This window comes from Megalops cyprinoides, chromosome 20 (assembly GCF_013368585.1).
Source record: "Megalops cyprinoides isolate fMegCyp1 chromosome 20, fMegCyp1.pri, whole genome shotgun sequence".
In the NCBI taxonomy this organism is placed as follows: Eukaryota; Metazoa; Chordata; class Actinopteri; order Elopiformes; family Megalopidae; genus Megalops; species Megalops cyprinoides.
Window position 1 is genome coordinate 9,726,189 of NC_050602.1, and position 72,089 is coordinate 9,798,277.

The following is a 72,089-nucleotide window of genomic DNA, read 5'->3' on the forward strand; positions in this document are numbered from 1 at the left end:
CTGTAGTCTGTATGTACTGAAGATAATACATTTTAGGTTGCATACATAATGATAATGTAATATTTGTTTTGGTGGATAGGTTATGTTGTAGGTGAGACGGTGGTGTATGAAATATAACTTTGGGGAGACTGTGAATTTATTTTAGACATTTACTTGCCTTAAGCACACAGAACCGCTATTACAGCCCCCTTCTTCAGACTACTCTCTAGACAGCATTCAACTATCGATGAACATCAAGGCAAAACTATTCAACAATGGATAACAAGAGAACATATTATAAATTTTTAACTCTAACACTACTTCCCCTTTACAAAAAGGAAACATCGTTTCACATTTAAATGAAATAACATTTGTACACAAACGTTATTAAATAAATCCAAGAAACATAGACAAACCTGTACACAGAGAATGGGTATGTGAAAATTGGAGAGAAAAACAGTGAAATCACATAAAGTGCATTAAACACACAATGTTAATCTCTCTCTTTTTTAATCAACACAAGTGTCCCCTCACTGACTAGTTTAGTACCATGTCCCTAAAATGTGCAGGAGGATGTTATGCAGCATCCTGACCTCATCCTGGCTCCAGATGTGTAGGAGGCTGAAGGAGGACCTACAAAGGAAGGCATTGGTCCATTACAGGAGCCGGCAGAGCTCTTTGCAGGAGACTGTCAATAACGGTAAGATTGTGATCCTGATCAGGCTGTGAGTGGTGGAGAGCCAGTCTGAGGTGTAGGTAGTATAGCAGAGTGAGTACTGCAGTGGCAGGTGGAACCGAATTAGCAGACCACAAGACATATGGCTTTAGTCTGTTATTGTGGATCACTTTCGGCTTTGCCTGTGAATATAACTGATCTCTGATTTGGTAGTCAACTCCAATGTCACCTGTGGGTGTATCTAGTCGTTGAAAACTTCACATGGACTGGTCCATTTGGGAGGAAGTTTCTGTCTGGCACGAGTCAGGGTCACCTGGCTCATATGGGCTGCATTGTATCCGACGGTCATAGTAACATTTTTGCTGAGTGCTAGCAGCAACAAGATTGTCTGCCACTGAACTGAATGAACGTAGTCTCGCAATGAATTTGTATAAGTACTTGGGCTAAGAAGAAAGTTGTGTGTCTGGTACTGGAATGGTCAATTGCGTTATAAGCAAACTCAGCTTGCTATAGGTGGTCATATCATTCACCTCCTTTGCTGTAAAGGTACTTAGCAAGTTGGTCCTTAATAGAGTGGATTGCTTGTTCCACCATTCCATCAGACATATATGATAAGGAGATATGATCATATATGATAAGGCTTGATAAGGAGATGTATGTGTCTTGGGTATTCCAAGATGTGCGCACAGGTCTTTTACTTAATCCGAATCAGACGGGCGACCTTGGTCTGTGTGAAGGGTGCATACATGTGAAGGTATTTGGTACCAGTATGTAACGGTTACCTTTATTTGTGACAGGCAGTTTGGTCAAATCAGCAACACATTAGTGACAATGTCTTGCATAGGGGCCACCTTTGTGGGGAGTCACTAAAATACTAAAGTGTCCTGATAGTGAATGGCCTTGTCAAGTCTGAAATACATCATGGGAAAGACTACTTGGCAGAACAACCTGTAAGATTAGGTTACCTGGACAGGGGCTGACTTTGTGACAGAGGATGGAGTCCTAAAAGGTGAGTCTTGGACAGAGAAAAGAACAAAAAGCAGTTAAAGTCAAAAGAAGAGTTACGGCAAATCTTCTTAGAAGCTTGGTAGAATGGGCTACTTGAAAAAAGACAAAAAAAAAAAAAAACAAAAAAAAAAAAAACAAATTTCTTCAGTTTTGTATTCTAAGAGAGGCCAGACAAAATAGACTTGTTTCAAAAACACATGGATTTTTTGCTTTACATCATAACGCATAACACAACACAAAATCTTTTCAGTGTAGAAAGATTCAACAGTAGCCTATGCATATGTCCAATTAGCAGCAGTTACAGGAAAATGACAACTCACTTGGCCTCAGTGCAATGTAGTTGATTCATCTGTGCACTAGATGTCACCATTTTACACTGTAGCATATCCCTTAATTCCCTACGTCTTGTGATCTGACAGAACCCAGCTCAGACAACCCAGCCTAAATGACAATATGACAAATACTGTATGATGGTAGGTATTCAAATGCAAACATTACAGTGTGTGCAGAATGATCTAGGCTTTACTTAGAACTAATTTGGTTACAAATGAATCATTGGAACACATAGTATAATGACTAGAACAGGTCAATCTCAGCTCATGATAGAGGGATCCTACTCCTGTACAAATGCCAGCAGATTACTCTATGCTTTTGGGATACTCTGTGAAGAAATATGCATTTTAAATAACTGTTTTGTTCTTGTACCATTGCTGCGTATATATCAGATTATATGCGTAATAGGAATTTACATGTATATGTTTATATAGCTACATAGTCCAGCCTATGATGGGATTGCTGGAGCCCTGAATTACATGACGTTACACTGCTTAATCTAAAAGTTCCAAATATGTCCACTGAGAGGCGACATTGTAGAACAACCATCCATTCTTTCAGTTTTATAGTCATGTGAGCACCTCCCCTTAAAGCCTGACACTGCAGTAGTTATGAATAAAACAATCAGAAACAACTATGAGTGAGAGTTTCACTACTGCTTTCCACATGCTATAGAGAATCCTCTGTTGCTGTATTTTAAACTTGTTTTACATTAATAATGGACTTTGAGCTGAAGATTATATTCATTTGTGCATGTTGCTTTGGTATGATTTGCTCATTTGTTCATTCATTTTGTTTGACTCCTGTCTTGTGTTACGGAATTTTCATTTTTTTTTCTTCCTATTTTTCCAGAATGCAGAGCTGAAGACTCAGTGACTCAGTCCACAGGAGATGTGATTGCATTTGAAGGAGAATCAGTGACACTTGGCTGTAATTACACCACAAGCTTAACTCCATATCTCTTCTGGTACATACAGTATCCAAATGGCTTTCCAGAGTACATGCTGAGTGGAGTGGAATCAGAAACCCGAAATGACAACATGGCTGAGTTCAAGGAGAGATTTAATGCCAAACTCACCAGAGGTACAAATAATGGAAGTGTACCTTTAACAATACAGAAGCTGCAGCTGTCTGACTCTGCTGTGTATTACTGTGCACTGAGGCCCACAGTGACAATGAAGTATTCAAGCCCCTTACAACAACTCGGGACCCATGTGACATGAGCTTTTCTGTGCACTTCATGATAGCTGATGCAAAAGCAACAGAGCCATAATCACACTCTCTGATTGGACCTGACTATACACCTGCACCCCAGTAAGCCTACCTTCTCCTATAAACACAATGAAAAGAAAATATAATATATAAAATATAAAAAGTATAAAAACAAAGTAAGAATAAATCTGAAGCACTTCTCATTAAAAATATTCATCTCGTTGGAAGTCTTGGGTTTGTTCCTGTCTTTAATGTTTCCCTGTTGTGATTGCATAATATTTATTTTTATTGGTTTATGATATTAAGGCATTTCCTCTTGAGATGAAATTAAACAGAAGGGTAAATTAATACCAAAGACAGAAGGAGAAGATATCTCTCTGGAATGTTCCTTCAGCATCAGTGGCAATACCCTTAGCTATTACTTCTACTGGTACCGTCAATATCCTGGGTCAGCTCCTCATGATGTACGACCCAACACATTGTTTACATTTAAGGCTCTATTCCAGTCTGACTGCAGCCTATCAGTACTGAGGATAACACATTTTGGGGCACAAACATAACATTCCTTTTTTCACTGTCTGAGGTGACAGATCTGATGCATTCAATTATCACAAATAATGAGAGGGACTCATCTGCTCTGGTAGTCTTGATGAACTGTGAGATCACAAAGAGAGGAATCTTATTCTGTTATATCACTTAGCGTTAATTCTAGGTAATTCTTCTTGCTATATGCAAAATTGCTTTGGATTCTGTCAGTATAAGAAAGCTCTTACTTATATTCTTTCTTTTATGTCATTAGTGCATACCCTAACACAAAAGTATATATTTTTTTAAATTATTAAATTTCCAAGTCCAAATGCACAAAAAGACATCTGCATCAAGTCAGGAGGCAGAGTCAGGAGGTAGGAGGCAGGAAATACAGAAGCTACAAGACTAAACTTCTTCACAGTTGTTGAGTTACACCTCACTGCAGGGAGAGGAATGATACACAACACTTCAAAAGAATTAGGCTACAAGCAGAAATGGTTTCCATGTTCTTTCTGATCCTCTGCATAGGTAAGATGCACATTTTTATCAACCATTTCAACTTTGGTCAAAGATGGGAATGATTTATTGTGAAAAGAAGAAGTTTTTAAGTATTTTTTAAATGATATGTAAAGTATTATGTCTAATCTATATAAAATAAATACATAAATTACAATTATGTCAAAAATATTAAACATATCTTTCACTGTGTCTCTGTTACATGTTTTCCAGGCAATGTCCTAGGTGACTCTGTCTATCAAAATCATTCTATGTTTGTCAAAGAAAAGGAGAACACAACATTGTACTGTCGGTATGAAATTACTTCCACTGGAACTCCTTTTCTCTTCTGGTATATCCAGCAAGAGAATAAAGCACCAGAACTCTTACTCACCGAATACGGGACTGAGTTTAATGACAGATTCAAAGCACATCATGACAAGACTGGGAAGACCTTTAACCTGCTGATATCTGCAGCTGTGCTGTCTGACTCTGCCACATACTACTGTGCTCTGAGTCCCACATTGTGTGAGTCTGTTTCTCACCTCATACCAAAACCTCCTTCCTCTGTGCCCCCACTGAGTACTAGGGAAGTTTAAAGATGCCAGTTTATTTTGCATTCAATATCTTTTCACACAATAAAGGCCATGTCAATCACACTGGCTTCACATCCCAGATAAAAGTCAAGGAAGTTTAAACTTCCAATAACATGAATGTTAATCATGCATTTTTGACTTTTTAAAAATGCTTTAGATGGGTTAAATATGGAAAAGTCAAGCCAGATGTCAGGTACTACTTACAGCAATGAAGGAGTCTCAAATAAAGACCAGCTGTATACCTTTGTTCAGTGTGGTCAAGGGCTGGATAAAAATGGTGAACAGGAAATATAATAAGATCAGCCTTAATGTAAAACTAGAATGTAGAACTATGAATGAGAAGGGGTGTAAATGCAAAGAAATGATGCAGTGAGTAAATGATAAAATATGCTGTCTCCATAGTGGATACAGAAACCATCAGGGAAGAGTTCAGGAGCAGCCAAACGGTCCACCATCAGCAATGCACGCTTAATCATACAACACCCTATGCCCAACCGGTTATTTCATCCTCAAAATATTTCTTCAAAACATGACAAATGCTTTCCCTGAGCCAATTTCTGCTGCCAGTGCTGTGTTTCTGAGGTGTAAGGAAGACCTGGCTCTCTTGGAAAAGACCTGGCTCTCTTGAAAACCTTCACCTCTTACTTTGATATGACACAATTGTGGCCCCCACACACACACACACACACACACACACACACACACACACACACACACACACACAAACAGACGTTTAACATCATCATCCATGATTAGAGAGGGTAAGCTTCTTCTGTTTCTGAAGTATGAATACATTAAAGCAATATTAATGGCTTGAAATAATATGACCTTGTAGTACTATTACCATTTGTTCTCCAACTGGAACATTACTCACATTCATCTATACAAAGTCCTGCTTTCACTTTATCCCCTCAAAATCAAAATTGTGATGTTAGGACACTGTGTACTGTAGCATTGCTACCAATATATGAGTCAAACTACTTGCTCTATACTTGTCTATACTCTGTCATATTTCAGAGACATCTGTGATGCCTACTGTATGCACCAAATTTACTATGAATAAAACAGTAAACTAAGTGAACAGAGATTTAGTGAATTACAGATTTATGGAAGCAAACATTTACACATTTATGTATCCCAAACCCACAATTTTTTTGTTTGTTTTGCAAGGACACCTTCTATTTCTTTATTTTTCATGTGTGAATAAAAACATCCTGTGGACTTTAGATACAAGTTTTTCAGGTATTGACTTCACATCAAAAGTGTTCCCTAATTCAAGGGAATACTGCTATATATATATATATATATATATATATATATATATATATATATATATATAATATGTTTTAAAAAACAAACATACCAAATGGTCATATTTCAACAACCCTTTGATGAACTAAATATACATATTCGTTCGCTGGTCTATGCATATTTGCACCAAATTTATTATAGAAAAAAAGAACTACGCAAATTTTATTTCACAGATTTAAGGGACCGAACCAATCACACATTTCAGTGTTTCAAACATACATGTTGCTCCTCACATGTACCATTTTGATGAATAAGAAGATAATGGTGTAGTTTAGATACAGCTTTTTTGGGAATTTAATAAGACGGATTAATCCATTCACTTTCATATACCCAGGATAAATGAACAGATGAAAGTACAACCTCTCTCTCAACTTCTGTTAAACATTACACATGCTGTAGTTAGTTTCTTCTACATTCTTATTAGGGCACTATTGCTCCACCCATTCATCCTCACTGACAAATGAAGGCACTTATTCTGCCTCAGGTTCTCTCTCCTCTACTACCTTGAATGTTAACTTCATAACAAGATGCAACTTTTTACTGGGCTGTTGTTAACTATTTTCTTCTGTAAGTTTTCTCTTGAAACCTCATTGGATGTTTTTGGTTTGTTCCTGTCATTAATGCTATCTCACTGTCGTTAAAAATATTTATTTTAACTGGTTTATTATGTTTTAGGCGTTTCCTCTGGAGATGAAATGAAACAGAAGGATGAATTAATACAGAAGACAGAAGGAGAAGACGTCTCTCTGAAATGTTCCTTCAGCATCAGCAGAAGCCTCTCTAGCTATTACTTCCACTGGTACCGTCAGTATCCTGGGTCGGCTCCTCAGTATATTCTGCAAAAAGACTCTTTATCCAACAGCCACAAAGCAGAATTTGCAAAAGTCAGATTTGACTCAGATGTTACCAGTGATGAAACAGTTTTGACTATTTCAAGTTTAACTCCAGGAGACACTGCAATTTATTACTGTGCACTACAGCCCACAGTGATGTAGAAAAGGCAGCTCTCATACAAAAACCTGCTAAGCTCTTATAGCTTTGAAGGTTTTATAAAAAAACTGATGAGCAGAAAATGGTTAGCCTCGACAGGAAATCCTACCCAACAAATTGTTCCTATTTCTGGCTCTGATCCGAATGTATCTGTAGCCTGTCGGTACTGAAGATAACATGCTTTTGGGTGTAAACAAAGTTAAGATAACATTTGTTTATTCACTTTTTGAGGTGGCAGATCTAATGCACTCATCACAAAGAATGACAGCGATTCATCTTTTCTGGTAGGACTGATGAATTACGACATTAGAGAGAGAGAAATCTTATTCTGTCAGAACACTACAGGTTGATACTGAATGCTTGTGTGAAACTGGAGGATGAGCGCAGCTTCACTGACATCATCTGAGCAACCTGCAGGCCCTTGTTGAATCACTGAATGTCAAAGAGTGGTAAGATGAGCAACCCCTGCTGACATACCCACCCCTACTCCCAGTAAAATGAAGCCAGTTTGTTCTGCTGCTGTGACATCCTGATCATCGTTGGCTGATGACACAGCTGTGATAAAACCCAGGCTGTATTACGGAAGCCGAGAACGGCCGTGCTTGCAATTATTTTTTTTATGTCGTTATCTCGAGATCACAAGTTAATTATATCATTATCTCGAGATAACAAAGCTCGTTTTCTCATGATAACTAGATAATTTATCAGGACGACTTTTGCTTTCTCCAGATCACGGGATAATTATAGAGAACTCGAAAATGAGTGTCTGTTTCATTTGATCACACCTGATTTCAGCCTTCAAGATCGCCGTCATGACTGTCGTGGAGGATCCATAACTGAACAGTAAGTCAAGTCATGACCTTGAATGAAGTACAGTCTGATGCGTTGATCAATAATCAATAATGGGTACTCCTGACATTTTTATCTTAAATCAGTTGCTACAGTTGTCAAGATGCCATCTATGCATGCTGGCATGGCACTCCTGATCTCTGATAAACATTATAAGTAATAACAAGAAATGGCCTTTTGTTTTCTCGTGATAATGAAATAATTAACTCAAGATAATGAGATAACAAAGCTCGTTTGCTTGAGATAACGGGTTAATTTATCTCGAGATAACAAAATAATTGACTCGTGATCTTGAGATAATGGCGTTAAAAAATAATTGCAAGCACGGTCGTTCTTGGCTTCTGTACTGTACAGCTCAGCTTGTGCTCAGAGCAAATGCCTTATCCTCTGAACTACTCATGACATCTTGAGTAATGTTCCATATCATGCGGCCATGCCATGTTAAAAGAAAATGTTAAAATTGATTTCTGGATTCTAATTCAGATTTCTGAGGAGCTAAACTACACACTGCTAGTTCAGTGTGGGAAGGGGGGGTCTCCTCAACCCACTGCTGGGGTCCCCGCATCTCTGAATTATATGTTGATAACCTAAAAAGTTCCAGATTCCTCGTGGTGCTACTGTTTTAACAATTAAGAATTGTACTATTTTATATAAACAGACAAAAATCTACTGGAGTTGAGAGAAGATGATGTTCCAAACTCTTCCTTTGGGAGGCGACATTGCAGTACAGATGGCAATTGTCTCTATACAAGTGGCTTGTAAGTTTCTCCCCTTAAAGTGTGACAGTGCAGCAGTTACAGACTAAAAAGTGGAAACAGCTGTCAGTAAGAGTTCACTGCTGTAACTCCCACTGTACAGAGTGGCCTGCCACTGTTTTTAAACTTACTGTCATTAAAACCTATTTGCAGTGTAGTCATGGACTTTCAGCTGAAGATTTTAGTTATTGTTTGTGCATGTTGCTTTGGTATGATTTCATTTGTTTCATCATATGTTTAATCTTTTTTTATTCTTACTTTGTGTTATGGATAATTTATTTCTGTTTTTCTTCAGAATGCAGAGCTGAAGACACAGTGATTCAGTCCACAGGAGATGTGACTGCTTTTGAAGGAGGATCGGTGACACTTGGCTGTAATTATAAGACAAGTGATTCAAATCCGTATCTCTTCTGGTATATACTGTATCCAAATGGCTTTCCTAAGTATATGCTGAGACGGTTGAAATCAGAAAGTCTCAACAAGAATGCACCTGAGTTTGGGGAGAGATTTCAAGCTCAACTCAACACAGCCACAAGTAGTGTTCCTTTAACAATACAGAAGCTGCAGCTGTCTGACTCTGCTGTGTATTACTGTGCACTGAGGCCCACAGTGACAATGAAGCATTCAACTTCCTTACAGAAACTCTGGAACCAAAGGAGGAAATGTTTGTTAGATTTCTCATGCATGCATCATTTGGTACGAATTTTTCCATGAAGGTTAACTTCTGCACATCACTCTTTTATAATCTCAGTCATGCAAAATCAAAATACACCGCCTGTAAGCATTTTTGTCACAGTGCAATTACTGTCATCAAAACTCAGTACATATGCTTCTGTTTAGTGATGTTATTCATTAACATGGAAATATCTTTGCGAATGGTAGTTTCATGAAAATTATGGTCAGCAAGGTAAACATATGGGATGAAGAGACTTGATGGCTATTGCTTTTCTAAAAATATGGCTTTAGCTTAATTCCACACACAAACACACAAACATATATATACACACACACACACACACACACACACACAATCATATTGGCTCACATATGCAGCAACACAGGCATCGTTGATCAGAAATGATAACCTCACCCACCCACTATCACACTCTCCTTCCTATTCAACTCCCTTGCAAAAACATTATCAAAGTAAACAAATCCTCACCTACCACCACCAATACAGGTGGGCCTCAGGGTAGTGTCATGTCCCTATTCTTTAAACACTACTGTGCACCAGTAACCCACCAAATACCCTCATAATGAAGTTCATGATGATATGGATATCATTGGCCTCACATCACTGATACTGAAAATCAGTACAGGTCATCAACAGACAGCTTGCGGAATGGGATAAACTCCCTTCCACTGAACACCAAAAAAGAAGGCAATTATTACATTCAGACTGATGAGGGAACTCTCATTAATCCAAATAAACAATGAGCACTTTGGCATAGTGGATGAATACAAGTGTTTGGTTACAATCATAGGCAATAAGCTGAAGTGGAATCTGAATAATGATGTATTATTTAAGTAAGGGAACAGCTGCTCTATTTTATATGCAGACTAAGGCAGTTTAATGTACAAAACTCTGACTCTGACCCTCATCTACACCTGAAAATGGTTCTCAGCCCATCAAAAAAAGTAAAACCAAAAAGGTTGTTAATATTGCAAGTAAAAGAACAGTGACAACATATCTATACATTATGATGCCGTCAGTCATCAGATAAATCAGTACTTTACACTCAAATACAGAATAACAGCAGCTGCGCTGTTTCACTTAACTCCAAATGCCTGAATACAACTGTCATCCAACAATTTCCTAACAATTAATAAGTAAGTAAATCCAGTGAAATGAAATTAAGAAATACTGCTGTGTTTCTACAGACAAAATGTGTCAGATTACCCAGCTCACTTGTGTGTAATGGATTTCATGATGGTCTGTACTTGTTTTTTGAAGCATTCTCTGTCACATTTCAGGAAGGGTTTGCCTTCACTAGCAATGCATATCTCCAGTTGCTGTAGCATGCACTTGCTTACTCAGAGTTTACACAAATGTAAAAAGCAGTTTACAGATCTATAAACAGATTCATGTACATCACACACACATTGTTATCAGTCATCTAAATTGTCATTATACATAATATATACTTTGTCATCTGGCAATCTTGCATTTCTTTACTTCTCATGCATGGGAAGAGAATTCTGTACTTCAGATTTAGATAAAAGCCCCTTCTCAGCTTCCTTTATAAATGACACATTCAGTAGTTTTAGATTCTTTTGCATTCTCATCAGGGCATTATTGCTCCGCCCACTCATCCTCACAGGAAAACTAAGACACATATTCTGCCTCAGATTCTCTCTCCTCTAACAACCTGAATTTTAACTTCATAACAAGATGCATGTTTTTACAGGACTACTGTTGACTGTTTCCTTCTGTAGGTTTTCTTTTGTAACCACATTTCAAGCCTTGTTCCCGTTATTAATGTTACCAAATGTGTTTACATAATACTTCTTTTTTGATTTATTCTTTTTTAGGCATTTCCACTGGAGATGAAATCAAGCAAGAGAAAAGCTCAATGTTGGAGTCAGAAGGACAAACAATCTCTCTGAAATGTTCCTTCAGCATAAGTGGCAGCAACTCTGACTATATCTTCTACTGGTACTGTCAGTATCCTGGATCTGCTCCTCAGTACATCCTGTACAAGAGACCTGGATACTACAGTGACACAGCAGATTTCGCTAAAGGGAGATTTAGCTCAGATGTTACCAGTGATGCAACAGTTTTGACCATTTCAAGCTTAATTCCAGGAGACACTGCTATTTATTACTGTGCTCTGAGGCCCACAGTGGTGTAGGGATGGAAACCCTCATACAAAAACCTGTTAAGCTCATACAGCTTTGAAGGATTTATATAAGAAAAACAGAAACAGAAAATGGTTAGCCTCAACAGGAAAGACAGTCACCCAACATATTGTCTCTATTTCTGGCTTGGATCCAATGCACCTGTAGTCAGTTTATACTGAAGATAACACATTCCTGGGTTTAAACAAAATGAAGATAGCATTTCTTTTTTCACTCTCTGAGGTAGCAGATCTAATGCACTCAATCATTACGAAGAATGACAATGAGTCATCTGCTCTGGTACGACTGACGAATAGAGAAAGCTTATTCTGTCAGACCACAATAGGTTAATTCTGAATGCTGTGTGTGAAATTACTCGAAATTGTGTTACTATAAAAAAGTCTTAAGGCTGATTTATGCTTCTGATTTTTATGTGATACACAGACATATCAATGCTCTCCCCCAACTGAAGTCCCTTTATGCTTCGTTTTTGCAGGATAGTACAAGTATGTGGCCCTATGTACCAACTGCTACAACGGTTAGTTCTGACCCATTGTTCCTATTGGTCAATTTGTGCTCCAGCAGTGACAATATTCCTCATCATTCAATCATGAAATGTGGCGATCCTGCAGTCGATCCCACAGCCCTTCGGATTGTTACAAAATCTGGGAGGTGCTCAACAGGCAGCATGACCCTCTATGCCAACAACTGTTATCGACATTATTATGTTTGTATTATTAATTATTGTTGTAATTTCGTTTGTGCAACAGCTGACCACAAGATGTATAAATCAGCCTTCACGTATGTGCTTACTTTAACGTTGTGACACAAAACCTACTCAGCTGCTACTCAATGTTGTCTAAGTATTGGATACCCGGAGCCCTGCATAATATGAAGGAACTCCACTTGATCTTAAAGTTCAAAATGTATCCACTGAGAGGCGACATTGCAACACAAGCATCCACTCTTTCAGTTATGTAGTCATGTGAGCACCTCCCCTTAAAGGCTGACACCGCATGGTTATGAGTGAAACGATAAGAAAAACTCTGAGAGTTTCACTGCTGCTTGCCACATACTGTAGAGATTGGCATTTTACTGTATTTTAAACTCATTTTCCTGTGTAGTTATGGACATTCAGCTGAAGATTTTACTTATTTTTTGTGCATGTTGCTTTGCAACGCAGATGAATTTGGTGACAGATTTGATGCCAACCTCACCAAAGCCTCAGATGGTGGTAGCGTACCTTTAACAATAGAGAAGCTGCAGCTGTCTGACTCTGCTGTGTATTACTGTGCACTGAGGCCCACAGTGACGGTAAAGCATCACTTCCCCTACAAAAACACTGAGACCAAAGGGTAGTACTCATCCGCTACATGTTTTTATCGTGCTTATTTTAATTTAATTTGAAAGCAGTCTGACATTTGAAAGAAAGTGTTTCACATATACTGTACATTTCCACTTGATGGAAATTATTTTTCAACTGCCCTCCTTAATTTGCATATGATCGAAATATACTGAACAGAAAATTACTTTCATTATTTCAATGCACTTTATACCTTTCACTCAGGACTAAATTCAACCTGTTTTTTAATTACTCCTGCACAATTAATATGGGTTCATGTCATTTAGTATAGGCTCAAAAACAAACAAACAAAAACATATCCTTGAATCATTTCTACTAAAATGATATACTGATTTATTATGCTTTAGGCTATTAGGTGCAGTAGGAAACTTATCATTTCTAATGTCTGAACACTGACCTACACAGGGATGTGTACACTTAAGGGAGGGCTCAGACAGGCCATTGGGGGGCTCTCATCTCACATTAGCCAGGGAAGGAACATCATGAGTTTTACCATGCAGCGAATGTCCAGGCATGGAAATGCAGATGTAACCAAAAATAAGGTTTTTATGCCTTCACAGGTCATCCATAAATTGCATCCTGCATTACTTAATGTATTCTTTCATGCGTACCATATAAATAAGAGCAATATGATGGGAAATGTTTCCTTCAGAAAAAGTTACAATCAATGACAAAAACTACAAACACATGCTTTGCAGTTTCCTAATATCACTGGCATTCTGGATGTCACAGAGATCAGAACAAAAGCTGTGCCTGAACCAAGTTGAGCCTGATTATATAAACAGAAAGTCCTTTTACAACAATCAGTGTCCAAGATGTATTTATTACTACATGTAGGGTATTCAGTAGCCTAACAGCCTATTTAAAGCTAAGACACATGACATGTTTTAGTGACATGTTCATCTTACCCTGTTTGCCTATTTTCATTGCATAAGTTCTATAAATTAATATAAGATACCACATCTACCCTATCTGCTTTTTTCTAGGCATCATCTCTGGGTCTGACAGCAGATGTATTACTTTTTGTATTTATGGTGGATTCATACTCTTTGCAGAAATGCCTTTACATCTTCTGTTCACTTGCATCAAAATATGAGGCTCTGTTGTAGGAACTCATAGTTACTGTTCCGGTAGAGCATTTAACTAGTGGCAGGCGTGATGTCAGCTGGGGACCTGCATAGAATTTGCAGTCATGAAATGGAAATAACTGAATTGAGGTTAACTTCTTCTGGCTAACTCAAGAAAAGCTTATCTTACTGCATGGTTTCTTTTGATGATAAAAAACTGGAGCATCAACACAAGACACGAGGACACAAGGATTTACAAGATTCACTTTCTGTCAGTGGTAGAAGGTCTGAAGCTCTGTAATGTTTTGTGTCCAGAGGAGGAGCTAAGTAATCAGTAAGTTGTGGAGTTTCCTGTTAATTCTATACAGAGGAGTCAGAGTGGAGGATTTACTCTATTCTAGCTGTGCTTACAGTCAGTGTTTCTCTCTAACAGCTACCATGATATTGCACTGTTTATTTCTTCTGTTGTCTGCATTTGTAGGTAAGTGGCACCCAGCATTTATTCATCATCAGTGAAACTGTTACTTTATATTGACTGCTTGTTTGAAAACCCACAATATTAAAGTAGAATATTTTAACATCAGGAGAAAAGAGAGATTTTCTTTTTCTGTACTAACTAAAATTCTGTATGAAAAACAATTATCTGATAAGTTTTCTCATATGTGATCATAAACGTAAAATTAATACCTAAACAAATCTTTTTGTTCTGCAGGTGACAGTTTTCAGGATGGAATTACACAAACAGATAAAGAAGTGAATGTTTTGGAGGGTAGCAATGTTACATTGTCGTGCAACTACAGTGGTACTGCTTATAGCCTACACTGGTATCGCCAACACCCCGGATCAAAACCAGAATTCCTCCTTCTCATCTTGGAAAGCACTAAGAATATACAAGAAGCAAAACCTCCACATCCCAGGTTATCTGTTGAGCTTGACACACAGAACAGACACGTGCATCTGGAGCTGAGCTCTGCTGAAGTGACAGACTCTGCACTGTATTACTGTGCCCTGCAGCCCACAGTGACAGGAAACCCAAACACTCTGTACAAAAACCTTACAGCACCTGCAAAACTAAATATTTTATACAGTTTCAACTTTCAAGTAACATGCATGATTAGAACCTTCTAGTTTTAACAGGATTATAATAGCAATGTCGCTGTTGTATAGGACAAAGTGTTTAATTACAGCTATTGTATTTAGACTACTCAGTTGTCTAGTGTTTTTCTGCATACACTATTAATCGTATGGCCTCGTGCACTTTATGTACCTTTGCTTTATATGTTGCTTTGGATAAGACAGTCCACCAAATGAATAATTGTAAATGTAGAAGTCAGTTACATTCTCACACTTCCAAGTAAAAGTGCTAATGTTAGTATCCTTTTACACAGAATGTGCACATTGAAAGTATTATTTAAAATGTCATTCATAGGTCACTCTTTTTATTTTTTAGTTATATTAATTACTACCAATAGAGCCTTCTGAAAATATATGCAGTATGAGGTCAGAGACACTAATGGAACTACTCAGTCATAAAATTGATATGTAAATGAACCACTAACCTGAGTCATATTTCTTTTACAACACCAATGATCATATTACCATTTCATACACAGATGAGAAGGTGAAGCAAAACGTCTTTCTAAGTGCGCCGACCCCTGTCCATATCTATGTTAAAGCCTTCGAAATTATGCATTTCATATTCCAGTTAAAATACAAAAAGCCAGTGTATCTGTGTAGCATATTTGATTCTTTTTTTTGTTACAAGTCTTGAATATGTTTTACTTGTCCTAAATGGATACCGTGGTGAATAAAAGAGGAAACTCGAAAGTGGATAGAATTTCACAAAATATGATCTGCATTTTTATGACTTCAATAAAAAATACGTGTAACAGCTGTGCTGTTCACATGGCCCTCCACACAGTGTATGAAACACATCTGCTCCCAGCTGCCCTCTTGTGGTCATCAGATTGCAATAGGGCAGTGTTTCTCAATCCTACTCCTGGAGACCCACTGTCCTGCATATCTTCTATTTATCCTTGCTCCTAACACACCTGATTAGTGTGATTAACATGCTCTTGTTTAAATCAGGTGTGCTCACCTAATCAAAAGTGCCACTGATGAGTTCAGTCAGGTGGGTAGAGCAGGGAAAGATGGAAAGTATGCGGAGCAGGGGGCCCCCAGGAGCAGCAGAATTGAAAATCAGTGCAATAGGGCATTATAAAGAAAAGACTGACTTTTTGTCATGTGCAAATGCTAACTCCACTATAGTAACCATTAGGAATTAAACAGGCAGAAAAAGGGGAGAGAAAAATCAATTCACTCTGGAGCCGATTCAGACTTTATATACAGTATGCGCACATTAAACCCTACATAAATTATTCTCAGAAGAGAGTTGCTGCTCATCTGCCACTGCACAAATTCTGAAACAGGAACTCAAGTGGCCATTTTGGGATATACACATTTGGGGCAGTTTCCCCTAATAAGGGTATGTTAAAATTTTTACAAAGACACATTCTGGCCTGATATTTGAGTCATTTTTTTTCACAGGCCTGAAAAAGGTGGAAGGAGCAGTGCACCACAAAGGTGATCCTGTGTGACATCACCACTGTCTGTAATTAGATAAGCTACATGTTAATATAGAAAGCACAGTTTTAATTTGATAATTATTGAATTTTATCCCCATTTGACTGCCCCGCACAATTACCAACACATTGATCATTTAGTTTCTTTAAACATCACGCTCTCTCTGAAGGTTGAAACATGTAGGCACAGACAACAGATGAGATGCATCAGTGAGATGCACCACAGTTAATTCGGCTTCCATCCAATGTGCTCATTGGTAACACGTGCAGCTCGCATATGTAAAGACTATCTACTTTGTTACATGGTGTTCTACAAGAACAAATGCTGAAAATAACCTATGATATCTTGATGGGTTGCAACAAGAGTTATCAACATCTCACAACCCTCAGTGCTGAAGCAGTTGTAACCTGCGGACTGGAACACTCAGGTAATTGGCCAGCTCTGGTCTGGTCCAGTTGTTCAGTGGTTCTGCACTCAAACTTTGCAATGAGTCATAAATGAAAAGCAGTGAGTCAGTCCTCTCACTGCATGTTAAAATGTTGCATTTGCATCAATCTTCAGGATGGGATCCTATATGACATATAGCTGGCAAGTTTGGATAAGATTTACTTATCTATTGTCAAACTGAACTGAACTGAAACTGCAATAACTATCTTGCTAGCAAAGATATTCATTTTATTGCAATGTATTTAATGCTGCTATGTTTTAAAGGGAAGAGAAATATGTATATTTCCTTATTTGTTTCAAAGTAATAATCACTAGAATTAGAAAAGGACAAAAGAAATTAAAGAGAATTTTACAAATTTAAGATGCCAAAACATTTACACATTGAATTATTCCAAACACACATGTTGCACACAAACATATTGTTTTTGGTTATCCAGCAAATTGTCTTGACTGATTTACTAATGACATCATGTTCTCTCACCATGACAACTACTCAAACAAGAGTCCAGGGGGTATACTGCAACATACTCACATTCTGGGCAACTATTTTTCACACTGCAACCTGCAGTTCCTGAAGAAGTACAGGCTGCCTGAAAATAGATGAGCAACCATGTATGTACCCACCTCTGTGTGCAGTGGAGCAAAAAGCCACGGGCCACTAGACCCAGTCTAATCAATGTCTGGATTCTGATTCTGATTTCTGAGGATCTAAAATACATAGTGTTAGTTAAGTAGAGGAGTGAATGCTACCCCAACCCATTTATGGGGTCCTTAAATCTCTGACGAATATGCCGGTAATATGCTGATAATGAAGAATTTTAAACTGGTCCTGGTGCTCTTGCCTTACATAAATGTGTATAATCAACAGCCTTATCCCTCCTAAAAGACAAAAATCCACTGGAGTTGAGAGAAGATGATGCTCCAAATTCTTCCTTGAGGGGGCCACATTGCAACACACACCGATCCTCTCAGTTCAACAGGATTACAAACTCCTCCCCTTAAAGACTGACACTGCAGCAGTTACAGACTAAAACAGCAAATACAACTGAGTTCACTGCTAGAACTGCTATAGTTTGCAGGGGGGGGTTATTGCGATGGACATTAAGCCGAGATTTTTACTTATTCTTTTTGTGTGTGGTTTTGGTATGATTTGATTTTTTTCCTAATTTGTTCATTGATTTTTGATTGATGCTTTATGTGCTGATAATTAGTTTCTTTTTTCTTTTTTTTCCAGAATGCAGGGATGAAGACACAGTGACTCAGTCCACAGGAGATGTGATTGCTTTTGAAGGAGGATCAGTGACGCTTGGCTGTGAATACAGCATAAGCTATGGAACAGTCTATCTCTTCTGGTACATACAGTATCCAAATAGCTTTCCTAAGTACATGCTCAGACGGGATACATATGGAACAGATGACAATGCGCCTGAGTTCAAGGAGAGATTTTATGCCAATCTCACCACAGCCTCAAAGAGTGGAAGTGTACCTTTAACAATACAGGAGCTGCAGCTGTCTGACTCTGCTGTGTATTACTGTGCACTGAGGCCCACAGTGACAGTGAAGTATTCAACCTCCTTACAAAAACACTGAGCCCAAATGAAAGCTATATATCATGCATCATTATTTCAACTCTCTGACTCGTGTACTATCAAAATACATAGGTTATAGGGACAGTATAATTACAATTTTTTGTCAAGTCATCAAAATTCATTTCATATGCTTCTTAGTGATTTATTCTCAGACACTGAAGTACTTTTTCATATGATGCAAATGATACATTGTTTCCTGAAAATAGCGATCTGTCAAAGACATGCATCGAAAAACCAGAACTTGGTGGCTATGGATTTTCTTGTTCTCATTTAAAAAGGGACAAGAAAATCCTTTTTTCACACTCACACACAGCTGACATATGCAAATCGCAGCATTACAGACATTACTGGACAGAAATGGTAATCAGAGAGAGAAACACATTTAACAAAAATAAAACATATATCCTCCCCTCACAACCCAATGGTCTTTCCTACAAATATATATCAGAGGGCAGACTTTGCGCCTGCTATGATGAGTCAGTCTAAACCCAGTATCAATAAAAACAATCTAACAGTGAATGGTTGATTAGGTTTACCCTACTTTCATTCAGGGCTTCACGTGTGCAACATTGACCACAAGATAGCTGAAGAGCATTTTGACTTTGTCTGCAGTAAAATACATGTTACTGTATCAGGTTAATAACAGCATATAACATGAGTCCCACATCAACCCACATGAATGCCAGTCATGTCTTCACTCTGCCTTATTGCCTCTAGTAATGGTCCTAGGGCCAGTACAAATAATAATGGGGACAGTGAACAGCCATGTTCCTCTTTCCAACATAAAAAAAGATTAAACAATACCACTACCACTATTGTATATGCTAGAAACCCATCATATAAAAGCAGGGCCAAATCCAAATCTTTCAAAGTAAAGAAATAAGAAGTAAGAAATCTTTCTACTCACCATGATCAGGTAATTTTTCAGCGTAATATGACAGCTCTACAGACTGGGCATTCAGTACCCTTGCTTTGTACATAATGTTATAGTTATAGTGAATGCTATCTGCACTTAGTGAAGTAACTGATGGTAGTTTTAAATGTCTTGAATCGGACCTCTGTTTCAGCTACTGCTAGCTCATGTCCCCAGACATCATTACCTTGTATCTCGATGAATGACAGTTTGTTATTGACTTCAAATGTAAAGCGATTAGGCATTTTTTAAGCGCACATGGCTGGAACACCAAGCTGACCAATCAGATTCCTTAGCCAGACTTACACATTCCATAATATACCAATACCCTCTGCCAGAGACAGGATATATGACTGTGTTATTCTTTCTTTTTTCTAAATATCTTTATTGCCAATATTTTCTCTGGCTTATGTGCCTGTTCATAATAGTTTCTCCTTGAGTGAGCCAATTGTGTCGCTGTAGATTTTGTTTGTATTGATACATTGTACATCTTTGTTGATGTTCATTTGAGGCATTGTCATTATAAGTACAAATTCTTCCTCAGAGGGGCGCTATTGCAACACAGATATCTCAGTTGCAATAAGCTTATAAGCACCTCCCTCTTAGAGCCTGACACTGCAGCAGTTACAGACTAAAACAGCAGATACAACTGTTACTAGGACTTCACTGCTCTGATTCCTATACTTTACAGATCTCTTGCTGTATTTTATACTTTTTTGCAGCCTGATCATGGATCTTGAGCTGAAGATTTTACTTATTCTGTGTGCATGGTGCTTTGGTATGTCTTGTATATCTACTTTATTGCTCATTCATTGGGTTCCTTCTTTGACTTATGGATAATCTGTTTGTGTTCTTTCAGAATGCAGAGCTTTGTGTTACAGATATTTATTTCTGTTTTGCAGAGTGCAAAGCTGAAGACAAAGTGACTCAGTCCACAGGAGATGTGATTGCTTTTGAAGGAGCATCAGTGACACTTGGTTGTAATTTCAGCACAAGCGATAAAGAAAATGCGTATCTCTTCTGGTACATACAGGATCCAAATGGCTTTCCAAAATATATGCTGAGGCGGAGGAAATTAAAAAGTCTAAATGACAATGCACCGGAGTTTGGGGAAAGATTTCAAGCTCATCTCAACACAACCACAAGTACTGTTCCTTTAACAATACAGGAGCTGCAGCTGTCTGACTCTGCTGTGTATTACTGTGCACTGAGGCCCACAGTGACAGTGAAGCATTTAACTCCCTTACAAAAAGGCCCAAAGAGGACCATATCAGAAAAATGTATTAGTTCTATCCCACCCAGTGCTGTATCATTTGGGATAACATGTGTAATGTAATGTGACTGTTTGCTCCAATCTACATTTTCAACATGAAAGAATGGGAGAAATGTGCTAAACACTGAGGTGAAATCAACAAACAAAACACCAGCATAGAATTGAGCATCTCTAGATGTTTCTAGATATTGTTCAACAAAAACAAAAGGGCATCATCAGTGCTATACCCCGTCTTATAAAGAGGGACTCTAGCACATGACCTACACCATTCAGGAAATATTATAACCTTGTCTTGTCATGCACTTCATAGCAAAACATGTAAGTGTAATAGGGCCATAATCACACTCCTTCATGTGACCTGACTGGCCTTCTGAACCCCAAGAAGCTTACTCTCTCCAACAAACACACTTAAAAGTAAATATTTTATATTTATATTTTATCTTGCTTTGTATATATATATATATATATATATATATATATATATATATATATATATATATATATATATATACAAAGCAAGAATAGAAAGAAACACTTCTCATAGTTGTTAATTTCTTTATATTTATTTCATGTTTTATGCTTGTTTTTAGCAACATTTCCCTCAACAAAGTCAATTAAAAGTGTCGATAGGGGTTTACAAATCCAAAACAGATCCATGCACATCACATACATTCTTATGAGGGCACTATTGCTACACCTACACATCCTCATAGAAAAACCAGGACACATATTCTGTTCTCTCTCCTTTAGTAACCTGAGTTTTAACTTCATAACAACAGGGCTACTGATAACTATTTCCTTCTGTAAGTTTTCTTTTCTCATTAGAAGTCTTGGGTTTGTTCCTGTCATTAATGGTTCCCAGTTCTGATTGCATAATATTTTTTTATTGGTTCATTAATTTAAGGCATTTTCCACTGGAGATAAGATTAAACAGAAGGGTGAATTAATACCAAAGACAGAAGGAGAAGATGTCTCTCTGGAATTTTCTGTCAGCATCAGTGACACTATCGTCACTATCCTGGATCAGCTATCCTGGGTCAGCTCCTCAATATATACTGAACAGAGACTCTGGATAATACACCCATACGGCAAAATTTGCTAAAGGGATATTTAAGTCAAATATTACCAGTGATGAAACAGTTTTGACTATTTCAAGATTAATTCCAGGTGACACAACTATTTATTACTGTGCACTGAGGTCCACAGTGTTGCATAAATGGAACATCTTACGTAAAAACCTGCCAAACTCCCACAACCTTGAAAGTTTTAAAAAAGTGAGAAAGAGAATGATTAGCTTAAACACAAACTACCACCCAACATGCTATTACCATTTAAGGCTCTATTCCAAGCTCAGTTCTGAAGATGATACATTTAGGGGTATATAATGATTGTAAGATTCCTCTTTTCACTTTCTGAGGGGGCAGATCTGATGCTTTCAACTATCACAAACAGTTATTAAAAAATGAAGCCGAGTTACATAAAACATTTTGGTCAACATTACCTCACACCAAAGAATCAATCAGTATTCCAAAGCAATATAACTTAATATGTTGTCTGGGAATTTCCGAGGTAATGTGAACATAAACTACAATCCTAAGAATGTTAGATAAATCAATCCCACTGTTGTTCTTGGCTGCAGCAGGTGGCTTCGAACCAAATCTTGGAGGGTTCCTGTACTGGTATTCTCCAAACATGTGAAAGGTCCTCTGTTTGAAAGCAGGCACGAACAAGTGGTTTATTTTCGTTTGTGTTTTTTCAGACATTAATATTAACAGGTGGACAAGGAATGTTTATGAGTCTATAATCAACATGAATTAATGCAGTAATATTGACATACTGTATGTACTAAGAATATTTAGGAGTATATTGAGGACCAATATGAACAGTCACTTCCCCCACTGAAACCCCAGGAGGCGGGAAATACAGAAGCTACAAGACAAAACTTCTTCACAGCTGTGGTGCTACACCTCACTGGAGAGAGAAGAAAGATACAGACACTTCAAGAGAATTAGATGACAAACAGAAATGGTTTCCATATTCTTTCTGTTACTCTGCATAGGTAAGATGTAAGTTTTTATCAATAAATTCAATTTTGGTGAAACATGAAAATGATTTATTTTGAGAAGAAGTTTTTAAGTATTTTCTTCATAATATGAAAAGCATTATGTCTAATGTTTATAAAATAAATACATAATTTACAAATATTAAACATGTCTGTCAAAAATTTTCCAGGTGATGGCCAAGGTGACTCTGTCTATCAAAATCAATCAATATTTATCAGAGAAAATGAGAACAAAACACTTTACTGTCAGTATGAAACTACTGACAGTGCTCCTTATCTCTTCTGGTATATCCAGCAAGAGAATAAAGCACCAGTGCTCTTACTCAGAGAATATGGAAACGAGTTTAATGAGAGATTCAAAGCACATCATGACAAGACTGGGAAGACCTTTCATCTGCTGATAGCTGCAGCTGTGCTGTCTGACTCTGCCACATACTACTGTGCTCTGAGTCCCACATTGTGTGAGTCTGTTTCTCACCTCATACCAAAACCTCCTTCCTCTGTGCCCCGGAAATCATACCCCACCTATTCCTGTTCCTATTTCTGGCTCTCATCCAATGCATCTGTAGCGTTAGTACTGAAGACAACATGTTTTTGGGTGTCAACAAAATAAAGATAGCATTTCTTTTTTCACTATGGTGGTAGAAGGAAGAAAGAAATGTGGTAGATCTAACACAATCATCACAAAGAATCTGTTCTGGTGAGAACAATAACACCATAAAGAGAGAAATCTTACTCTATCAGATGTGTTAAACTGGGGGATGAGCACAGTTTCACTGACATCTGAACAACCTGCAGATACTTCTTGAATCACTGGGTGTAAAAGAGTGGCAAGATGAGCAACCCCTGCTGACATACCCACCCCTACTCCCAGTAAAATGAAGCCAGTTTGTTCTGCTGCTGTGGCATCCAGATCAACAATGGCTGATGACAGAGCTGTGATAAAACCCAGGCTGTACCGCTCAGCTTCTACTCAAAGCGAACACCTTACCCACTGAACTACTCATGACAGCTTGAGTTATATTTCATATCATGTGCCTGTTTTGTGGAATATATTCTTAAACAAAATGAATTCTTCCTTAGTGTCCTCCATGCCCTTGCACATGATGGATGGACAAAGACCTTAACTTCATATACCTGCTCTCTTTCTCCCCCAAGTGGATCATAGTTGTAAATTTGGTGCCACTACAAAAAGAAAAAAAAAAACATGCTCCCTGGTGGTTGGTATGCTGAAGACAGGGGAAAAAAAAAGATTTTAAATAAAAAATTACTTTCTTGTGGTGACATAACTCACACAGACATAAAAAGCAAGGCTTGTGTAAAGTAAGATGGATGGATCTTTTCAGTGTTTCCAAAAGTGTTCTAAAGAAGAAGAAAACATGACTACTGAGTTATTTTTGACCTAGATAAAAGCAGATGCCAGCTACTTCAGCAACCAAATTCATGTAATTCCTGTAAAGAAAACGATGAATTGATTATTGTTATTATTATTTGGTTAGCATCAATCTGCAAAATATTTGAAGAAATTTAGCTTATCAAAGATCAGCCAGCCTGCTATTTTCCCCCTGTTCATTCCTATTTTCCTTTCTATTATTTCCCCCCTGAACTCACTAGATTTGTGAGTACGTCTACATGGTATGGAGCTGTAAAGCAAATCAACAGGCCATAGATCCCAGTCTAATTGATATCTGGATTCTGATTCTGAGGATCTAAACTACACACTGCTAGTTCCAGGGAGGAGGGGGACTGTTCAAGCCATTTCTACGGTCCATGGGTGTCAGCTTATTTTGAAAAGTGCTGGGGACAACAACGGGATCGACGTGTTCAGAGTACTAAAGACTTTCAAAAAATGGTGGGGACATGTCCCCAGCGTCCGTAGCGTCCCCAGCGTAAATGACGCCTATGGTGGCATCCCTGCATCTCTGAATAATATGATGATAATCTAAAGGGTTCCAGATTCCTCTTGATACTACTGCTTTGCACAAAATATATAAATAACAGCTCTATGCTATCTGAAAAGAGAAAAATCCACTGGAGTTGAGGAAGGATGCTTTTACAAACTCTTCCTTTGGGCGGCGACATTGCAATATAGATGGTAATCCTCTCAGTACAAGGGGCTTGTAAGTTTCTTCCCTTAAAGCCTGAAAGTGCAGCAATTACAGACTAAAAAGTGGAAACAGCTGTTAGTAAGGCTTCTCTGCTGTAACTCATACTGTACAGAGTGGTCTGTTGTTGTTCTGAAACTTAAAAGTTAAACCTTTTTCATTGGAATTATGGACAATCAGCTGAAGGTTTTCCTTATTGTTTGTGCATGTTGCGTTGGTATGGTGTGATTAGTTTCCTCATATGTTTATATATTTTGTTTGATTCCTACTTTGCATGATGTATAAATTGTATAAATTATAGTATAATGTATAAATTATTTCCAGTCCACAGGAGATAAATAAATGCTGTTTCAAAAACTGGAATGCATATTTTGGCTGTAGGTTACCTTCTTGGAAAAGGGAACCAGGCATTTGGCCAAAACATCCTGCTACATAACATGGGTCCAGGACCCACAGATGCACTATGAGGGTTTTTGGCAGGTTACTGGAGCAAAGTAGAGTAAAGAGGAAAGAGTAGAGTGTAAATATATAACATTTTGCTGAGGCGCACCTGTATTAGCGCTGATAGATAAATGATGTAACTCTCTTTACTTTGATAGATTGTACCTGTTCTGTAATGAAAGATTTCACCTGCCAAATGATGTGAATGACTATACTAAACAAACTTCAGTATTTTCTATTGCTTTCATCATGTCAATTATCTACGAATAACATATGTTAAAGAAAACCAAACAGGATATTGTGTGTTCTATATATTTACATTTACACAGACATTTTCATTATGTGCCATTTTTGCAGTAACACTGAAAAGGCGTTACAGTAACAGACCTGGTTTAATTTTTAAGTTTTTTTGGAAGCATCTGCTTAAATTGTATCATTAAAATTGCAAGTGTCTTGAGGCTTGTTTGTGTAATGATACATGACTGTAATGGAACTCTATGAGAGTATGTCTCAGCCACACGGCTCCTGTATTCTGTGCAGTGAGCAACATTCAAAGCCAAGTCTGAATCGGCTCCTTCATTTTAGTCACTTATGAAAACAAATTTCACATGTCATGAACAGCAGTATATAAAAGCTAACATGCATGACATCATTACTAATGTTGATTTCGTCTCATTCCTTGTTATTTGTCGAACAGTTCAATAGTTAATTTCCTGTGCACTATTGCTCCACCCACACATCCTCACTGAAACCCTAAGACACATATTCTGCCTCAGGTTCTCTCTCCTCTAACAATTTTTGAATGTTACTTCATAACAAGATGCATCTTTTCACTGGGCTGTTATTAACTATTTCCTTCTGTAAGTTTTTTTTAACACTATTGGAAGTTTTTGTTTTGTCCCTGTCATTAATGTTACTTAACCGTGATAACATAATGTTCATTTTTATTGGTTTATTCATTTTTAGGCATTTCTTCTGGAGATGATATCAAACAGATGGGTGAATTAATATCAGAGACAGAAGGACAAGATGTCTCTCTGGAATGTTCCTTCAGCCTCAGCAACATCATCTCCAACTATTACTTCTACTGGTACCGCCAGTATCCTGGGTCAGCCCCTGAGTATATACTGCACGGAAACTCTGGAAAATACAAACAAAAAGCAAAATTTGCTACAGAGAGATTTGACTCAGATGTCACCAGTAATGAAACAGTTCTGACCATTTCAAGTTTAACTCCAGAAGACACTGCTGTTTACTACTGTGCACTGAGGTCCACAGTGATGTAGAAACAGCAGCTCTCATACAAAAACCTGCTAAGCTCCTACAACCTAGAAGGTTTTACAAAAAAACTGAGACTGAAAATGGTTAGCCTCAACAGGAAATACCAGACAACATACTGTTTATATTTATGGCTCTATTCTCTATATAACCTGCTGCTACTGATAGAAATACATTTTGGGGTGCAAACATAATGATGATAGCATTAATTATTTCATTGTCTGAGGTGGCAGATCTGATGCACTCAAACATAAGAGAGAATGACAGCATTTCCTCCTCTCTGGTAGAAGTGAAGAGTTGTGATGTCACTAAGAAAGAAATCCTGTTTTGTCAGATTCTTAAAGGTAATTGTGAATGCTATGAGTGCAGGCACATTGGATTATGTTACACTCAAAATCTCTTTTTTTTTCTTAAAAAAAAAAAAAAAAAAAGAACATGCTCCACAACCAAATCTGATTTTAATCTTCAGCTGAAGCACACTATTAACAGAGATGGGTATTCTGACCTGAAGAGTAAATACTTGTTGAAAGAGACTGGAGGTGCATGGTTTCAGCAAAAAAACTTAAATGGAAAAAAAAGACAAATGTTTCGGACAGATTCTAGAAACTGTTAGACCACGTTCCCATTTTTTGTCTATATAGGTAGTGAAATGATAACTTTCTATGTTTCAGTATTATGTAAAGGTAATGTTAAAATACTTGAATTAACAGCATTCCTGTGTCCACTCGTCCAAGTGGTCATTAAAAAGCAACCTGCTTCTCTTTCTAGTTAACCAGTTTGCCCTGTCACTGAGCTACAGCAGGGTATATCAATTAACAAGCATGGAACACACTAAACCACACCATTGTCATCTAATCCCTGACATGATTGAAAATTAATCTGACCAGAACATGGTTATGTTAATACCTTTGATGGGGACTACTGTTTCATTCAATATTCTATATACATACTGTATCTCTGCCAAGTATTGGATCCCTGGAGTCCTGAATAATATGAAGGTAACTGAATTGAAGCATGCTTGGCCAAGTTCCAAATGTATCCACTGAGAGGCGACATTGCAGAATAAACATCCATTCTTTCAGCTGTACAGTCATGTGAGCACCTCCCCTTGAAGCCTGACACTGCGGTGGTTATGACTGAAACAAGCAGAAACAACTCTAAGTGAGAGTTTCACTGCTGCTTGCCACATACTGTAGAGATTGGTCTATAGCTGAATTTTAAACTCATTTTCCTGTGTAGTTATGGAAATTCAGTTTAAGATTTTACTTGTATTTTGTGCATGTTGTTTTGGTACGATTTGATTCTTTTCATAAAATGTTCAGTCATTTTGGTTGATTTCTGTTTTGTGTTACAGATAACATTTTTCCTATTTTTCAGAATGCAGAGCCAAAGACACGGTGACTCAGTCCACAGGAGAGGTGATTGCTTTTGAAGGAGGATCAGTGACACTTGGCTGTAATTACACCACAAGCACTACAGCATCCCTTTTCTGGTACATACAGTATCCCAAAGGCTTTCCAAAGTACATGCTGAGACGGGATTCATATGGAAATGAAAAAGGCAATGCAGATGAATTTGGGGACAGATTTGATGCCAATATCACCAAAGCCTCAAATGGTGGCGTACCTTTAACAATACAGGAGCTGCAGCTGTCTGACTCTGCTGTGTATTACTGTGCACTGAGGCCCACAGTGACAGTAATGCATTTAACTCCCCTACAAAAACACAGAGGCCAAAGGGGAGCAGGTTATGTTTCTTTTCAGGTAGTACTAATGGATTACATGTTGTTTTTGTGCTTATTTCACTTCAGTTTCTAAGGGGTGTGACACTCGAGAGAAAGTGCTTCAGATATACATTTCCACTTGATGGAAACTATTTCCCAACTGCGCTCCTTAATTTCTACATGATTGAAATATACTGAACAGGAAATTACTGAAAATTATTTCATTATTTCAGTGTACTTTTTACTTTCTGCTCAGCAGTAAATTAAACCTGATTTTAATGACTCCCACATAATTAATATGGGTTTAAGTCTTTCAGTGTATCCTCAAAAACAAACAAAAACACATCTTTACATCAGATATACTAAACTGGTGTATTGATTTATTGTGCTTTAGCCGATTAAGTGCAATAGGAAATTTATCATTTCTAATGCCTACACAGGGATGTGTACACTTAACAGATAGCTGGGCTTAATTTTGTGTAACCCCATTTAAAGTACAATCTGCTGGTAGAGTGGCCTAATAGCAGCTAGAATGCTGATAAACTTGGCCTGGTAAGAACAGTGAGGTACACATCCAAAGAATATATATTTACCTGACTTGGTAAGGTGATGAGAAAAATTCAGCTGTAAGATACTGAATTTTTATTCTTCTCCATAGTGATGTGAACATGTATGAAAAAAGTGAAATGCATAAAAGCAGACATGCAAACAGTGGAAAAAACAGTAAAAATAATTTCATTGCAACAGTTTGAGTCTGTGGGCAGCCTGACAGCTGAGAGCTGGTATGGGGGGCTCAGGTGGGCCATTGGAGGGCTCTCCTCTAACAGTGGCCAGGAAGGGACATCATGATTTTTATGATGAGATATCCAGGCATGGAAATGCCAATGTCACCAAGAAGAAGATTTTTATGCCATCCCAGGTGATCCACAATTCTGCATAAGTTATTTCACTCTTTCATGCACATTATATAATTAATAACAATACAGCAGGAAATGTTTGCTCAAAGAAAGCTACACCCAATGACAAAAACTTTTACACATTATTTACAGTTTCCAAATGTCACTGGTGTTATGGAGAGCACAGAGGTCCTACATGCAGTGGCACAATGACGTTGGATACCACTTTGCATCCTTGCATCTCATACTTTATGTTCTCAGATGATCAGTGATTCAACTATACCTGATCACAAAAGTAGAGACAAAATGGCCTCCTGGTTCCATACTCAGAACTATGACACATCCATGATGGGAATACATGATATGTGCCGAAGAGGAGCACATTTTAGAAGGCACTGACTAGAGCCCTTGGCTTTTCTTAACTTGTTTTCTTGCATGTACTTCAGAATCGCCAGCCCTGATCACATTCTTCCAGACACCGAGCAGGAGGAAGGTGGTGGTGGATCCAGACGGTACACACTATGTTCAGACACTGCCCCATATGAGTATTTTTTTCCTTTTTTTATTGCATAAGTTCTATAATTATAATTATATACGATATTGCGTTAAGCCTATCTGGATGTTTTTTTGTATTTGTTAGGAATCCTCTCTGGCTGTGACAGCAGCTGCTGTATTACTTTTGTATATACGGTGGATTCATACTCTTTGTAGAACTGCTTGCATAAAATCTGTTCACTCATATCAAAATATGAGGCTCTGTTGTGGGAACTCATAGTTACTGTGCAGGTAGAGGATTTAACTAGTGGCACATGTGACATCAAATGGGGACCTGAATAGACTTTGTGGCCATGAAATGAAAATAAGTGAATTCAGGTTAATTTATTCCAGCTAACTTTTAATGATGAAAAATGGAGCATTAACACAAGATGCTCCAGGATTCACAAGATTCCCTTTCTGTCAAGAAGATCTGATGCTCAGTGATGTTTTGTCTTGGGGAGGAGCTAAGAAGTCAAGAAATGGCAAGTTTCCTGTTAAAACTATGCAGAGGAAGTCAGAGTGGAGGATTTACTCTGTTCTAGCTGTCAGTGTTTCTCTCTAACAGTTACCATGATGCTGCACTGTTTATTTCTTCTGTTTTCTGTATTTGTGGGTGAGTGGCATAATGTGTTTATTTATCATCAGTGAAAATGTTGTTTTATTCCCTTGTTTGAAAAACCTACAATATTAAAATATGGCAAAGTTATTTTAACAAAAGTGAAAAAAGTGATTTACTTTTTGTGTGCTATGAAAAACAAGCGATTGTCTGCCATTCATGATCATATGCATTAAATATTTATGCCAAAGCAAATCTTTTTGTTCTGCAGGTAACAGTTTTCAGGATGGAATTACACAAACAGATAAAGAAGTGAATGTTTTGGAGGGTAGCAATGTTACACTGTCATGCAACTACAGTGGTACTGCTTACAGCCTACAGTGGTATCGCCAACACCCCGGATCAAAACTAGAATTCCTCCTTCTCATCTTGGAAAGCAGTAAGAAAGTACAGGAAGCAAAACCTCCACATCCCCGGTTATCTGTTGAGCTTGACAAACAGAACAGACATGTGCATCTGGAGCTGAGCTCTGCTGAAGTGACAGACTCTGCACTGTATTACTGTGCCCTGGAGCCCACAGTGACAGGAAACCCAAACACTCTGTACAAAAACCTTACAGCACCTGCAAAACCAAATATTCTATACAGTTTCAAGTAGCATGCTTGGTTAGAACCCTTTAGATTTACAAGATTTTTACTGTTATTCATATGCCCTTATTATATGCACATAATTACCTTTGCTTTCTAAGTCACACTGGATAAGAAAATCTGTCAAATGAATAAACGTAAATGTAAAGGTCAGTTGTTTGGTCATGCTTCCAAGCAAAAGTGCTGATTTAAGCATCCTTTCAGAGAGAATGTGCACATTAAAATGATCATTTAATATGCCATTTATGAATTACTCTCTTTATTTTTAAGTCATCATAATTGTCATCAATAAAGACTTTTTAAAATATATGCAATATGGGGTCAATGTAACAATGGAACTAGCTCACTCTCAGTCATAGAATTGATAATTAAATGAACTGATAACTTGAGTCATACTTCTTTTACAAATCCCCTGATCATTTTATCATTTTATATGCAGATGAGGAGGTGAACCAAGATGTCTTTCTATGTGCACCCACCCCTGTGCATATTCATGTTAAAGCAGTAGAAATTATGCATTTCCTATTACGGTTACAATACAAGAAACCACTATACCTGTGCATCATAATTGATAGTCAGGCATTTTTTAGTCTTGAATCTGTGTTACTTGTTCTAAATACATACCATGTTGATTAAAACAGAAAACTGAAGAGTAGAGAAATAAAATATGATCTGCATTTTTATGACTACAATCAAACTAAAACATGACAAAAGGAAGATACGATAAGATATACTTTATTAATCCCAAGGGAAATTTGAGGATCCTGAGAGAAATTTGAGAATCCCAAGGGAAATCTGACATCCTCTAGTAACGGAAATCATGTTCACTTGGTTCTCCAGACAGCAAATGAAACTCATCTGCTCCCAGCTGCCCCCTTGTGGTCATCCCATTCCAATAGGGCATTATTAAGACAAGACTGACTCTTCCATTTTTTGTTACTGTCTAAAATCCAAATACCAAGCCATTCATTCAGTTAATCCAATGCACAAATGCTAACTGTGCTACAGTAACAATTAGGACCGAATCAGGAAGAAAAAGGGCAGAGAAAAACAGATTCACTCTGGGGTCGATTCAGACTTTAGATATGTGAACATTAAACCCTGCGTAAATTCGTGGCCCTTGTGGTAAATACAAATTTGGGACAGTTTCCCCTAATAAGGGCATGTTTCATTTATTACAAAGACACATTCTGGCCTGAGATTTAAGCCAGTTTTCTTTCCACAGCCCTGATGCTCAAAAGAAGGTGGAAGAAGTACTACACTACAAAAGTGATCCTGTTTAACATCAACACTGTATGTAGTTAGTTTAGGCTACATGGAAATATAGAAAACAGTTTTAATTCTGGTCTGGTTCTGGTCCAGTTGTTCAAAAATGGGAGCTGAAACAAGATGCTGTTCCAAACTTTTCCTAGGGGGTGGGCACATTGCAACACACATACTACCCCTCTGAGTTCAACAGGCTTATAATCTCCTCCCCTTAAAGACCAAGGCTATAGCAGTCACAGACTAACATAGCAACTACATCTGTTAGTAAGAGTTCACTGTTGCCATCCCCACACTGTACAAACTGGCCTATTGCGATATTTTAAACTTTTTTAAAATTTGAACTGATTTGGTAGCTTAGTGATGGCCTTTAAGATGAAGATTTTACTTATTCTTTTTGTGTGTCGCTTTGGTATGATTTAGTTCTTTTCCTCATTTTTGTCATGTCATTTTCTTTGTCTAATCCTTTTATTTGTTTTTTAGAATGCCGAGCTGAAGACACAGTGACTCACAGGAGATGCTGAACGGCATGATGTCACGCCACTTAAAGTTCTAAATGCTTCCTCTGAGAGGCGACATTGTAACACAAACATCCATTCTTTCAATTCCATATTCATGTGAGCACCTCCCCTTAAAGCCAGACACTGTAATAGTTATGACTAAAACAAGCAGAAACAACTCTAAGTGACAGTTTCATTGCTACTTGCCACATGCTACAGAGATTGCTCTGTTGCTGTATTCTAAAATTATTTTGCATTAACATTATGGACATAGAGCTGAAGATTTTACTTTTTCTTTGTGCATGTTGCTTTGGTATGATTTGCTCTTTTTCATTCATTTTGTTTGACTCTTGTGTTAAGTTATCGAGTTTTACACATTTTATTTCTTATTTTTCAGAATGCAGAGCTGAAGACAAAGTGACTCAGTCCACAGGAGATGTAATTGCTTTTGAAGGAGGATCGGTGACACTTGGTTGTAATTTCAGCACAAGTGATAAAGAAAACGCATATCTCTTCTGGTACATACAGGACCTAAATAGCTTTCCGAAATATATACTGAGACGGTGGAAATCAGAAAGACTAAATGAAAATGCACCTGGGTTTGGAGAGAGATTTCAAGCTCATCTGAACACAAAAACAAACAGTGTCCCCTTAACAATACAGAAGCTGCAGCTGTCTGACTCTGCTGTGTATTACTGTGCACTGACGCCCACAGTGACAGTGAAGAACACTGGGCCCACAGGGGAACATATAGGAAAATCTCTTTTGGACTTCTTCCATCCATCCTGTGTCATTTGGGATAAACTGTTTTATGATGCTACTACATGTCTACTGAATGATGCACAGATGACATAGAACAAGTTTCATTTTAAAGTTGTCAAAAAATGTGAACGTTTCTTAAGAAAATGACCATGGCGATGTAAGATGTTGATGTAATATTTCTTCCACTATTTCAGAAAATATGCAAATGTGTACAGCAAGAAATAACATATGGACAGAAAATGTTTCTTATTTACATTTTAATTTGATAATATGTATCCATGACTATGCAAATATAGACTGAAGTGGTTTTTCTATGGGAATGACACACATCTTTGTTTATCAATGATTAAAGATAAATAAATGCTGTTTCAAAAACTGGAATATATATTATTGGCTGTGGCTGAAAATGGAATCAGGAATTTGGCCAAAACAACCTGCTACATGAGGGAGTTCATGACTCTTTCTAAAAATTGGCTCCAGTACCCATAAATGCAAAAACATAATAGATCCACTTTCATATTTCACAGAGCTTGTGAATTTTTCCTCAATGTGACTGTCACTTTTCATATACTAAAGTCATTCCAATGAAACTTGCCTGTCATGTGACCACCAGGTGGCATTTAGATGTAAGTTCCATTTTTTACAGGTTTCTTTCAGGAAACTTAAGAATAGTTTTAGAATGTTTTTTGTTTCCTGTATGCAACATGTCTTTGAATTTTGGATTAAAAATGAAAAATTATTTCCCATTCTAACATGGAGGGAAAGACCTGTTAGTTGCAACCACTTCTGGCAATGCTGAAAATGTATAAGATTTTCCAATGTTGACAGGTCTGGGAACAGGGAAGATGTATAGCACAACCCAGAACATTCATCACAATTGGACACAATTTACACGGAGGAGAGTCTGTAAGGCATGTACAGTAAATAGTAGTTTACAGATCCATGCACATCACACACGTTTTCAGGAGAGCACTATTGCTCCACCCACACATTCTCAGAGAAAACTGAGACACATACTCTGTTCTCTCTCCTCTAACTACCTGAATGTTAGATTCATAACAAGATGCAACTTTTTGCAGGGCTACTGTTAATTATTTCCTTCTGTAAGTTTTTCTTTCTATCCTCAATGGAAGACTTGGGTTTTTTCCTGTAATTAATGTTTCTCAATTACCATTGCCTAATATTTACTTTTATTGGTTTATCATTTTAAGGTATTTCCTCTGGAGATGAAATTAAACAGAAGGGGGAATTAATACTGAAGACAGAAGGAGAGGACGTCTCCATGGAATGTTCCTTCAGCATCAGTGGCAATACCCTTAGCTATTACTTCTACTGGTACCGTCAGTATCCTGGGTCAGCTCCTCAGTATATACTGAACAGAGACTCTGGACCCTACAGCCACAGAGCAAAATTTGCTAGACAGAGATTTAAGTCAAATATTACCAGTAATGAAACAGTTTTGACCATTTCAAGATTAATTCCAGCTGACACAGCTATTTATTACTGTGCACTGAGGTCCACAGTGTTGTAGAAATGGAAACTCTCATACAAAAACCTGCTAAGCTCCCACAGCCTTGAAGGGTTTAAAAAAGTGAGAAAGAAAATGGTTAGGCTCAACAGAAAATACCACCCAACACACTGTTTACATTTAAAGCTCTATTCCATTCTGACTGTAACCTGTCAGTACTGAAGATAATACATTTAGCATTGTAAACAATGATTGTAACATTCCTCTTTCACTGTCTGAGGTGGCACAGCTGATGGCACTCAACTGTCACAAAGAATTACACTAACCTGCATGTCAAATTGTTCTATGGGATTTGTTCTTGAGTGTGGTTGACAAGAGCAGACCTGATTTAACTGAAACGTATTTTAATGTAGGAGTGAAACACAAATCCATCATTTGCGAATGATCATCACAGGCAACTTCTACTTGGCAACTGTGTTGTAGGCAACAGTTTACACTGAGTCTGCCCTGCCAGTATATCATGATTATTCGAGGGCACATATTACTAATTGATGGGTATAGATTGTTAAATTGGGGACACAAATTATGAAAGGAATTTTTTCCACTATGTCCCCTCAGGGGCTCCTTAGAGATTTCTCTTCAGTTGCTCTTAGTTCATAAGGCTTGTAAGCTCCTCCCATTAAATCCTCACACTGTAGCAGATACAGGCTAAATGTAATGTAAATGAGTGGAAACTCTTGGTAAAAGTTTAATGCTGCAATTCCTATACTCAACATATCTGTTGCTCAATTTTAAACTCATTTGGCAGCTTGGTCATGGATCTTGGGCAGAAGATTTTGGTATTTCTGAGCACGTGCTGTTTTCGTATGTCTAGTTTCTTTTCCTCATATGATCATTTGTTTGGTTCCTTCTTTGAGTTATGGATAATCCATTTGTGTTTTTTCAGACATTAATATTAACAAGTGTACTAGGAATGTTTATGAGTCCATAATCAATATGAATTAATGCATTAATATTGACAGATGTACTAAGAATATGTATGAGTATCTAATCACTATGAGCAGCCACTTCCACCAACTGGGGGTGGGAAACACAGATGCTACAAGACAAAACCTCTTCACAGCCGTGGTTACATCTCACTGGAGAGAGAGGAAAGATACAGACACTTCAAGACAATTTGAATACGAACAGAAATGGTTCCCATGTTCTTTCTGATACTCTGCTTAGGTAAGATGCACATTTTTCCCCAATAAATTCAGTTTTGGTCAAAGGTAAAAATGCTTTAATGCGAAAAGAAGTTTCCAAGCATTTTCTTCCTGATATTAAAAGTATTATGTCTAATGTACATAAAATAAATACATAATTTCCAACTAGCTTGCAAATATTAAACATATCATTCATTTGTCTCTGTTTCATATTTTCCAGGTGATGCCCAAGGTGATTCTGTCTATCAAAATAATTCAATATTTATCAGAGAAAACCAGAACACAACTCTGTACTGTCGGTATGAAACTCAATCCGCTGCTCCTTATCTCTTCTGGTACATCCAGCAAGAGAATAAAGCACCAGAGCGAATACTCAGAGAATATGAGGTCGAGTTTAACAAGAGATTCAAAACAGATCATAACAAGACTGGGAAGACCTTTAACCTGCTGATAGCTGCAGCTGTTCTTTCTGACTCTGCCACATACTACTGTGCTCTGAGTCCCACATTGTGTGAGTCTGTTTCTCACCTCATACCAAAACCTCCTTCCTCTGTGCCCCCACTGAATACAATGGAAATGTAAAGATGCCATTTTAGCCTGTATTCAATATTTTTTATACAATAAAGACATTTATTGTCAATGTATGTGAATTTATGTCAATCATGACATTTTTGGCTTTTTAAAAATGCTTTAGATGGGTTAAGCATGGGAAAGGAAAGTCTACCCAGATGTAAGGTACTAATTATAGCAATGGAAGAATCTCAAATTAAGACCAGTTTGTGCATACCTTTGTTCAGTGTGGTTGAGGGCTGGATAAAAATGCAGTGCAGATAAAATGAGAAGAGTCTTGATGTAGGTATGTGGTACTGAACAAAACAATCAGATCGTGACCCTGGAATTTTACTTTGTGACTACATCATAGTCAGGTCTGTCAGGAAGAGGAGACATTAATAATAGGAGAATTAAAGTCCATATATAAAAAACCAAAATATATCAAGGCATTGAACCTGTGGACAGGAACTCTGGGATGTTGTTTTTTGTCATTTTGAGACGAAAATCAAGTGTAAATTTGTATTAATTTTAATAAAAATTGCCAAATGCCAAAAATTAAGAAGGGGTGTAGATGCAAAGAAATGTGTCTCCATAGTGGATACATAAACCCTAGAGTCCAGGGAGTCAAATGACTCACCATCAGCAATGCACACCAACTTCAACAACACCCTATGCCCAACTGGTTATTTAAACCTCAAAACATTCCTTTAAAACATGAAAAATGCATGAGTCAATTTCTGCCACCATTGCTGGGATAGTGGTGTCACATGTCAGGAAGACCTGAAAAAGATATGAAAACCTTCACCTATTTCTATTTTGTGCCTGAATAAAAACATCTGGTGGACTTTACATACAAGTTTATCAGGTGTTAACTTAACATCAAAGGTATTTTATTTCAAGGGAATTGAAGGTGATTCCATCTGCAAGAACTGCTGTGACATTTATACCAATATCCAATATGTGACAGATTACCTGGTTAAATTGCTTGTCTATACCTATTTAAAAAAACAAACATGCCAAATGGTCATTTTTCAAGAACCCTTTCATGAATTAAATATACATGATCTTTTTTTTAGTGTGTGCATGTTTGCACTAAATTTACAAGAGAATTTACTAGCAATTCACAGATTTAACATTCACATTCACGTTGCTCATCACACAAACCATTTTTGGTGATCCAACAAACCTTGTATTTCTTTAAATAACATACCTGAATGTGAAGGGATTGGTGTAGTTTAGATACAGGTTTATCAGGAATACAAAATGACTGACTAATCCATTCACTTTCATATACCGAGGATAAATGAACAGATGAAGGTGCAACCCCTCTCTCAGGTTCTGTTAAATGTTGCACATGCTGTATTTTTAGTTTCTTATACGTTCTCATAAGGGCGCTATTGCTCCACCCACACATCCTCACTGACAAACTAAGATACACATTCTGCCTCAGGTTCTCTCTCCTCTGCTAACCTGAATGTTAACTTCATAACAAGATGTATCTTTTTGCAGGGCTTCTGCTAACTGTTTCCTTCTGTAAGTTTTCTTTTGTTCTTGTCATTAATGTTTCCAAATGGGACTACATAATATTTATTTTATTGATTTATTCTGTTAACTTCATCACAAGATGAAAACTTGTACTGGGATATTTTTAACTATTTTATTCTGTTTTATTTTCTCAATGGAACCTCACTGGATGTTTTTGGTGTGTACCTGTCAGTATTGTTATACCTCACTCTCATTAAAAATATTTATTTTCACTGGTGTATTCATTTTTAGGCATTTCCTCTGGAGATGAAATGAAACAGAGGAGTGAATTAATACAGAAGACAGAAGGACAAGACGTCTCTCTGAAATGTTCATTCAGCCTCAGCAGAAGCATCTCTGAGTATTATTTCGACTGGTATCGCAAGTATCCTGGGTCAGCTCCTCAGTATATACTGGACAGAAGCTCTGGATCTTACATTAACAAAGCAGAATTTGCTAGAGGCAGATTTGACTCAGATGTTACCAGTGATGAAACCACTTTGACCATTTCAAGATTAATTCCAGGAGACACTGCAATTTACTACTGTGCACTGCAGCCCACAGTGATGTAGAAATTGGAACTCTTTTACAAAAACCTCCTAAGATCTTACAGCTTTTAAGGTTTTATAAAAACTGATAAACAGCAAATGGTTAGCCTCAACAGGAAATCCTACCCAGCATATAGTTCTTCCTAACTGTTGTATTTTTGGCTCCGATCCAATACATCTGTAGCCTGTTGGCACTGAAGGTAACATGTTTTTGGGTGTAAACAAAATGAAGATAGCATTTCTTTATTCACTTTCTGAGGTGACAGATCTAATGCATTGAAGAATGACAGCAATTCATCTGTTCTGGTAGGACTGAAATATGACATTGCAAAGACAGAAATCTTATTCTGCCTGATCATTACAGGTTAATACTGAATGCTATGTGTGAAACTGGGGGATGAGCGCAGCTTCACTGACATCATCTGAGCAACCTGCAGGCCCTTGTTGAATCACTGGGTGTTAAAGAGTGGCAAGGAGAGCAACCCCTGCTGACATACCCACCCCTACTCCCAGTGAAACGAAGACGATTCACTCTGCTGCTGTTGCATCCTGATTGTCATTGGCTGATGACATGGTTGTGATCGAACTCAGGCCGTACGGCTCAGCTTGTACTCAAAGCGAGCACCTCAACTACTGAACTACTCATGGCAGCTTCAGTTATCCTCCATATTACATGGCCATGTTAAGAGATTGATTATGGAATATGTTCTTAAAATGAATTCCTCCTTAGTGTCCTCCCATGCCTCCTCACATGATGGATGGACAATGACTTTCTTATATCTCCTGCTCTCTCCTGCCCCCAGGTGGTTCATAATGAGAAATTTGGATGGTACCTGTATACAAACTGTGCAGTCATTCCTGTATAGACATACATTAATTGATTGCTGATTAATACCAAGCAGCTTGATACAGAAATTTGATTGATGTTTTTAGACATGATTTAATCTAATTAAAAAATGTACCCCCTGGTCATTCATAAACTTATCTTTGTTAATTATAGCTGAATTTGTGGGTGTATCCACAGGACCTGAGATTGCAAGGCCAATCCACACGCCTCGATTGCTGCCTAACTGGTTTTATAATCCCTGATGTGGAATCCTGATGATCTAAACTACATACAGCTGGTTCAGCAAGGGATGGAGAGTCAGATTCTTCTTGGTTTTATTGCATTGCTCAAACAAGTATAAGCATGTACCACTTTCGGGTGTCTAGTTTATCAGGAATTTAAAATGAGTCAGTATGTGAATTTGAACGGATTAATGAAAGGAGAGATGACGTTACATCCCCCTTTCTCCCCCCACACATCCTTATAGAAAAACTAAGACATATTCTGCCTCAGGTTCTCTCTCCTCTACTAACCTCAATGGTAACTTCATGCATCTTCTTATTGGGCTAAGCACAGCTCTCAGGTATACGTCTCATGAACAGCAGTTATGGGAGCAACCTGGTGGCAGAACACCACTCACTCTGCCTCAAGTGTAGTGTAGTGATTTCATATTCCCATGAGGTGTCATTACAACTTCATTCTATTGTATATTCCCATAATCATTCTTTTGGTGATTCCATAATTCACTCTTCTGCTTGCACCCAACTTTGATAAACTGAGTTGCATAGGAATGAAATATGAGAAAAAAACTGTATGATGAGGGGCTGTACAAATATACATAGTGCAGTGTGAGTAGACTGATCTAATATTCAATCTTTACTTAGCACTGGTACAGTTGCAAATGCATCATGGGAACTCCTAATGTAATGACAAGACCAGACAATTCTTCCTACCTCAGCTGATTATGTGCTCATCAATGTGCTGAATTTGTTAGAGATGGATCCCAGACTCCTGCACAAATGCCAGAAAGTTACTCCATCCTTTTATATTAACCTGGGTGAAGAAGTGTACATTCTGTGTTAGGGTGAAATTCATTCAAAACTAATTTCCAGTTGTGTCCTCTGATTCTGTTTACATACGTAATTGTTCATTAATCACTGTTTTGTTCTTGTATAACTGCTTCCTATATATGAGATAAGAGGTGTCAGATTTCTTGCAATATATTTGGGAAACTATGTGTATATTTATTGTCATTCTATATATTCTATGAATGATAATAAATACATAATGTAATCCTGCTAAGTGTGAGAGAAGATGTAAATCCAATCCATTTTGGGTTCTCTGAATTCCTGAATGATATGAAGATACTCCAATTAATTTAAAAGTTCCAAATGTGTCCTTTAAGAGGCAACATTGCAACATAAACATCAACTTTTCCAGTTTTACAGTCATGTGAGCACCTCCCCTGAAAGCCTGACTCTGCGGTGGTTATGACTGAAACAAGCAGAAAGAACTCTTAAGTGAGAGTTTCACTGCTGCTTGCCACATGCTATAAAGATTCCACTATTGCTTATTTTAAACTCATTTTGCATTGAAGTTATGGAAATTCAGCTGAAGATTTTGCTTATTTTTTACACATGTTGCTTTGGTATGATTTGATTTGATTCTTTCCCTCATTTTTTCATTTATTTTGTTTGTTTTCTTTGTGTGATAGATGATTATTTTCCTATTTTTCAGAATGCAGAGCTGAAGACTCAGTGACTCAGTCCACAGGAGATGTGACTGCTGTTGAAGGAGGATCAGTGACACTTGGCTGTAATTACAAAACAAGCAATCCAACAGGATCATCTCTCTTCTGGTACATACAGTATCCAAATGGCTTTCCTAAGTATATGCTGAGACGAGACACATATGGAAATGGAAAAGACGACAAGCTTGAGTTCAAGGACAGATTTCAAGCTCATCTCAACACAACCACAAGCAGCGTTCCTTTAACAATACAGGAGCTGCAGCTGTCTGACTCTGCTGTGTATTACTGTGCACTGAGGCCCACAGTGACAGTGAAGTACTCAGCTTCCTTACAAAAACACTGGATCCAAAGGAGAAGCTACAGGTAATATTTGTTAGATTTCTCATGCAAGTATCATTTGGGATCAAGTATTTCACTATTGGGATCACTATTTCATTATCTGACTCATGTGCAATCAAAATACAAGGGCTATAAGCATTTTTCTTACAGTGCAATTCCAAATTGTTGTCATCAAAACTCTTTACATATGCTTCTGTTTAGTGATATTATTCACTGGCAGTGACATAGCATTTCATTCTGATGCAAATGGTACAGTGTCATGAAAATTATGGTCAATAAAATAAAAATATTCACTGAAGACACTTGATAGCTATAGTTTTTCTTGTCCTTTTCTAAAAATATGGCTTGATTTAAATATCACACACATACACACACACACACACACACACACACACACACACACAATTATATTGCTCACATATGCAGCAATACAGGCATCGCTCGTCAGAAATGATAATTAGCGAGAAAAACAAAAAAAAAAACACATGTCCCCACATCCACCCACAATCCCACCCTCTTTCCTATTCACCTCCCTTACAAAAACACTGTCAAAGCAAACACACTCAAATCCTCATCTATTACCACTAATACATGTGGGCCTCAGGGTAGTGTCATATCTCTGTTCTATTTACATTCACCTCTGCACCAGTAACCCACCAAACACCCTCATAATGAAGTTCAGATGATGCGGCTATGGTTGGCCTCACATTAGTGACACTGAAAATCAGTACAAGTCATCAGTAGACGGGTTTGCGGAATGGGCTAAAGATAACTACCTTCAAATTAAAAACAAAAAAGAAGGTAATTGTTAAATTCAGACTGAAGACAGAACTTCCATCAGTTCGATGAGCAGATTGGTACAGTGGATGAATCTCAGCGTTTGGTTATAAGCTGAAGTGGAATCCAATTAGTGATGTATTATATCATAAAGGGAACAGCAACTCTATTTTATTTGCACATTAAGACAGTTTCATGTACAAAACTTATAGACCCTTGTCTATAGATTCTTCATCTGCAAATGGACAATTTTGTCTTTGTTGCATGGTTCTCAGCCCATCAACAAGAAAAATAAAATCAACAAAGTTAATATTTCATGTCAAAGAAACATTACTCTGAAGATATATCTATTCTATACAGTATAGTCAGTCAAGATAAATCAGTGCTTTACACTCACACAATAATTCCCCAACATCAGCTGCACCGAGCTTTACTTAAATCCAAATGTCTGTATATACATTTGTCACATAGCAATTTCCTAACGATTAATAAATAAGTAAATCCAATCAAATCAAATGAAGAAATACTGTAGCATTTCTAGAGACAAAATGAGACAGATTACCTCGCTCATTTGATTATATGAATTTCATAATGGTCTGTACTTGTTTTTTGAAACATTCTCTGTCATATTTCAAGTTTTACTTCACTAGTAATGCATATCTCCATTTACTGTTGTGTGCAGCTGTTTAAACAGAATTTACACACAAAAAAGTCAAGTCATGTAAAAAGCAGTTTACATATCAAAAAAGAGATTTTTGTACATCACACGTACATTGTTGCTAGCCATCTAGAATGACATTATACACATACTGAGTCATCTGGCAAACCTGTATTGCTTTATTTCTCGCACATGAGAAGTGAATGCTGTACTTCAGATTTAGGTAAAACCTCCTGCTCTCAGCTTCACTTACAAATAACACATTCAGCAGTTTTAGTTTCTTTTGCACTCTTATCAGGGCACTATTGCTCCACCCACTCATCCTCACAGAAAAACTGCCTCATGTTCTCTTTCCTTTACTAACCTGAATGTTAACTTTATAACAAGATGCATCTTTTTACAGGGCTGCTGTTAACTATTTCCTTCTGTAAGTTTTCTTTTTGAAACACATTTGAAGCCTTGGGTTTGAGCTTGTCATTAATGTTACCAAATGTTATTACTATAATATTTCTTTTCATTTATTTATGTTTTTTAGGCATTTCCTCTGGAGATGAAATCAAAGAAGAGAAGAGCTCAATGTTGGGGTCAGAAGGACAAAGAATCTCTCTGAGATGTTCCTTCAGCATCAGTGGCAGCAACTCTAACTATCTCTTCTACTGGTACCGTCAGTATCCTGGGTCAGCTCCTCAGTATATACTGGTCAGACGACCTGGATACTCTGACAGCACAGCAGATTTTGCTAAAGGGAGATTTAAATCAGACATTACCAGTGAGAAAACAATTCTGACCATTTCAGACTTAACTCCAGGAGACTCTGCTATTTATTACTGTGCACTGAGGCCCACAGTGGTATAGAAACGGCAACCCTAATACAAAAACCTGATAAGCTTAAACAGCTTTGAAGGTTTTATAAAAAAAAAAAATGGTTAGCCTCAGGAAGGAATGACACTAACACCCAATATATTGTTTGTATTTCTGGCTCTGATCCAATGCACCTGTAGCTGTACTGAAGATAACGCATTTTTTTGGTGTAAACAAAATGAAGCATTCCTTTTTTCACTTACTGAGATGGGAGATCTGATGCACTCAATCATTACAAAGAATGACAATATTCGGAGACAATATTCCTTTGTAATCAATCATCAAACATGATCTTGCGATCATCTGTGTAGCTCTCTGCATTGTTACAAAACCTGGGTTTTTGACAAAGTCTTTCTTCTGGTTCATCTAGTGTACAAATGGCTTTCCTAAATTTATGCTGAGATGGAATTTTTTGGATCAAGGCGCAATAGGACTGAGATCAGGGAGAGATTATATGTCCTTTTATATGTCCTTTATATGTCCTATATCCATTCTGAGTCCCTCACTATCATTAAGAAAAATCTGTATATATATACACCCTATGGTTTCATGCACTTTCATCTCTACCAGCTAGCTTGTACCTTGTCTGGCCATGATGCACTTCTCACATTGTTGACTCCTTATGGGCTTTTTGCTTGTGATGTATTCTGCCTCACCTGTAAGGTTGCTTTGGATAAAAGTGTCTGCCAAATGAATAAATGTAAAATGTAAATGTTTTATGCCATTCTATGCCTCGGTTCACTTTGACAGATTGCCCCTGATCTCCTCAATCCCATTTTAGCTTTTGCATCAGGAAGTGTGGCAGAAATGTGTTAAACACCAGTGAAATCAACGAACAAAATACCAGAAGAGAGCTAATCATCTGTAGATGTTTCTGGACATTGTTTGACAAAATCACAATCACAATATCATCAGTTCTTTGCCACCTGTTTTATATGCAGATTGTAGGGGGTCTAATAGATGACCTGCACCACTCTGGAGATATTATGATACACCATAAGTCTCTCCTTGCATTTCATGATGCAAAAGGGCCATCATCACACTCCCTCATGGGGCCTGACTAACCATCGGCACCCCAGCAAGCCTACCCTCTCCTATATAATCTCATTTCAACTACACCAAGCCTACCCTCTCCAATAAACTCAATTCAACTACACCAAGCCTACACTCTCCTGTATAAACTCAATTCAACTACACCAAGCCTACCCTCTCCTGTATAAACTCAATTCAACTACACCAAGCCTACCCTCTCCTGTATAAACTCAATTCAACTACACCAAGCCTTCCCTCTCCTATAAAGTCAATTGAAACAAGAAAGTAAAAATGAAAAGTATGAAAATAAAACATAAAAGAACCTCTCATAAAAGCACCATAATATGAAGACATCCTTACAATACACAGCAATCTGTCCTCACAGAGTGAGTCTTTAGTAGCAGCTTCACTCAGCTTCACATCATATGAAATGTCTGTATGCATCTTTAATACAAGAATTTTATGATTCCCCAATGAACAATAAAGTTCATTAATTTACAACAAATCAGTGCATATCTTGAAGAAATACTGAAGCATTTCTATAGACAAAGATGTTAGACAACCTAGCTCTTGCAAATATATATATTTCACAATGGTCCATGTTTGTTTTTTTCTGTGATGTGTAGAAAAACATTTTGGCTTCACCTGCGATGCATTTCTCTGTTTACAACTGTATGCATCTCATTGCACCAAATTTATCACATGATTTACACTCAAAAAAGTCAGAAAGGCATATAAAGAGCAGTTTGCAGATCCATGCACACCACCCACATTCTCATGAGGGCACTATTGCTCCACCCATACATCAGAGAACAAAGATATTCCTCCTCTGGTTCTCCCCTCTACTAACCTGAATGTTAGCTTTATAACAAGATGCAATTTCTTACAGGATTATTGCTAACTATTTCCTTGTGTAAGTTCTCTTTTGTAATCTCATTGGAAATCTATTTTTTGTTCAAAAATGTGACTATTTAATGTTTGATTTTATTGTTTTGTTCATCTCTTATAGGCATTTCCTCTGGAGATGAAATCAAACAAGAAAAAGGATTAATGCTGGGGAGAGATGGAGAAAAAATCTCTCTGGAATGTTCCTTCAACATTAGCAGCAGCAGCACCTATTCCTATTACCTCTACTGGTACCGTCAGTATCCTGGATCTGCTCCTCAGTATATACTGTACAGAGGAACCAGCAGTGACACAGCAGAATTTGCCAAAGGGCACTTTGAGTCAACAGCTGACAAATCCAGTGGCAAAACAGTTTTGACCATTTCAAAACCAATTCCTGCAGACACTGCAATTTATTACTGTGCACTGAGGCCCACAGTGGTGTAGAAATGGCAGCTGTCATACAAAAACCTAAGCTCCCAACAGCTTTAAGATTTTATCCAAAAGAAAGAATCTGTTAAAATGATTTCTTCCATAATAGTCATAGCTAGAAAACATTAGACACACTAAAACACACTAATATCACCATATCAATGGCCTATGATTAAAATGCAATCTAGCTGGGGTATTCATAACAGAAGAATTGTGAAATTCTACTGTTAAAACTTTTGCTCTATGAAGAACTGCTGTTGGACTATATATTAAGACTTTATTTACAAATTCTTTTTGCTAAAATACTAATGTATTATTGTATTATTATTTTAAATATTTTGTCTATGTGCAATACACCCTGAAGACAAAAGAAACACTGGTCTGCTTTGTGCCCGTTAGATCCTGGTTACTCCTCAAAAGCAAGGGCAGTAAGTGGCTTGTTGAAACCCCAGACTCTCCTTTCTGTAGAGGTTCTTCTGCTGAAATAAACCTGAGCAAAGCTTTCGTCAGCCACTCACAGCTCTTAGGTGTGCTTCTAATCAGCAGCAGTCATGGGAGTGACCTGGTGGGAAAACACCACTCACTTGGCCTCAGTGCAGTGTAGTGACTTCAGATTCCCACCAGATGTCACCATTTCACTCTGTAGTATATCCACTGAATCACTCTCCTTGAGATGCCACTCAGCTCAAATACTGCATGGTGTACCCATCTCTTCAACTGAAAAGCTTGGAAGTACAAAGCCCCACCTCTCCTGAAACATCAATCAATATCACCCAGTAGTATGATCATTCTTTATTTTACACAGGGACAAAAATTTGATGGTTACATTTTACTGTTGACATTAATCAACAGACTAGCTACATCTCCAGTTGCAAGTAGCATCACATAGGAACATTCCAGGTTTTATACATTACATAAGTTAACTTAAACTGTCCCACATTACAAAAAATATCTTCAGGTATGCTATTTACTAACGTTAAACCATGATGAGGAGGGTAAGCCTGATTGAAGAAAATATGCCATTAATATAATAAAAAAATTCTGTTTTGGCAGCAATCTCAGAATTGATACAAAAGCGTGGAGCAAAAAAAAAATCAGCATGAAACATGAAAATAGGTCTATCTTTCCTGATGTAATCCACAGATTTTATCCAGCTGCTCATTGAAATTTGCTGGGACAATTTGACAACTTTAAGTTCATCTAAGGGCGAGCAAGACCTCCAGTCAACCAGTTAGCACATTGAAAGTAAAACCCTCTATTGGGTGAAGTCTGAAGCAGATGCAGGATCAGTTCTAATATTTTTGTCTAACAATGGGTAAGGATTTGGGGTTGGGAAATCTGGAGTTCACCCTGGAGCCTGAAAGGAGAGGGGAGAGGGGAGAGGGGGAGGGCTTTCTTTCATGAAGAAAACAGACAGATTAAAATGAGTGTTAACCAGTTCAGTATCATCAACCTGTCCATTGCAGGGGCCCCCTGAATATTTTACTCAACCGGAATTACTGCTAAACCTGTAAGATATAACATCCTGGAAATCATCCATCCATCAGTAGCCAGGGCAGGGATGCCATGGGGTTTGCATTGCAGAAATGGTCCAGGTATCTTGTCTGTTGAGGCAGGTAAATGCTAATCAGGGGGTGTTGGGTATTTAGCAGTGGAAGTTGTTCCAGTCTCTCAAAAGATTGTGTGCGAACAGTCAAATTAGGGCAGATTATGGCAGATTATCCAGATTCTAAGCGTCTGAAATGGGATTCCATTTCTGGTATACAATGTCTATTTTTTCAACAAACGTGGCATAAAAAGTGGCATTTTATTCTGCCGACTCATTAAGAAGAGTAATGGCATCGATAAACACCTGATGCATCCACTTCACAGAGAATGTCAACTTCTGCGCCGCCATGTCTGGAAACCTTTCATACTATCCAGTATTGAAGTCTTCCAGAAAATAATTTAATATTTGTCATAATAGAATATTGTTGTGCATTGTCAAATACGATGTCAATGTGTAACTTGTAAATATGCAATTATGTGAATCATGTGAATTATACACAATGATTTTTATCGCATACTGACATTGTCTCTGTTCCCATGTGAAAAAAACCTGACAACACAGGAAAATGTGCTTGAATATCAATTAGAACAAGCCTAGCCACTCCTATAATGTCAACACGACACCAAGGTGCTCTTATGAGAGCACTCTTGCTCCACCCACACATCCTCATAGAAAAATTAAGACACATATTCTGCCTCAGTTTCCCTCTGCTCCAACAACCTGAATATAACTTCATAACAAGATGCATCTTTTTACAGGGCTACTGTTAACTGTTTCCTTCTGTAAGTTTTATTTTTCTGGGCTCATTCGCAATCTTGTTTTTGTTCCTGAAATTAATGTTTCCCAGTTGTGATTATATAATATTCATTTTTATTGATTTATCATTTTTAAGGCATTACCTATGGAGATGTAATTAAACCAAAGGATGAATCAATGCTCACGACAGAAGGAGAAGATGTTTCTCTGAAATGTTCCCTCAGCATCAGCGGCACCCTCTCTGACTATCTCTTCTACTGGTATCGCCATTACCCTGGGTCAGCTCCTCAATTTATACTGTACAGAGGGTACAGTGACCATACAGCAGACTTTGCCAGAGGGAGATTTGACTCAAACTTTACCAAAGATGAAACAGTTTTGACCATTTCAAACTTAACTCCAGAAGACACTGCGATATACTACTGTGCAATGAGGCCCACAGTGGTATAAAAAAGGCAGTTCTCATACAAAAACCTGCTAAGCTCCTACAGCTTTTGATGGTTTCATAAAAAGCTGAGAGGCTGAAAATGGTTAGCCTCAACAGGAAATACAGTAACATGCAACTCCATGCAACTCCAACTTTCTGGCTCCAATCCAATGCATCTGTTGTCTGTTAGTACTAAAGGTAATGCATTCGGGTGTGAAAAAACATAAGGATAGCATTCCTTTCTTGAATCTCTCAGGTGGCAGATGTGATGCACTCAACAGTCAGAATGACAGTGACTCATCTCTTCTGGTAGAACTGACGAATTATGACACCAGAAAGAAAGAAATCGTATTCTATCAGATCATTTCAAGCTAATTCTGAATGTTATGTGCATATTGTTACACAAACTAAACAATCATTGTCCCACAGCAATGTTATCCTGTGTTGTTAGGGTGAAGAATTTCTGAGATGATTCGTAAAGGAATTACCATCCAAGGACTTCTAGTGCCTGCAGACATACCAACCCCTACCCTGGGTGGAGTAAAGCCGCTTTGCTCTGCTGCTGTGTGCTCCTGGTTATGGTTAGTTGAGGTCAGCATGCACTCAAAGCGAACACTGTGACCATTGTGTTACTCTTGACTGGTTCAATCCTCCATATTATATGGCCATGCCAAAAGATGCCAAACATGCCAAAATGGATTCCTCCTTAGTGTCGCCTTGTGTCATCTCACATCTCACTCTCTTGCCCCCAGGTAGTCCATAACAGGAAATTTGGGTGGCAAAATTTCTCTGGTGGTTGGTATGTTTGTGAGTGTTATAAAGTTTGTCATGATAAAATTAATTTGATAAAAAATCCTTTGTTGCAGTGATATAACTCACACAAAAATAAAAAGCAAGACCTTGTGTAGCAAGATGGATGGATCTTTTCAGTGTTTACAAAAGTGTACTTAAGAACAAGAAAACATGATTGCTTAGTTACTTGTGACCTAGATAAACGCAGATGCCAGCCACATCAGAAACAATGTGCATATAATTCTTGTAAAGAAAAAATGAATTTATTATCAAGTTGGTTTGCATGCAAAAAAAAAGATGAAATTGATTTTATCAAAGATGAGCCAGTACTGCTAGTTCAGTAGAGGGGAAGGGGGTCTCCTCAACCCATTGCTGGGGTCCCTGCATCTCTGAATTATATGATGATATTCTATTGAGTTCCAGATTCCTGTTGATACTACTGCTTTGCACAACCATGTATAAGCAACAGTCTTATTCAATCTAAAAAGACAAAAATCCACTGGAGTCGAGAGAAGATGATGTTCCAAACTCTTACTTTGGGGGGCGGCATTGTAATACAGACACCAATCCTCTCAGTACAAGGGGCCTGTAAGTTTCTCCCCTTAAAGCATGACAGTGCAGGAGTTACAGACTAAAAAAGTGGAAACAGCTGTTAGTAAGAGTTCACTGCTGTAACTCCCACTGTACAGAGTGGTCTGTCCTTGTTCTTACATTTACTTTAATTGACACCTTTTTGCAGTATAGTTATGGACATTCAGTTGAAGATTTTAGTTATTGTTTGTGCATGTTGCTTTGGTATGATTTGATTCTTTTCTTCATATGCTTATTCACTTTGTTTGATTCCTGCTTTGTGTTATCACTAATTTATTTCTGTTTTCTTTTCAGATTGCAGGGCTGAAGACACAGTGACTCAGTCCACAGGAGACGTAATTGCTTCTGAAGGAGGATCAGTGACACTTGGCTGTAAATACAGCACAAGTTATCCAAATATCTATCTTTTCTGGTACATACAGTATCCAAATGGCTTTCCTAAGTACATGTTGAGACGGGATACATATAGAACAGATAACAATGCGGCTGAGTTTGAAAAGAGATTTAAAGCTGATCTCAACACAACCACAAATACTGTTCCTTTAACAATAGAGAAGCTGCAGCTGTCTGACTCTGCTGTGTATTACTGTGCACTGAGGCCCACAGTGACAATGAAGTATTCAACTGCTGTACAAGAACACTGGGCCCAAAGAGGAACATACAGGAAAGGTCTGCTGGGATTTATCTCACACAACTGTATCATTTGGAATAAACTGTTTTATGACACTACTGTGCACTAAGGCATAGACAAATGGCATAAAATAATTCTCATTTTAAAGTAAGAAAAACATTTAAAGGTAAGAAAAAAATGTGATTTTTTCTGAAGAAAATCACAATGGCATGGTGATATGTTGATCTCATATTTCTTCCTCTATTTCAGAAAATGTAAACAATGCCAACAGCAAGGAATAATATATTTAAAATGCTTCTTATATACATTTCATTTGATAAAATGTTTTCACGATTATGCACACAACACATTGAAATGGTTATTACTAGTTTAATGACATACTTCTTTGTTTATCAGTGATCCAAGATAAATAAATTTTGTTTGAAAAACTGGAATGTATATTTTTGGCTACAGCTAACTTTGGAAACCAGGCTTTTGGCCAAAACATCCTGCTACATGAAGGATTTAATGACTCCTGCTAATAAGGGCTCCAGGACCCATATATGCAAAAGCATAATAGATCCACTCACATATTTCATAGTATTTGTGACTTTTTCCCCAATGTAAGTGTCATTTTCTTATACTTTCTTACTTACTTACTATACCAATGACACTTATACCAATGACATATTCGAGACCAACCTTTATTTCGTCTTACTGTAAAACATGCTTTCAGGCCATGTTCAGAAGTAGTTGGGCAAAAATGGGGTGCCACTTTTTACAATTTGCTTTCAGGAATCTTGAGAATAGTTTTAGAATAGTTTTAATTCCCTGTATACAAATTGTGTGCAAAATGTTATAAAAGATTTACAGTCATTATCAGCAGAGCTCTGTCTAGAGGATGGAAGATTGTATTCACTATGAAGGGGGTGTGTTGGATGGTTAATTAGCATTCACAGTGTTTGGTCGTTAATGATGGCATTACTCATTTTAATCAGTCAATAGAAGTAAGAATGTGTTTAGCAATTTTGTTATTTTTGTTTTAATCTTGACACGTAGGACTGAGAACCATTAAACAGAAAGGGGGACATAAGACTCTTGTCCATGTTAATCTGTCTTGGTCCGCACATAAAGTACAGTTGCCTTTGCTCTTTCTTGTCCGTACACCAGTGTTCAGCTTCCACATTCACAATTATTAACTGTAATTGTAACACTGACGTTTCTCCAGCATCGCAATCTGATTATTGTTTATTTGGATCGATGGGAGTTCCCTCCTGCGTCTGAATTTAATAATTATCTTTTTTTAGTGTTAAGTAGGAGGGAGTTATCTTTAATCCATTTCACAAGCCTGTCTTTTGATGATCTGCACTGATGTTCAGTGTCACTGATGGGACCGACCACAGCTGTATCATATCACTTCACTATGAGGGTGTTTGGTGGGCTGCTGGAGCAGAGTAGAGTACAGTGGACAGAGGAGAGTGTAAATATATGACATTTTGTTGAGGTGCACCTGTAATAGTGGTGGTAGATATTGGTTGTGACTCTATTTACTTTTACAGATTGTACTTCTTCTGTAATGAATGATTTCACCTGCCAAATGATGTGACTGCCTATACTAAACAAACCTCAGTATTTTCTATTGCTTTCACCATGTTAATTATCTCCCTGATAACATATGTTAAAGAAAACCAAACAGGATATTGTGTGCTTTTTATATTTAAGATTGACATTTTCAATGTGTACCATTTGGATAAACACCAAAAAAGCTCATCTCAGTTACCAAAATGCTTTAATTTTCATATTTTTGGAAAAATCAGTTCAAATTTTATCATTAAAATCATTTGTGTCTTGTGGCTTGGTTGTGTAATGACACATGACTATAATGGAAAGCTATGAGCCACTAGGCTCCTGTCATCTATTCAGGGAACAGCATTCAAAGCCAAGTCTGAATCAGCCCCTTCATTTTAGTCACTTACGGAAACAAATTACATCACATATCATGAAAAACAGTAACTAAATGCTATCATGCATGATATCATTACTAATGTTTTTTATTCTTATTTCTCGTTATTTGTAGAACAGATCAATAGTTACTTTGCTGTGGAAAATGATGAATAGCTTTTTTTTTGCATTATTATCAGGGCATTATTGCGCCACCCCCTCTCTCAGCTTCCGTTAAACATTACACATGCTGTAGTTTTAGTTTCTTCTGCATTCTTATCAGGGCACTATTGCTCCACCCACTCATCCTCACAGAAAAACTAAGACACATATTCTGCCACAGGTGCTCTATCCTCCAGCATCCTGAATGTTAACTTCATAACAAGATGCATCATTTTACTGGGCTGTTATTATTTCCTTTTGTAAGTTTTCTTTTCTATCATCATTGGAAGCCTTGGGTTTTTTGCTGTCATTAATGATACCTAACTGTGATTACATAATATTCATTTGTATTGTTTTATTAATTTTAGGCATTTCCTCTGGAGACAAAATTAAACAGAAGGGTGAATTAATACAGAAGATAGAAGGACAAGAAGTTTTTCTGGAATGTTCCTTCAGCCTCAGCAACGACATTTCTCTGTATTACTTCCACTGGTACCGCCAGTATCCTGGGTCAGCTCCTCAGTATATACTGCACAGAAACAATGGAAAATTCAAACAAAAAGCAGAATTTGCTACAGAGAGATTTGACTCAGATGTTACCAATAATGAAACAGTTCTGACCATTTCAAGTTTAACTCCAGGGGACACTGCTGTTTATTACTGTGCAATGCAGCCCACAGTGATGTAGAAACAGTAGCACTCATACAAAAACCTGCTAAGCTCTTACAACCTAGAAGGTTTTATAAAAAAAAAAAAAAACTGAGGGACTGAAAATGGTTAGCCTCAACAGGAAATACTAACCAACATGCTGTTTATATTTGTTGCTTTATTCTCTATAACTTGTCGATACTGAGGGCAATACATTTTGGGTTCGAAAAAATAATGCCGATAACATTCCTTTTCCATTGTTTAATATGGCAGATCTAATACACTCAAATGTAAGAAAGAATGACAGCCATTCCTCCCCTCTGATGCTACTGGACTTGTGATGTCACTAAAAGAGAAATCTGTGTTCTGTCCTTACAGGTTGAATGCAATGAGTACAATTACTTGATATTCTGCACCTCTATTTTTAATAAAAAAGTGTTTTTCATGTTCAAGTGAAGCATGCTGTTTACAGAGACATGCTTTAAGACCCCCAAGAGTAAGGAACATTTGAAAGAGAGACTTGAAATGTTTCCAGAACATTGTCACCTAAAATAGATTTCATGGAGACATCTACTGTTTCATTCCATATTCTATGCGAATATCCCTGTCAAGTGTTGCATCCATGGAGCACTGGATAATATGAAGGTAATGCACTTGATCTAGAAGTTCCAAATGTATCCACTGAGAGGCGACATTGCAACATAAACGTCCATTCTTTCAGTTCTATAGTCATGTAAGCACCTCCCCTTAAAGCCTGACACTGCGGTGGTTATGACTGAAACAAGCAGAAACAACTCTAAGTGAGAGTTTCACTGCTGCTTGCTGCTTACTAAAAAGATAGGCATCTTACTGTATTTTAAACACAAGTACAGTAAACCCATTTTCCTGTGTAGTTATGGACATTCGGCTGAAGATTTTACTTATATTTTGTGCATGTTGCTTTGGTACGATTTGATTCTTTTCATAAAATGTTCAGTCATTTTGGTTGATTTCTGCTTTGTGTTACAGATAACATTTTTCCTATTTTTCAGAATGCAGAGCCAAAGACACAGTAACTCAGTCCACAGGAGATGTGATTGCTTTTGAAGGAGGATCAGTGACACTTGGCTGTAATTACACCACCAGTCTTTCAGCATCCCTTTTCTGGTACATACAGTATCCCAATGGCTTTCCTAAGTACATGCTGAGACGGGATACATATGGAAATGGAAAACACAAAGCAGATGAATTTGGGGACAGATTTGATGCCAATATCACCAAAGCCTCAGGCGGTGGTAGCGTTCCTTTAACAATACAGGAGCTGCAGGTGTCTGACTCTGCTGTGTATTACTGTGCACTGAGGCCCACAGTGACAATGAAATTTTCAACTCCTTTACAAAAACACTGTGCTCCTGCATGCATCATTTGAGATACATCATTCATTGTGCATGTCTTGTGGACATAATTATTTCACAATCTTAATTATGTGCAATTAAAATACATAGGCTGTGTTTGTAATAGTGTAATTATGAAATGCTGTCATCAAATTTTATCCTGAGAGAACACAGTCTCTCATTTTCTAGTTTAGTTGATTTTTCTCAATGCAACTTCTAAACATCATCAGTACCCAGCTTCTGTTCGGTGATAGTATTAACAGACATCCAATACCTTTTCATTGTGATGCAAATGACATATAGTCTCCTGAAAATATGCTGAAGTAACAAAATCTGTTGTGATTAATTGCCTTGTCCTTTTTTAAAAAAAATATGACTTTGTTTGAATAGTACACACACACACGCACACACGCACACACGCACACACACACACACACACACACACACACACACACACACACACCACACATGCACCTCACATATGCAGATGACAGCATAATAGACATTGCTGGTAAGAAATGATAGAGAAAGAAACATATTTAAAATAGTTATAAAATTAAATCCCCACTATTCTAAGGCAAGGTACTTAACCCACAATGGGATCTGTAAATATTCAGCTGTATAAATGGATAAAAAACAGCAACCAATGTAAGTCATGGTGTGATCCCCCATCTTTCCTGAAATGATATATCAGGGGACAGTCTTTGAATTTGATATGGTAAAACAGTCTAAGCCCAGTATCTGTGCAGATATTGGGGCCTGAGGGCATGGCTAAAGTACAGTTTCATAAAGGATTACAAGAATTTACGCACTTTAAATGCACAATGAGTGATCATTTGTGCTGCTTTAGCACTTGAACTTGATGTCATTTAAATTTTGTGAGATTATCTTGCTTTGGATGGGTAATTTACAGTTTCAGCTGTAAAGATAGGATATTGTGGTAGCCTGGGTGGACTAGCTTTGTTCTTCCATTTATTGCTTTGTGCCCTCTGGTGGCAACAAATATTTATAAATGCACACTTATTACTGCATATTAATATTATATAATACACTTTAATATTTTATCTCTCTGTGTCCCCTTAGGGTCTCCATGGGTTTCAATAAATGAAGAAAAAAGCAAAATGCATATGACAAAAATACCACAACCCCAACAAATATGATTTAAGACCATACAGCACTGTGTAAATTCATTTTAAATTGTTATATTATTCTGGCTGAGCAGATGTCTCTATTCAGACTCTTGATGATCTAAACTACCTTATGTTATCTAAGCATAGTAGGAAATGTCACCCTTATCAGGGCCCCTGATTTATATGAAGATAATCAATGAACATTCAATTGTTCATGTTTCTTTGGGCTACCAAAGTATCCATTATTTTAGTAAAAATATCTAATAATATAATTTATATTTACTAAGTAGTAGTACTATTATCCAGCAGAGTTACTTACAATGTTTTTTTCTTCATATATATACATTTACACTGGTGGATATTTACTGAGGATATTTGGGTTAACTCACGTGCCAAAGGACATGACAGAAGTTGCCCAAATGAGAATGGAACACATGAACATAGCCTTGCTCCTTACCACTGCAAGATATCTCTAATAATCAATAATCCCAGTTGGGTCCCAGGAACTCTGATTACTTCGAAGATTAATCCATGGGGTTGAGAGAAGTCTATAATATTATAACTATTTCCTTGGAGGGGCGACATTGCAACACAGACATGTCAGTTCACAAGGCTTTCTAAGCACCTCCCCTTAAAACCTGACCCTGCAGCAGTTACTAACTGAAAGAGAGAAGACAAATGTTAGTCAGAGTTCTCTGCTGCAATTCCTATACTCTACACATCTCTTGCTATTTTAAAATTGTTTTGCAGCTCAGTGATAGATGAAGATTTTACTTATTCTGTGTGCATTTTGCTTTGGTATGTCCTGTTTCTTTTCCTCATTTGTCCATTCATTTTCTTTGACTTATGCTTTATGTTACAGATAATTTGTTTCTGATTTGTTTTTTTTTCCTTCAGAATGCAGAGCTAAAGACACAGTGACTCAGTCCACAAGTGATATGATTGCTTCCGAAGGAGGATCAGTGACACTTGACTGTAACTACAACACAAACTTTCAACCAGATACATATCTTTTCTGGTACATACAGTATCCAAATGGAATTCCTAAATATCTGCTGAGACGGGGGAATTCAGAAAGTCTACATGACACTGCCGCTGAGTTTGCGGAAAGATTTCAAGCTGTTCTCAACACAACCACAAGTACTGTTCCTTTAACAATACAGGAGCTGCAGCTGTCTGACTCTGCTGTGTATTACTGTGCACTGAGGCCCACAGTGACAGTGAAGGATTCAACTGCTGTACAAGAACACTGGGCCCAAAGAGGAACATATAGGAAATTTCTTTTGGGCTTCTTCAATGCTATCCTGTATCATTTGCAATAAACTGTGTGGATGGTACTATATAACTAAAACCTACGAGCCATGACTCGCAGAATTTTGAATCTGCTCTTAAAGCATAGAAATTGATATTCACTATGACTGAGTATGTTGGGTCTCTTTGTAATATTCACTGTATTGGGTGGTAAAGTCAATCATGGTGTTACTCTTCTTGACCAACTAGCTGCCATATAGGCTTGCAACAGAACTGAGTACCAGTTATTTTACTTGCAATATTAACAAATGTGTATATTTTATTTTTATTGTTGACAGAGTATTGAGAACTATACAACTAAGATAACAGTAAAAATGCTCTGAGTAATGTATAAGAAGATATAAAAAATATAAGACTATATAATCTTTACAAGAAGATCATGAGTCTTGTCCATATTACACTTCCGTTTATTATCTATAGTTGCAACCAAATACCGATATTTGTCTGCTATATCAATCTACTGATTCTGTATTGAGATTGATGAGCATTTCCACTTAAGTCTTAGATCAAAAATAATTACCATCATGGTTTGGTGTTCAAACACCAAACACAGTTTTTCCAAGGGTGCACTGACTCTTGCAGTATTCCTAAGGTATTGAGAATCACTGGTGTTGCTAGGGTTCTTTAATGAATTTTGAGCAGGCACTTCACAAAAACTTTGGCTACGCTGAGTACAAAGTCTGTGGATAGTGCTAGCCTGATTTGTATTTGGTCAGCGCTTTATTCATATGATTCAAATTCTCCACAATAAATCACTGCCATTGTTTAATACCTCCTTTTAAACTTCAGAAGGAGGCTTTTCAGGGTTGCCCACTATCCCCTTGTGATTTGCAATCCATGTGGAGCTGTTAATCAAAGCATTTGATTAAGAGTGTCTTCAATTACTGGTTTTACCTCATATAGTTCTGTATGCAGATGACTTTCTATTTTATATGTCAAACATCTCAATTTCTGTCCCACACAGCATCCAGCTTTTCAGTGTTTTAAGCTGTGTTTCTCCTAATTCCTCTGAAAGGAACCACTGTTTCACCCTGTATGATTGAAAACCATACCAACATCTCCTGTGCAAATTTGTCCCCCACAACACTAATCAACCATGATTACAGAAGGTGAGCTTCTTCTCTTTCTGAAATATGAATAATATGACCTATTCCATTTGTGCTCCAACTGGAATTTTGACCACATTCACCTATACAAAGTCTTACTTTCAGCAAATACTAAGGAACCGAACCATTCACACATTTCAGCATTCCAAACATACACGTTGTTCATCACACGTACCATTTTCGGTGACCCAGTTTTTATTTCTTTACTGTTCATAATAAATAAGAGGGTAATGGTGTAGTTTAGATACAGGTTTATCAGGAATTTAAAATGACTGATTAATGCATTCACTTTCACATACAGTACGCAGGATAAATGAATAGATGGATGTACAACCCCCTCTCTCAGCTTCTGTTAAACATTACACATGCTGTAGTTTTAGTTTCTTTTGCATTCTTATAAGGTCACTATTGCTCCACCCACACATCCTCACAGAAAAACTATGACACATATTCTGCCTCAGGTTCTCCCTCCTCTAACAGCTTGAATGTTAACTTCATAACAAGATGCATCTTTTTACAGGACTGTTATTAACTATTTCCCTCTGTAAGTTTTCTTTTGTAAACTCTTTGGTGTGTTCCTATCACCAAAGCTACTTAACTGTCATTAAAAATATTTATTTTAACTGGTTTATTATGTTTTAGGCGTTTCCTCTGGAGATGAAATGAAACAGAAGGATGAATTTATACAGAAGACAGAAGGAGAAGACGTCTCTCTGAAATGTTCCTTCAGCATCAGCAGAAGCCTCTCTGACTATCTCTTCTACTGGTACCGTCAGTATCCTGGGTCGGCTCCTCAGTATATACTGAGCAGAACCTCCGGATCCTACAAACACAAAGCAGGATTTGCTACTGAGAGATTTGACTCAGATGTTACCAGTGATGAAACCGTTCTGACTATTTCAAGCTTAACTCCAGGAGACACTGCAGTTTATTACTGTGCACTGAGCCCCACAGTGGTGTAGAAATGACAAGTCTCATACAAAAACCTGCTAAGCTCTTATAGCTTTGAAGGTTTTACAAAAAGCTGATAAACAATAAATGGCTACCCTCAACAGGAAATCCTACCCAACAAATTGTTCCTATTTCTGGCTACCATCCAATGCATCTGTATCCTGTTGGTACTTAAGATAACACACTTTAAGGTTTATACAAAATGAAGCTTGCATGTCTGTATTCTCTTTCTGAAGTGGGAGAATTAATGCACTCATTGATCATGAAGATTGACAGCAATTCATCTTTTCTGGTAGTACTGGAAATATAATGACATCACAAAGACAGAAATCTCATTCTGTCAAGTCACTACAGGTTGATACTGAATATTTGTGTGAAACTGGAGGATGAGCGCAGCTTCAATGACATCATCTGAGCAACCTGCAGGCCCTTGTTGAATCACTGGGTGTCAACGAGTGGCAAGGTGAGCAACCCCTGCCGCCATATCCACTTCTACTCCCAGTGGAATGAAGCCAGTTTATTCTGCTGCTTTGGCATCCTGATGACACAGCTGTAACCAAACCCAGGCTGTACAGTTCAGCTTGTACTCAAAGTGAGCACCTCAACCACTGAACTTCTCATGGAAACTTCAGTTATCCATGTCCACGGCCATGTTAAGAGACTGAACATGTAATGTGTTCTTAACCCTTTTGCGCGTATGGCCACACCGGTGTGAGTAGTCCTTTCACGCGTATGGTCAAACCGGCGATTAGAACACTAGATTGGGAAAATTCTAGCTAACGTTAGCTTTGAGTGATTTAGCACGTACAAAAGGGTTAAATTAATGTTATCGCTGAAGACAATAGAAAGTTACATTGTCTACTTTTATCCTAGTAGATCCTGTTTTTTTGTTAAATGAAGTCAGTGGCTTGCTGAAGCACCTAAAGGGAAAGGAGACACTGGAGTTTTAGACCATTTCAGTGCTGTTTCCACCCTCAGCTCTCAGGCATGCTTCTAATCAGCAGCAGTCATGGGAGTGACCTGGTGGCAGAACACCACTCACTCTGTCTCAGAGCAGTGTAGTGATTTCAGATTGCCATGAGATGTCATCACAATTTCCTTCTGTAGTATATTGCCACAATCACTCTTGTGGTTTCATAATCCACTCTTCTTCTGGCACCCTTCTTGTATAGGAAGGAAATATGAGAAATAAAACCTGTATAATGTGTGGCTGTACAGATGCAAGTATTACAGTGTGAGTAGACTGATCTAACATGCATTCTTTACTTAGAACTAATCACGGGAACTCCTAGTTTAATGACAAAAAGCAGACCATTTTACCTATCTCAGCTAATTATGTGTTCATCAATGTGTTGAATTTGTTGGAGATGAATCCCAGACTACTGGACAAATGCCAGAAAGTTACTCCATGCTTTTATAATACCCTGGGTGAAGAAGTGTACATTCTGTATTAGTGTGAAATTAATTTAGAACAAATTTTCATTGGTGTCCTCTTATTCTATTTAAATAAGTAAGCAATTAATTAGATACTGCATCATTCTCGTATTATTGCTGCATACATGTGAAATAAGAAATGTCAAATTTCATTCAATATATTTAGGAAACTACATGTATATTTCAATTCATTCTATATGTTTTATGAATGCAAATAAATACATACTGTAGGCCTGCTAAGTGTGGGAGAAGATGTAAACCCAATCTATTTTTTGAGTCTATGGAGTGCTGAATGATATGAAGATACTCCAATTAAGGCAAAAGTTCCAAATGTGTCCTTTAAGAGGCGACATTGCAAAAGAAACATCCATTCTTTCAGTTCTATAGTCATGTGAGCACCTCCCCTTAAAGCTTGACACTGTTATAGTTATAACTAAAACAAGCAGGAACAACTCTAAGTGAGAGTTTCACTGCCACTTGCCACATACTGTAAAGACTGGCCTGTTGCTGGGTTTTTAATTAATTTTAAATTGAAGTTATGAACATTGAGCTGAAGATTTTACTTATTTTTTACGCATGTTGCTTTGGTATGATTTTATTCTTTTCCTCATTTGTTCATTTATTTTGTTTGTTTTCTTTGTGTTACAGATGATTATTTTCCTATTTTTCAGAATGCAGAGCTGAAGACACAGTGACTCTGAAAGTCCACAGGAGATGTGATTGCTTTTGAAGGAGGATCAGTGACACTTGGCCCCCTCAAGGGGGCCACATTGCAACACATACACACACCTATCCTCTCAGTTCAACAGGCTTATAAACTCCTCCCCTTAAAGACTGACATTGTAGCAGTCACAGACTAAAACAGTAAATACAACTGTTAGTAAGAGTTCACTGCTGCCATTCCCATAACTGTGCAGAGTGGCCTGTTGTGATATTTTAAAGGTTTTATAAAATTTAAAATTTTGCAGCTTAGTTATGGACATTAAGCTGGAGATTTTACTTATTGTTTTTGTGTGTGGCTTTGGTATGATTTGATTATTTTCCTCATTTGTTCATTCATTTTGTTTGTTTTCTTTGTGTTACAAGTGTGTTATCTTCTGTGTCCTATTTTTCAGAATGCAGAGCTGAAGACACAGTGACTCAGTCCACAGGAGATGTGATTGCTTTTGAAGGAGGATCAGTGACACTTGGCTGTAATTATAAAACAAGCAACCCAACAGCAACATCTCTCTTCTGGTACATACAGTATCCAAATGGCTTTCCAAAGTACATGCTGAGACGGGATGCATTCGGAAGTGGAAAACACGACGCAGATGAATTTGGTGACAGATTTGATGCCAATATCACCAAAGCCTCAGATGGTGGTAGTGTACCTTTAACAATACAGGAGCTGCAGCTGTCTGACTCTGCTGTGTATTACTGTGCACTGAGGCCCACAGTGACAATGAAATATTCAACTTCCTTACAAAAACACTGGGGTTGTGTTGTGTTTCTTTTCAGGTAGTACTCATGAGTTACATGCTTTTGTTGTGCTTATTTTACGTTAATTTCGAAGTAGGCTGACACTTAAGAGAAAGTGTTTCACATGTACATTTCCACTTGATGGAAACTATTTTCCGACTGCCTTCCTTAATTTGCACACAACTAAAATATACTGAACAAGAAATTACTGAAAACAAGCTCATTATTTCAATGCACTTTTCACCTTCTGCTCTGACTATAGTCAAACTGTTTTTAATTACTCTTGCATAATAATACAGGTTCGCATCTTTTAGTATATTCTCAAAAACAAACAAACAAACAACAACATATCCTTGAATCATTTCTATGCTTTAGCCGATTAAGTATAACAAGAAATTTATCATTTCTAATGCCTGAACACTGACCTACACAGGGATGTGTACACTTAACAGATAGCTTTACTTAACCCCATTTAAACTGCAATCTGCTGGTAGAGTGCACCAATAGCAGCTAGTATACTAATAAACTTGGTAAGAACAGTGAGATACACACCCAAACAATACATATTTTACTAAAATTTGCTTCTTCTTTGTAATGATGTGAACATGTATGGAAAAAAACTGAAATGCACATGCAAACAATGGAGAAAAAAAAAAAACAGTATAAATAATTTCATTGCATCACTTTGTGTCTGTGGGCAGTGTGGCAGCTAAGAGATGGTATGGGTGGCTCAGGTGGGCCATTGGGGGGCTCTCCTCTAACAGTAGCCAGGAAGGGACAGGATGGGAGTTTTACAATGCAGCGGGTATTCAGGAATGGAAATGCCAATGTAACCAAAATGGTTTTTATGCTATCACAGGTCATCCAATAATTGTACTCTGCACAACTTGATTCATTCTTTCTTGCACATTGTATAAGTAATCGCAATATAGCATGAGTAGTATAACTCCATGCCCAGATAGTGGAAGTTAATATTCACTATGAAGGGGATGTCTTGGATCATTAATTAGTATTTACTGTGTCTGGTCTTTAATGATGGCATTACTAAACAGATAGTAGAATTGAGCTCTTATTTTACTTAAACGTTTAATGATTTTGTTGGTATTTGTATTCCACTTTAGCTTATTACCTATAATTGTCACCAAATACCAATATTTGTCCACTGTCTCAATCTGCTCATTGTTTGGATCCAAATTTAATAATTGCCTTCTTTTTTTGGTGTTAAGTAGAAGAAAGTTATCTCTAGCCCACTCTGCAAACCTGTCTATTTATGACCTGTACTTATTTAATGTATCACTGATGGGACCAAGAAAATAAATGAAAAATAAATAAATAAATAAATAATCCTTATAATTTTACAGTCCTTACAATCCAATCCTTACAATATAAGACAATGTGTCCTCAGAGAAATCAGTGCTTCACCTTACATTCACTTACAGAGTGACTCCCTAACAGCAGCTTCACTGAGCTTCACATCATTCAAAACATATGTATAACTCTGTCACAAAAGAATTTAAATAAATCCAATCCAATAAATAAATTCAAGAAATACTGTAGCACTTCAGTGAACAATGCCATATTAAACTGCTCATTTGCTACAAAGGTGTTATGTTGTTCCTTTGTTACAGTAAATACTGTTTTGTCTATTTGTTTTAATCTTAACTAAAAAAAAAAAAAAACTAATTTCCTTATACAGGTATGTGTTTCATGATGGCCTGTACTTGTTTTATTAAAAAGCGTGCTCTGTTATATTTCAAAAACAGTTTGCCTTCACTGATGGTGCATAGATCTGTTTGCTACCATTTGCTCCAAACTTACACACAAATGTGAGTAAGATGTGCAGGTACTTTTCATGCATGACATGAGTTAATGGTGCACTTCAGATTGAGGTAAAACCCTCTTTCTCAGCTTCAATTACAAATGACATATTTCATTTTTGGTTATTGCTTTTACATTCTCATTTGGCACTATTGCTCCACCCTCACATCCTCACAGAAAAACTAAGACACATAGACTGCCTCAGGTTTTCTCTCTTCTAAATGTTAACTCTGAATGTTAACTTCATAACAAGATGAAACCTTTTATGGGGATATTTTTAACTATTTTCTTCTGTACGTTTTATTACATAACATTGTTTTAAGTGTTGTATTTGTTTCTTTCATTAATTGTCCTTGCATTTGATCACTATTTATTTATTTTTATTGTTTTATTCATTCTTTACAGGTATTTCTTCTGGAGATGAAATCAAACAGGAGGAATCATCAATGCTCGGGACAGAAGGAGAAAAAATCTCTCTGGAATGTTCCTTCAACATTAGCAGCAGTAGCACTTTCTATTACCTCTACTGGTACCGTCAGTATCCTGGATCCGCTCCTCAGTATATACTGTACAGAGGAACCAGCAGTGACACAGCAGAATTTGCCAAAGGGCACTTCGAGTCAACAGCTGACAAATCCAGTGGCAAAACAGTTTTGACCATTTCAAAACCAATTCCTGCAGACACTGCAATTTATTACTGTGCACTGAGGCCCACAGTGGTGTAGAAACAGTAACTCTCATACAAAAACCTACTAAACTCTCAAAGCTTATGTGGTTCTATAAAAAAGAAGAGAAACTACAAAATTGTTGTTTACATATCTGGCTCCAGTCCAATACACCTGTACTCTATTTACTGTTCACACTACATGATGGGGTATAAACACTCTGAGGTGTCAGTTCTACAACATGTACAGAAAGAACAACATATGGAGATAAAAACTCCAATAATGTCCTCTGTGCTATGGTGAAACACATCTCTTGGTCTTGGCCAGAGGTCATTGCAGCCAGTCTTTTCAGCATCACATAACCATCAGTGCTGGTGTGTTTGTAATCTGGCTAATGGTTATCTGGCTGAGACTAATGGTCCAGACCAGATAGTTAGCTCATAGTCTAGCCTAATAATCCAGTGGTTCTGCACACAAAATTTGTGGTGAGTGTAAATGGAAAAGTGGTGTGTCAGTTCTCTCACTGTGCTCCTCCCTGTCGGGTAAACATTTAAAAATTTCTCATTGGCATCCTTTACAAAATCTTCAGGATGTGATCCAATAAGACTAGACTGGGTAAGATTTACTTATTGTCAGACAGTCATCTTAAAAATGCAATAGCTACCTTGCTATCAAATACAGATGTATTCATTTGAATATAATACATCATATTTCAATGCTGTCATGTTTAAAAGGCGAGAGTTACATACAGATTTCATTGTCCATTTCAACGTAACATTCATGAGGACTGAAACAGTACTCTCACAGGCCCATGCACACTGACAATCTCAAAAAAACTGCTGTAAAGTAGTGGCTGCAAATCAAACATAACATGTCCACTTCCCTGATTGACCTACAAAGTGGCCCATCATTGTCCAGGTGCTTCAGCCAGTTCTGGTGTGAAAGGCACACAGAAGCTTTAGTAAAACTCCTTAACACAAACGTTTAAACTTTTCATTCCATAAAAAAACATTCAACAACAGATACCATTGTTCATATAGCTCGTATGCATGTGCAAAACTTCAGTATTTTCTATTTCTTTTGCAGTGCGAATTATCTACCTGCTAATATATATTAAAGAAACCAAAACAGGGTATAGACAAAGCATGTGAAGTGCTAGTGGTGCTGATGTAACGCTTATCTGCAGTGACTAAACTGGGAGCGAGAGTGTGGAGAAGTATTCCAGGTGAAGCGAACCTCATGAATTCTCATGCAGACCTGCCAATTTAATGGTGCTCTTTGGGGGAACTGCAAGACTTTGAAACCTTTCTAAAAACAGACAGTCTACAAAAAATTCATCAAAAGTTCTGCACGCATTTACCCTGTTTCCTTGGGCAGTATTTATCTCTCACCTGATGCCACAAGGAGGCAAGAGGGGGCTTGTATTTGCTCAATTGTATTTGCTGCCTATTTCATATTATGGCCATAACTCACAAACACATGGAAAAAGGTAAGGTAGGAAATTGTTCGCATCTAGTCAAAACGCCACTATATTGCCACCTGCAAGATGAAAAAAATGCAGAAATAGGCATAGCAGGATGATAACCTACTGTTTTACTAAATAAAAAGATTTGCCCCTTTGCCATTTTTAACTGCCCCCTTCCTCACTTCATCCTGGCTCCAGGCCTGATTTATCGCATACGTGGCAGTTGGGGAATGCAGAGACATGGGTGAACATCTGGAAGGTCTTGCATATGCTTAGTCCAGTAGAACTGTAGAAAAGTAGTATTCTCCTAGAACACACTGAATGATAGGAGAGGAACGGGCTCACCTGCTGTGCCTCTAGTAGCTGTGACAGTAGTTAGCAAGGTAAAGTATTTTTCTAACCTTGATATTTATTTTTATTTATGTAGACACTGTGACTGGGCATGGGGTGGAGGAGAGACAGCACCAGTGTACTGGCCTCCACTGCACCTCTGGAAGGTGATATCATATTACATGACATTATAGCATTCCTGTGCCCACTGGATCAAACAATGATTAAGTCTAGCAACCTGACTCTTTTGCTAGTTTACCATTTTGCCCTGTCACTGAGCTACAGTAATGTAAGGTATCTGCCAAAATTATGGGCATGGTAATAATTACAACTAAATACTGTGTATACCCACTGTACATATATTCAATACTATGAAGATACTCCACTTGAGCTAAAAGTTCCACATGTATCCACTCAGAGGCGACACTGCAACATAAACATCCATTCTTTCAGTTCTATAGTCATGTGAGCACCTCCCCTTAAAGCCTGACACTGCAATAGTTATGAATAAAAAAAAGCAGAAACACCTGTTTCACTGTTGCCTGCCACCCACTACAGAAATTGGTCTGTTTCTGTATTTAAACACATTTTGCATTGTAGTGATGGACATTGAGCTGAAGATTTTAATTATTTTTTGGGCATGCTGCTTTGGTATGATCTGATTATTTTTCTCATTTGTACATCAATTTTGGTTGACTCCTGATTTGAGTTACAGATAACTTTTTCTTTGTTTTTCAGAATGCAGAGCTGAAGATACAGTGACTCAGTCCACAGGAGATGTGATTGCTTTTGAAGGAGGATCAGTGACATTTGGCTGTAATTACACCACAAGTGTTACAGCGTCCCTTTTCTGGTACATACAGTATCCCAATGGCTTTCCTAAGTACATGCTGAGGCGTGATACATATGGAGATGGAAAAGAAAACACAGCTCAGTTCAAGGAGAGATTTCATGCCAATCTCACCAAAGGCTCAAATGGTGGTAGCATTCCTTTAACAATACAGAAGCTGTAGCTGTCTGACTCTGCTGTGTATTACTGTGCACCCACAGTGACACTGAAGTATTCAGCTCCCTCACAAAAACACTGGGCCCAAATGGGAATGTAAAAAAGAATGTAAAGAATTTCTTCTTTGTTATTACTAATGTGATACTCATTTTGCTTATTTTATTTTCATTTCTCATGACTAATAATTTCTGAGATACGCTGTTTCACATATGTTTCCACTTGAATGGTTTTCTGCTTAATTCAATGGTATAATTTGCAACTTCTGTGTAATGAAATGAGCAAGTATGAAAAAATTAAATGCAGAAAAGCACACATACAGATTTAATATGTGTGCCTACCCTAAATAATGCACCCTCAGTATGATGTCAGTAGGAAAAATTAATCATCAACATTGGAAGCATTTTACACAATGACATGGAATTCAAAACAGGCCATAGGCTCCATATAAAACTGTCCCCCCACATTCAGAGCAGGAACCTGCTCAATACCAAGAACAATCCCACCATAAATAAGGTAACAGCAAGGAGAGTTTCAAGCACCAGAAATTTTCTATAACCATGGGCTATCCTCCACCTCTAGTCCCAGTTTGATTATAAGACCTACTGTCTGGACTGAAACTCAGACTGTGTCTCATTACACTGACTAAACATGATAGGTTGCTCCATAGTAGATAAGGTCTGTGCAAAAAACCTCTACCACCTACCAGATATAGTTACTTCCTCTTGTTAAAACTATGCAGAGGATGTCAGAGTGGAGTATTTTCTCTGTTCTAGCTGTGCTTAAAGTCAGTGTTTCTCTCTAACAGCTACCATGATACTGCACTGTGTATTTCTCCTGTTTACTGCATTTGTAGGTAAGAGGCATCCTGCATTTATTCATCATCTTTGTCAACTGTGTCATTCAGCCTGGTTTTTAGAAGGAAGTGAAGTTATTTTAACAAAAATCTTTTTGTTCTGCAGGTGACACTTTTCAGAGTGAAATTACATCAGTAGCTGAAGCAGTGCATGCTATGGAGGGTAGCAGTGTCACACTGTCATGCAACTACACTGTTAGAGCCAGCATTCTGCAGTGGAATCGCCAATACCCCGGATCAAAACCAGAATTCTTAATCCTCATTCCGGGAAGTGGTGAACCTAAGAAAACAGTAGGACGGTTTACTGTTAAACGAGATGTGAATCGTGTAGATCTGGTGCTTAGCTCTGCTGAAGTGGGGGCGGCAGTGTAGCATAGTGGTTAAGGAGCAGGACTTGTAACCGAAAGGTTGCCGGTTCGATCCCCGCTAGGACACCGCTGCTGTACCCTTGGGCAAGGTACTTAACCCACAGTTGCCTCAGTAAATATCCAGCTGTATAAATGGATGACATTGTAAAGAACTGTAACCTATGTAAGTCGCTTTGGATAAAAGCGTCTGCTAAATGAATAAATGTAAATGTAAATGTAAGTGACAGACTCTGCACTGTATTACTGTGCCCTGGAGCCCACAGTGACAGGAAACCCATACAAAAACCTTACAGAAGCTGCAAGAACACAAACATTTTATACAGTTTCACGCAGCATCCATGATCAGAACCCTCTAGTTTCATATGGACTATCAGGACTATATTTCATTGAAAAAAAAAATGCTCACAACAATTGCAGTCAGATCACTGAGTGGTCTAGTGATTTCTCTGTACAGTACTATTCACGTGGCCTTATTATATTCATGCACCTTTGCTTTTTAAGTCACTGTGGATAAGAAGGTCTGCCGTAGTAATTAACATGAATATAGAAGTCAGTTGTGTTCTCATCCAACTCTTATACTTGTGTTCCAAGTAACGTGCCGATTTTAGTATCCTCTTTGACATTCAGATCAGACACAATTTTTAAATTATCATTTAAAAAAAATCATTTAAAATATCATTTATAAATTTATAAATATACACAATATAGACTTCTGCACATATATGCATTATGGGGAATTGCCTCCCTCTCAGACATATAACTGATAATGTGAATGAACTGGTATAAAAACCTGAGTAATGTTCCTTTTACAAAGTAAAAGAATACAAATTTATCAGGAAGTGGAAAATGTAGTGCATATGTAAAAGTACATTGATTTATCAATGATAGACTAAGGTACAGTCCCTTTCTAAGACTGATCTTCATGTTACATATGCAGTAGTTTGTAATTCCTTTATGCTCTCATCAGGGCACTATTGCTCCACCCACACATCCTCATAGAAAAATTGTATTCTGACACATATTCTGCCCCAGGTTCTCTGTCCTCTGCTAACCTGAATGTTCACTTCATAACGAGATGCATCTTTTTTCTGGGATATTTTTAACTATTTTCTTCTGTAAGTTTTGTTTTGTAACCTCATTTGAAGTATTGGGTTTGCTCCTGTCATTAATGTTACCCAGTTGTGATTACACAGTATCTTTATTGTTTATTCATTTTTGTAGACACATCCTCTGGAGATGAAATTAAACAGAAGAGTGAATTAATTCTGAAGACAGCAGGAGAAGATGTCTCTCTGGAATGTCCCTTCAAGACAACCAACAAAATTTCAAGCTATTACATCTACTGGTACCGTCAATATCCTGGGTCAGCTCCTCAGTATATACTGATTAGAGAAACCGGATCATACAGCCATACAGCAGAATTTGCAGTAGGGAGATTTGACTCAAATGTTACCAGTGATAAAACAATTTTGACCATTTCAAGCTTAATTCCAGAAGACTCTGCCACTTATTCCTGTGCACTGAGGCCCACAACGGTGTAGAAATGGTAACCCTCATACAAAAACCTGCTAAGGTTCAGCAGACTAGGAGGTTGTATAAAGAAAAAAAACTGAGAAACAGCAAAATGGTTAGCTTCAACAGGAAACACCACTGAACATCTTGTTCCATTTCTGTCTCCAATCCAAAGCATCTGTAGCCTGCTTTTGTTGATGACAATACATTTTGGATCATAAGCATAAAAACATTCATTTTTCACTTTCTGAGGAGGCGGATCTGATGTCCTCAACTGTCAGGATGACAGTGATTCATCTGCTCTGGTAGAAGTGAAGAATTATGGCATCAGAAAGAAAGAAATCTTATTCTATCAGATCATTTCATGCTAATTCTGATGGCTGTGTGTAAAATTGCTAACTAAACAATCATTATTCCAAAACAATACCAATCACTCTTCAGATGGCTGCTGTCAACTGGACAGTTAGCCTGCTCATTTTAAAGTGTTTATTGACACAAATCCCCTTGATATCATAAGCTAGATTAATAACAACAACAATAATATGGACAAAATTAAACTTTTAAAGTTGACAGCATGAATAAGAGGAAATATAGAGATATAAATATAATATAAATATAAAGATATATACAGAGGATTATTGATACATTTAATGATTAACATTTACTTTTGAAAATGTTTCCGTTGAAATGTGTTTAGTTATTTACTTATTTGTGTTCACATACATGCCATTGAACTCACACTTTATTTTGTGAAAATATATTCATTGACACATATTCAGCTTTTTAAATGCTTTTTTTATGCAATCACCGATTTCACATTGTGTCCTCCCACCATCATGACTACTCTAACAGGAGCACAGGTACTACAATATACTCATAATCTAGGGAACTATTTTTCACACTGCAACCTGAAGAATTGCAGATTGACTGAGAACAGTGAGACGAGCAACCGTGCTGACATACTCACTCCTTTCCCCAGTGGTGCAAAGCTGCTTTGTTCTGCTGCTGTCGGCTCTGGGTCATGGTCGGCTGATGATATTGCCAGGATCAAACCCAGGTCGTGGAGCACAGCATGCACTCAAGGCAAACGAACAACTCTTAATAGCTTGAGCAATCTTCCATACCATACGGCAAAGATTGACTATGGATTGTGCTCTTCACCAAAATCTATTTTTCCTTAACGTCCTCCCACGAATGGACAATAGCCTTCATATAACTTCTGCTGTCTGTAGCCCCCAGAAGGTTGATGTTTGTAAGCTTGGGGGCACCAGAAAAAAAATACTTCCTGATGGTTGGTATGTTCTCAGTGCCATGAACTTTGTTATGATGTAATTCATTTGACCAAAATCCCTTTGTTGTGGTGACATAACTCACACAAAAATAAGAGGCAAGGCTTGT

At 37.6% G+C, this 72,089-nt stretch overlaps 1 protein-coding gene across 1 annotated transcript; it reads left to right on the forward strand.

The window, feature by feature from the left end:
- The first annotated feature begins 552 nt into the window (after window positions 1–552).
- On the forward strand, window positions 553–50,865 carry LOC118796079. The gene is made up of 5 exons (XM_036554911.1): window positions 553–679; window positions 29,757–29,822; window positions 30,675–31,005; window positions 33,218–33,512; window positions 50,842–50,865. Exons 1-5 carry the CDS (start codon window positions 553–555, stop codon window positions 50,863–50,865), a joined length of 843 nt encoding a protein of 280 aa, XP_036410804.1.
- Window positions 50,866–72,089: the final 21,224 nt, after the last annotated feature.

What these genes read in the sequence shown, in the direction of transcription:
- LOC118796079 (XM_036554911.1), top strand. Translation starts at nt 553, where the DNA reads ATGTTATGCAGCATCCTGACCTCATCCTGGCTCCAGATGTGTAGGAGG. An exon ending in GCAGGAGACTGTCAATAACG is followed by an intron (nt 680 to 29,756) that starts GTAAGATTGTGA and finishes CATGTACTTCAG; the next exon opens with AATCGCCAGCCCTGATCACA. An exon ending in ACAGGAAACCCAAACACTCT is followed by an intron (nt 31,006 to 33,217) that starts GTACAAAAACCT and finishes TTCAGAATGCAG; the next exon opens with AGCTGAAGACAAAGTGACTC.